Source organism: Babylonia areolata, chromosome 1, assembly GCF_041734735.1.
Source record: "Babylonia areolata isolate BAREFJ2019XMU chromosome 1, ASM4173473v1, whole genome shotgun sequence".
Lineage (NCBI taxonomy): Eukaryota > Metazoa > Mollusca > Gastropoda > Neogastropoda > Buccinidae > Babylonia > Babylonia areolata.
In genome coordinates this window covers 98,607,963-98,680,051 of record NC_134876.1, presented here as the reverse complement: position 1 = coordinate 98,680,051, position 72,089 = coordinate 98,607,963, and the positions used below count along the sequence as shown (strand labels likewise).

The 72,089-nt window shown below is 41.9% G+C and overlaps 2 protein-coding genes across 4 annotated transcripts in view; one reads left to right on the top strand and one right to left on the bottom strand.

The window, feature by feature from the left end:
* The window catches only part of LOC143293068 (uncharacterized), a 57,180-nt gene extending 44,102 nt beyond the window's left edge, over positions 1–13,078 (top strand). Inside the window, 6 exon segments of the mRNA XM_076603992.1 lie at positions 2,407–2,578; positions 3,250–3,326; positions 4,145–4,342; positions 4,927–4,966; positions 7,019–7,108; positions 12,834–13,078. Coding sequence (XP_076460107.1) covers positions 2,407–2,578; positions 3,250–3,326; positions 4,145–4,342; positions 4,927–4,966; positions 7,019–7,108; positions 12,834–12,932 — 676 coding nt within the window. The 3' untranslated portion in view covers positions 12,933–13,078.
* A 5,882-nt stretch (positions 13,079–18,960) lies between these two features.
* Positions 18,961–71,237, bottom strand: LOC143290135 (transmembrane channel-like protein 5). Of its 3 annotated transcripts, XR_013056337.1 has the most exons (20): positions 71,136–71,237; positions 69,284–69,368; positions 68,039–68,302; positions 67,267–67,456; positions 61,612–61,681; positions 60,295–60,567; positions 55,696–55,844; positions 54,840–54,990; positions 51,595–51,801; positions 50,054–50,190; positions 49,156–49,237; positions 48,191–48,288; positions 45,580–45,672; positions 34,696–34,771; positions 32,964–33,094; positions 31,631–31,795; positions 30,741–30,819; positions 29,337–29,463; positions 23,659–27,124; positions 18,961–23,524 (listed from the first exon to the last, which is right to left on the bottom strand). XR_013056337.1 is itself a non-coding variant. In XM_076599430.1 (19 exons), the coding sequence occupies exons 2-19, from the start codon at positions 69,333–69,335 to the stop codon at positions 27,072–27,074; spliced, it is 2,397 nt and encodes a 798-aa protein (XP_076455545.1). In that variant the 5' UTR covers positions 69,336–69,368; positions 71,136–71,237; the 3' UTR covers positions 18,961–27,071. The 3 variants fall into 3 exon arrangements, 2 of the variants coding, with proteins under 2 accessions (XP_076455545.1, XP_076455558.1); XM_076599430.1 differs by having other exon boundaries at positions 18,961–27,124; XM_076599443.1 differs by having other exon boundaries at positions 18,961–27,124; positions 69,284–69,388; positions 71,136–71,230.
* Positions 71,238–72,089: the final 852 nt, after the last annotated feature.

Genomic DNA, 72,089 nt, shown 5'->3' with positions numbered 1-72,089 from the left:
TTGAGTGTATGCTTATATATTTGTGTACCTATCAGAGTGGATTTCTTCTGCAGAATATTGCCAGACACTGCTGTCCAGGCTATAAGCAGAACCACACACTTAGCTGACTGCGAGATCCCCCTAAGGCCTGATAGTGCCAGACACTGCACTGATAAGTACCAGCTGCTGTGCCTGCTAACTCGTCACTGACCCTTCTTTGTCTTCTATTAAAGCGTGGCAATTTGCGCGCCTCTTTTGAGCGGGCTGGTGAGCATACTCGTATTTCTGCGGCATTAATGTTTTGCACCATTGGAAAGAGCGGACACTTATCTTTTTGATGGTGGTAGTACTTTCCTTGGCTGGTAAATATTTTTTAAGATAGCAGCATTTACTTGAGAGAACTGTGGTGACAATTGTGACTGGCGGTGGTGTGGTTTTTTTCATAGCAGAAGTACCGTGAGTTTGGTTTTCCTTCACATTCTGTTCTCTCACATTTCTTTCTTCCATTCCTTTCTTTCATTCTGTTTTCTTCCCTGTCTTTCTTTCGTGCTGTTTCTTTCCCTCTCTTTCTCTCCTTCATCCCTTCCTTTCTTTCGCGCTGTTTCCTTCCCTCTCTTTCTCTCCTTCTCCTTCATCCCTTCCTTTCTTTCGTTCTGTTTCCTTCTCTCTCTTTCTTTCGTCAGTGCTGCTTTCTCCCCTCTCTTTCTTTCTGTTTTCTTCCCTCTCTTTCTTTCATGCTGTTTCCTTCCTTCTCTTTCTCTCCTTCATCCCTTTCTTTCTTTCTTTCATCCTGTTTTCTTCCATCTCATTCTCTCGTTCTTTCTTCTTTTTTTTATTTTATTTTATTTCACTGTTTCTTTTTCACCTCCCATCTCCTGTTGTTCTTTGTTTCTGTTTATTCTCTCTCTCTCTCTCTCTCTCTCTCTCTCTCTCTCTATATATATATATATATATATATATATATATATATATATATATATTTCTCTCTCTGCTTTTTTTGTTTGTTTCAACCTCATTCATCTCTCTCTCTCTTTACGTCACCACCCCTGCCCCCTCTCTCACATCTGGAACCCCCATCCCTCTCCCCTCCCCTCTCACCACCCCAGTTCTGTATCCCTTTCCCAACTCACTATTTTTTTTTTCGTGCATGTGTGGCCAGGCTCTGCCTTACGTAGAGTCAGGGCAAGCTAGCCCTTCCAGCTTGCTGGGGGTGAAGAGTGAAAAGTAGTAACCTGCTTGCAGCTCCACACTTGACCACGTGATAGGCAATTTATGGCAAGTACTTTTTAATGCTGTGTCAGTCCTTACTTCTGGCAGAATAACAAAGTGGTTACTGCCAATGACTGTGTGATGAAGACTACCATTTTAACAGTTCTAGATTTAACACACACACACACACACACACACACACACACACACACACACACACACACACACACACACAAACCAGCAGGAATTTTTCTTACAAACCGCCAGAACAAACTGCCATCCACACCCCATACACGTGGCTGTGGTTTTCTTCAATGTGCGTGAATGACTGAATCAGTGTGCCTGTGGAGTACTTGTACAAGCTGCAAAACAGTTGTGATCTTTAACACGCCACAGCTTCCTTCAGAATTTCCAGCCATCAACACAGGTTAGTGAGAGGCATGCTGATGTGTAATGCTGTGCATGGAATGTATTGTCTGTGTTGAGCGAAATATGTGAGATTAGATTCAGTGTGTTAAAAATGTGTCAAAATGCATGTTACCAAACTGGTGGTAAGCATACCTGCTTTTTTCAAACAGTTATCCTGAGAAAAATAATCGGATGTTCACATTTGAGTTTCCTATCGTTTTAAAGCTAAGACTGTGCTCTTTCAAACCATACTATTTATTAAGCGATTGCATTGACAAGCAGTGTGTTATCAAAAGTTAACGAAGAGGTGTTGTTTTCTCCCTGTGGCCGCTGCCATCGCGCGGAACAGCACACTGGTCTTTCTCCCTCCCAACAGCTGATAACGGCTGGAGGCGCAACGTGAAAGAGAAGTCGTAGCGTTTTGTGCTCTCAGTTCTTCCAAGTTAAAGCTCCAACCCTTCCGGCGGTAGCGTGTTATTTTTAGGCGGCGCTTTTCCCTCCTGAGTTGAATGCAGGGTCAAGTTCGCTCCTCAGATGAACTAAACGTCAAGCGCTGAACAGCTGTGCAGAGGACAACACTTTTGTTGCCATGGGTTCTTTTTCAGTACGCTAAGTGCATGCTTCACACAGGACCTCAGTTTATCATCTCATGCCAGTGATGAGACGCTCAGTTTGATTTTCCAGTCAAACTTGTGAGGAAGGGTAAGAGCAGGATTCAAACTCAGACCCTCACGGACACTGTATTGGCAGATAAGCGTCTTGACCATCGTGCCACCTTTCTGAAGCCTGTATACCGTTTGTGTGTGGCAGTTTCAAGGACGAGAGTGGCTACACCCCCCTGCATGTGGCTGCGGAGAAAGGTCGTGTGGACATCATCAAGTGGCTGACCTCGTCGGGGCGTGACGACATCGACGCTGAGACTCCCACCGGCTACACCCCTATCCACCTGGCCGCCATGAACGGTCACTTCAACGCCTTGACGGTCAGTTCCTCGTCTTGCGGTTGGCTGTCACTGCTACATGAGTCACAGATCAGATATTATATATTTCCTTCAGGTTTTTTTCATAAAGTTTCAGTTCAAATCTGGCCTCAAAACACATCTGTACAAGTCTGCTGTCATAGATATCAAGGTGTTGGCACATGGTGTGTTGTCATGTAGTGTGTGTAAGTGTGTGCATGTGTGTGTGTGCACATGTGCATGTGTGCTTATGTGTGTTTGTGTGCATGTGTATGCATATGCTTTGTCATTGACATATTCCTTTGTCTTGCTGTGAGCCTGTCTTGCTTGTAATTATAGTGCACCCATGTAGTTATTTTTTGTAGTCATTTTGTAATCATTGTTTTCCTGTACTGATGTTAATTGTTTGGGCTCTGGGCCTCCACAATCCCCTGTCCTGTGCCTGTGTGTGGCTCCAGGTAAGATCCATCATCTTGGTGTCTGCCTGCAGGTCTCTTTGCCAGGTGTTTCTTGGTCGGCCTCTCCTCCTCTTCCCTCAGGGCTTCCTTGTCAGGGCTGTCTGGTGGTACGAGACGCTGGTTTTCATCCATCGCCACCTTCTTTCATCTCTGCTTTCACTTTCAGCCTGCAGTTGTTGTCTTTCACTGTGTTTAACTGTTGTTGTTGTCACAGGTTGGTTTGTTCCTCGTGTGCAGGTTCTGAACGCCATGGGGGCAGACATTGGATGTACGACAGCTGACGGGCAGTCCCCCCTCCACCTGGCTTCAGAAGCGTACGTACTGAGCGCACGACACACACACACACACATACACAATACACAAACACACACAACACACACACAAACACACACACTCACACACACTCACACACACATACACAATACACAAACACACACAACACACGCACACACACACACACACACACACACACACACACACACACCACACAACACAACTATTTTGACTTGTTTCAAATAAAAACACCTATTAAATCAAACCCAGTCAAACATAGCAGGTGTGAAATGTGACAATGTTTAACGCTGTATTTCAGTGGTCACCTGTTCTGTGTGAAGTGGTTGGTGGGGAACACAGCAGACCTGTACAGGTGTGAAATGTGACGATGTTTTACGCTGTATTTCAGTGGTCACCTGTTCTGTGTGAAGTGGTTGGTGGGGAACACAGCGGACCTGTACAGGTGTGAAATGTGACGATGTTTTACGCTGTATTTCAGTGGTCACCTGGACTGTGTGAAGAGGCTGGTGGGGAACACAGCGGACCTGTACAGGTGTGAAATGTGACGATGTTTTACGCTGTATTTCAGTGGTCACCTGTTCTGTGTGAAGTGGCTGGTGGGGAACAGAGCGGACCTGTACAGGTGTGAAATGTGACGATGTTTTACGCTGTATTTCAGTGGTCACCTGTTCTGTGTGAAGTGGCTGGTGGGGAACACAGCGGACCTGTACAGGTGTGAAATGTGACGATGTTTTACGCTGTATTTCAGTGGTCACCTGGACTGTGTGAAGTGGTTGGTGGGGAACAGAGCAGACCTGTACAGGTGTGAAATGTGACGATGTTTTACGCTGTATTTCAGTGGTCACCTGGACTGTGTGAAGTGGCTGGTGGGGAACAGAGCGGACCTAACGGCCGAGGACAGTGCTGGCCGCTCCCCCAGTGACCTGGCCCAGCAGTACAAACAGACCTCTGTTGTCACCTTCCTCAAGGAGTGCGAGCGAGACCTGGCCGACCCAAACAGCGCCTTCGCTCAGATGCACAGAGTTCAGCAGAGAGGGTCTGTGGATGCAAAGTGTTTGTGTGTGGGGGTGGGGGGGAGTGGTGTGTATGTGTGCGTGTGTGGTGTGTGTGTTGTTTGTATGTTGTGTGTGTGTTGTGTTTGTGTGTGTGGCAGGGGGGGGGGGGTTGTATGTATGTGTTATGTGTGTGTGTGTGTGGTGTGTGTGTGTGTTGTTTGTTTGTGTTGTGTGTGAGTGTGTTTATGTGTGTGTGAGTGTGTGTGTTTGTGTGTGTGTGTGTGTGTATTATTACTGATTATGTGTGTGGGTGTGTGTTACTACTGATGTTTACATCATCTTGTATATTTTGCCATCAATGAACTGTACACAGTTACCATTTTGGGTGCCAGACAGATTGCAGTATATGTATAACAAATTCTTAAAACTTAACAGGTGATACATTGTTCTGATTTAAAATCACACTGCATGACTAGACATTTAACTGAAGAACGCATATATTCTTTCCAAACCTGCACACATAATGATATACATTGTGCTTGGATACATACCAAATCAGTATAACTGACTTCTGTGTGAATGTTTACATGGACAGCATGTGAAATGACGCTCTGTTTCATTTCAGGGGATCAGTGGCTTTGCCAACCATCAGAGAAGATGACAAGGTAAGAAAGCTTTTTAACTTGTGGAGTCAGTGAACATAGGTCACAGCTGAAGATAGTACTCAGTGTACAGGTGTCACAGCTGAAGATAGTACTCAGTGTACAGGTGTCACAGCTGAAGATTGTACTCAGTGTACAGGTACAGGTGTCACAGCTGAAGATTGTACTCAGTGTACATGGGTCACAGCTGAAGATAGTACTCAGTGTACAGGTACAGGTGTTGCAGCTGAAGATTGTACTCAGTGTACAGGTGTCACAGCTGAAGATTGTACTCAGTGTACAGGTACAGGTGTCACAGCTGAAGATTGTACTCAGTGTACATGGGTCACAGCTGAAGATAGTACTCAGTGTACAGGTGTCACAGCTGAAGACAGTACTCCGTCAGTGTACAGGTGTCACAGCTGAAGATAGTACTCAGTGTACAGGTGTCACAGCTGAAGACAGTACTCAGTGTACAGGTGTCACAGCTGAAGATTGTACTCAGTGTACAGGTGTCACAGCTGAAGACAGTACTCAGTGTACAGGTGTCACAGCTGAAGATAGTACTCAGTGTACAGGTGTCACAGCTGAAGATAGTACTCAGTGTACAGGTGTCACAGCTGAAGATAGTACTCAGTATACAGGTGTCACAGCTGAAGATAGTACTCCGTCAGTGTACAGGTGTCACAGCTGAAGATAGTACTCGGTGTACAGGTGTCACAGCTGAAGGCAGTACTCAGTGTACAGGTGTCACAGCTGAAGACAGTACTCCGTCAGTGTACAGGTGTCACAGCTGAAGACAGTACTCAGTATACAGGTGTCACAGCTGAAGACAGTACTCAGTGTACAGGTGTCACAGCTGAAGACAGTACTCCGTCAGTGTACAGGTGTCACAGTTGAAGACAGTACTCAGTATACAGGTGTCACAGCTGAAGACAGTACGCAGTGTACAGGTGTCACAGCTGAAGACAGTACTCAGTGTACAGGTGTCACAGCTGAAGACAGTACTCAGTGTACAGGTGTCACAGCTGAAGACAGTACTCAGTGTACAGGTGTCACAGCTGAAGACAGTACTCCGTCAGTGTACAGGTGTCACAGCTGAAGACAGTACTCAGTATACAGGTGTCACAGCTGAAGACAGTACGCAGTGTACATGGGTCACAGCTGAAGACAGTACTCAGTGTACAGGTGTCACAGCTGAAGACAGTACTCAGTGTACAGGTGTCACAGCTGAAGACAGTACGCAGTGTACAGGTGTCACAGCTGAAGACAGTACTCAGTGTACAGGTGTCACAGCTGAAGACAGTACTCCGTCAGTGTACAGGTGTCACAGCTGAAGACAGTACTCCGTCAGTGTACAGGTGTCACAGTTGAAGACAATATTATCATGCCCCATTCCATATGCTGTCATCTTTGGATATCATATCTGTTTCTTACATGTATATGTTGATGCATGTGTGTGTGTGTTGTGGTTTGTGTCTAATGTAGCACTGTCAAGTACTTTGAGATGTACAAAAGTGCGATATAGATATAAGATATATATATATATATAGATATATATATATATAACTATCATCATCATCATTGTCATTATTGTCATTATTATTATCATCATTTTTATTATTGTTGTTGTTACCACCATGATTGTTATTGCCATCATCATCGTTATCATTATCATAATGATGGACACAATAGCAGATTGGTTAAAGCAATGGACTTTCAATCTGATAGCACCTGATGGTTAAAGGGTGGAGATTTTTCTGATCTCCCAGGTCAACATATGTGCAGACCTGCTTGTGCCTGAACCCCCCATTGTGTGTATACCCAAGCAGAAGATCAAATACGCACATTAAAGATTCTGTAATCCATGTCAGCATTCAGTGGGTTATGAAAGAAAACAAGAACATACCCAGCATGCACAGCCCTGAAAATGGAGTATGGCTGCCTATAATTATGGTGGGGTAAAAACGGTCATACACGTAAAAGCCCACTCATGTACATACCAGTGAACATGGGAGCTGCAGCCCACGAAGAAAGAAGAAGAATGATCACTGTGATGCTGTGTGGTGTGTACAGACCAGCACAGGGTCTGACCAGGCCCAGGCAGGCAGTGGCAGTGCAGGCCACAGACGAAGGGGCAGAGACAGAGAGGACCGCTTGCTGCAGGTAGGCCGCACTGGGGGCTGAACAAACTGTCTGAAGTCATTGATTTGTAGTGACGTCATTGTGCTGCTGGTCCACATGCATGGCTCATTATTTGTATGGAAACTGAGTGGTATTTTGTGGATTGCGAATTACCAGTGACAGTGTTGGTAATTATTTCATGGTAACTTGTGAAAATAGATTTTGTTTGGTTCAAATGATGCAATTTAACTGTGATCAGATAATAAGGAATCTGCATGCATTGTGTCAGTTTGAATGGTGTGAACAGAACATTTTCTTGCTGCCACAGTCTGGGTTTCCTCATGAGTAGGCTGGTATTGATGTGAAGAAGATAAGTTTAAAAACATGAAAAAAAGGTTAAAAAAAAAGTTGAAGAACCAAGTGTTGTGGTGGTGGGTACACAGTAACTGTGGCTGGTGTGCAGAAGTGACATGCAGTCTCACCAGGCCCTTGGAGTGAGGTAGTGTGTGTCTGGGTGTTGTCAGCAGCTTGTAAGTGCTAGATGGATCACAAAAATAGATCACTGCTCACAGAACAAAATGAACTTTCTTCACAACTAAGGCAGTTTTCTTCACAGCTTGTAGGCATTGGCAGAATGGCAAAACCAGTGTTTGAAATGAAATTGGTTGTAGATTTTCTAACATAGGTGGTCCATTTCTGATTGTTATAGCAAGTGTTTTTTTGTTTTTTTTAAATTATTTTTCTTCTTGCATTTATCGTTGTAGTTATTTTTTCCCAAAAAACTGCACGCACATTTTTGATTTGGGGGGATTTTTTTGTCCTGGATTTTCTTGTGTCGACCACCGTTTTATTTTGTATATAAATTCATTATGACAATTCAGAGTAGATGGAAAAGAAAGAAAGAAAAAACAAATCTGAATACAGTGAACATCAACAATAACAGATGTAGTCATTATACTTATATATATAGTCCATTACACAATCAACTCAAAACAAGACAATAATCAAGACCAATACCTGACATTCCATGACTATGTCATTGTAATCAGTAGCAATTATGGAATAAATCACCCATACAAGAAAAAGCACACAACTTTTCATTTACTGAATCATGGCATGTGGAAAAAAAAAAAGAAAAAAAAAAGATAACAACAAAGAAAAAAGACAACAAAAAAGGACTCAAGACTCAAGACAGTAATATGGAAGGAAGTTGAACAAATTATACAACAACATGTACAAAAGTTGAAATCAATCATAAAGACAGTCAGGTGGTCGACCATGCAGACAGGCAGACACACAGACAGACAGACAGTCCCTCCCCCACCCCTCTCCGCCAACCCTATCTTGCTCCTCCAACAGTCCAATGGTTCTTGTCCTATTTCTGTAGGGAAGCTTTCTTCTTATTTTCTTCCTTTCTTTTCTGTTTTTTTTTATTTTATATAACAGATGGTGACAGCATTTATCTTGACTTCTGTGGGTCAGCACATGAACATAAATGGATAAGACAGAGCATAGAGAGTGTCCCCAACCTTGATTCACTTGACATGTATAGAAGTATACAAGTAATATACCCCAGTAGGTCACTACTCTTTCGCCCACTGGTTCATGTTATTATCAATGAGAAGAACACTGAATAAATGAAGTAGGTGTCTTTTCATATTACTGATAGTACAGTTTCATTTTAGCATTTCTCCATTACTAATTGAATACGTCCATCTCAGTATCTGAAATTATGGTGACAATAAAACACCAAATTTCCTTTTCATACAATTCAAAATTTACCACATTCAATTCTTACATAAAAAAATATTTACACAGTTGAAAAATGAATGTGCCCATTACCATACTCATAGACATGGTATATGAATGATATATTACAGTGTTTTGTGTCTGCAAGAACACTTTATTTGGCAACTTTTCTGAAGTATGCAATTCCATTCAGGGCACAAAGATTGATGTCTATAGCCCCTCCCCCTTTACTTCGGGGCACAAAGATTGATGTCTATAGCCCCTCCCCCTTTACTTCAGGGCACAAAGATTTATGTCTATAGCCCCTCCCCCTTTACTTCAGGGCACAAAGATTGATATCTATAGCCCCTCCCCCTTTACTTCAGGGCACAAAGATTGATGTCTATAGCCCCTCCCCCTTTACTTCAGGGCACAAAGATTGATGTCTATAGCCCCTCCCCCTTTACTTCAGGGCACAAAGATTGATGTCTGTAGCCCCTCCCCCTTTACTTCAGGGCACAAAGATCGATGTCTATAGCCCCTCCCCCTTTACTTCAGGGCACAAAGATTGATGTCTATAGCCCCTCCCCCTTTACTTCAGGGCACAAAGATTGATGTCTGTAGCCCCTCCCCCTTTACTTCAGGGCACAAAGATTGATGTCTATAGCCCCTCCCCCTTTACTTCAGGGCACAAAGATTGATGTCTATAGCCCCTCCCCCTTTACTTCAGGGCACAAAGATTGATGTCTATAGCCCCTCCCCCTTTACTTCAGGGCACAAAGATTGATGTCTATAGCCCCTCCCCCTTTACTTCAGGGCACAAAGATTGATGTCTGTAGCCCCTCCCCCTTTACCCCCACCCCCTTCATCCACCATTCCAAGAGAGCAGAAAGAAAGTCTCTCTTCATGACATAAATATCAGTTTATAACTACTCTGGTGACTGAATCCACTCTAAGAACTGATGGAAAGATGCTCCATTTTCTGTAAATTGACTTATGCTTGAAAAGAGTGGGACCCTTTCAGTGTCACTTGCCACTAACAGTCACCAGCACTGCTCCTTCACTGGTCATCACGCTGGTCATTCAGCATGAACTGGACACTCAGGGTCTGTTCAGACACCTGTTGCTCAGTCACTTCAAAGGACAAACAACCACAGCTTAAACTCCACCAACATCAAGGAGTGTGTTTTTCTCAGGGTGCCTGTGTGAACTTGTGCTTGCTTTTCAAAGTTGGAGATCACTGCCTTTGGAAGGTGGCTGATGCTTTCCTGGATAGATGTCCACAGACCTGCTTTGTGTGCCGTACATGTGTTACTGCTAGGTGCAAGGCTGTGCAGCTGGCTAATGATCTGGTGTTTCAAACTGGGCATGCTGTAGTGATGCTGTTTGTGAAGGTTAATGTGCATCGGAAATGAAAGGAAACAACTTTTATTCCATGAGGGAAGTGGAATAAACATTTAATGCTTTTTTTTTTCTTTTTTCTTTTTTTTTTTATCCCACTGTCTGAGCAAAAGCAACCAAATAATCATGAAGAGGGAACAGAAGATGGAGACTGGTCTGTTACTGCACACAAATACTGGCCTATTTTTTGCACGCGTAAAGCGCTTAACTTGGCTTCCTTATCAAAGCATGTAGATGTTCACTGTGTATTTTTGTGTGTGTGTGCGTGCGCGCAGGCACATGTGTGCACGTGCATGTATGATCTTTTTATGAATGAGAAAGGCAGTGTTGTTTTGTCCCGCTTTTGTTCATGTAAAATTCAGTTAAACACGTGGACTTGCGTGACATTGATTCTGTTATGTTTAGACTGTGTGCATTCCTTTTTTCTTCTTTTTCTTTTTCTGTTGTTGAGAAAATGAAAAAATAAATAAAGTATCATTTGCATATCTGGAATTATTTCCTTATCTTTTATGACATGTATATTGATATCGATGATGTTTGTTGTTGTTTTTCTCTGTGTGATGGAGTGGGTGGGGGAGGGAGATTTTTTTTTTTCAAATTTATGTTTTGTTTCACAGGCTTTAACCTACATGTCTTCACTGTGAACCTTTTTTTTTTTTTTTTTTTTTTTTCCCGGACTTTCTTGGGTCGACCACCGTTTTATTATTATTATATATATATATATATATATATAAATTCATTATGACATTCAGAATAGATGAGAAAAAATGTGAACATTAACAATAACAGATATAAGTGATTATGTTGATATATATACATATATATATACACACATATATACACATATATACACAAATATATATATATATATATATATATATATATACATGCATATATAGTTCATTACACAATCAAACACATGAATCATTTTATGGTTTTTAGTGACAATATATAAAGTCACAGACACAAACACATACACAGAAACATAAGCACACGCACACGCACACACACACACACACACACACACACACACACACACGATTTGCTATGTCATTCATCTTTATGCTGAGCGCAGAGCTGCAGTCATTTCTAGCCCAACCATGTTACCATTGTCTTCTACGTTCGCTGACACCGCCCCCCCCCCCCCCCCCCGCCCCCCCTTTTTTTCCCCCATCGCTGTATCTTCATACTATTCTTCACTGTGAACCTGACAAAGGCAGATTGGCCTACTTTGCTTTTCTTATCCCCGGGTGCACATTGATTGACAAAAACCATACTCCAGATGCATATATACTTTTGTTGCATGTTTTTCTCTTTTCTTTTTGTTTCTTTTCTTCTAATGCTTATGTGTAGAACAACAATTTGAATGCAAAAATCTTCATTTCAAGAAGTCATTCATCTTACCCTTTCTCCTAAGTTTGATTGAAAGTCAAACTGAACATCCAGTTATTCAGATGAGATGATAATCTGAGGTCCTATGTGCAGCATGGAAAAGAACCTATGGCAATGTAAGTGTTGTCTTCAGACAAAATTCTTTAGAAGTCGACTCTGATTAGTACGCACATACACATAGTGGAGTGATGGCCTAGAGGTAACGCGTTTACCTTGGAAGCGAGAGAATCTGAGCGCATTGGTTCGAATCACGGCTCAGCCGCTGATATTTTCTCCCCCTCCACTAGACCTTGAGTAGTGGTCTGGATGCTTGTTATTCGGATGAGACGATAAACCAAGGTTCTGTGTGCAGCATGCACTTAGCGCACGTAAAAGAACCCACGACAACAAAAGGATTGTTCCTGGCAATATTCTGTAGAAAATTCCACTTAGGAAAAACAAATAAAACTGCAGGCAGGAAAAAAATACAAAAAAATGGTGGCACTGTAGTGTAGCGACGTGCTCTCTCTGCAGAGAGCAGCTGAATTTCACTCAGAGAAATCTGTTGTAACAAAAAGAGAAGTACAAATACAAATATAATTATATATGCATGCACTCAAGACCTGAGCGTGTTGGGTAATGCTGCTGGTCAGGCATCTGCCTAGCAGATGTGGTGTAGCGTATATGGATTTGTGCGAACACAGTGACACCTCCTTGAGAGACTGAAACTTTGGGGGGGTTTTATCATATTTTTTAATTCATTATCTTTGTTTATTTATTTATTTAGAACGCAGTGACACTTTGAGAGACTGAATTTTTTTTTTTTTTTTTTAGTTCATTGTCTTTGTTTATTTAGTAAGTTGTTTGTTTGCTTTCTGTTTTTTTCTGTTTGTTTCCCCCTCAAGGCCTAAGCATGTTCAGTTACACTGCTGGTCAGGCATCTGTTTAGCAGATTTGGTGTAGCCTGTATGGCATTTGTCCGAATGTAGTGATGACTCCTTGAGCAAAAGGAACTTTGGGGTTTTTTTTATCCATTTTTTAAAAATTCATTATCTTTATTTAGTTAGTTAGTTGTTTGTTTATTTCCTTTTTTTCTGTTTGTGATTTTTCATCAAGGCCTGACTAAGTGTGTTAGGTTATGCTGCTGGTCAGACATCTGTTGAGCAGATGTGGTGTAGCATGTATGGGACTTGAGCGAATGCAGTGCCACCTCCCTGAGTTAGTGAAGTGCGGAACAGAAAGTGAAGGTGCAGAGTGCTGTGTGCAGGAGAAACGGGAGGTGTACGCCCAGCAGCAGCACCACATGGAGTCACAGGGTGTCTCCTTCCTGGACAGCATCCGCCAGGACCTCGACAGTGAGGCTTGAGTCACCTCCCCTGTCTCCGTCTCGCTGCCTAGAGTCACGTCCCCTGTCTCCGTCTCCCTCCCTCCTCTCAGCCAGGCCTAGAGTCACCTCCCCTGTCTCCGTCTCCCTCCCTCCCCACAGCCAGGCCTAGAGATCTCCCCTGTCTCCATCTCTCTCCCTACAGCCAGGCCTAGAGTCATCTCCCCTGTCTCCATCTCCCTCCCTACAGCCAGGCCTAGAGTCACCTCCCCTGTCTCCGTCTCCCTCCCTCCTCTCAGCCAGGCCTAGAGTCACCTCCCCTGTCTCCGTCTCCCTCCCTCCCCACAGCCAGGCCTAGAGTCATCTCCCCTGTCTCCGTCTCCCTCCCTACAGCCAGGCCTAGAGTCACCTCCCCTGTCTCCGTCTCCCTCCCTCCCTACAGCCAGGCCTAGAGTCACCTCCCTGTCTCCGTCTCCCTCCCTACAGCCAGGCCTAGAGTCACCTCCCCTGTCTCCGTCTCCCTCCCTACAGCCAGGCCTAGAGTCACCTCCCCTGTCTCCATCTCTCTCCCTACAGCCAGGCCTAGAGTCACCTCCCTGTCTCCGTCTCCCTCCCTACAGCCAGGACTAGAGTCACCTCCCCTGTCTCCATCTCCCTACAACCAAGCCGAGAGTCACCTCCCCTGTCTCCCCACAGCCAGGCCAAGAGTCACCTCCCCTGTCTCTGTCTCTCTCCCTCTCCCCTGTAGCGCAGGACAGTGAAGTGTGCTGTTGATGGAAAGAAGTCTTTACACCACGTTACCCCATGACAATGATAACGACATGGTCATGTTTAATCCTCAACAGGGAAGTGTTGTGGGTTTTTTTGTGCGTGTTTTTTGTCTTGTTCATAATATGTATATGATAACTATGATTAAATGTTCACGTTTAATCCTCCTGAGTGAAGTGGGTTATTTTTACCTTCTTCATAACTGATAAATAGTGAATTGATTATTGTGTAGTGTTTTTTTTCCATCTTGTTCATAATGTTTATGCCTTGTTAAAAATATCTTTCATTGATAATTGTATCTTTGATTATTGTGAAGTAGCTTTTTTTCATCTTTGTTCATAATGTTTATGACTGATAAATAATATATTTGATTATTGATTGTAAGAAATGTTTTCATCGATGTGTTAGTAATGACTGTAGATTGCAAGTGACAGGGCTCTTAATAGATACTGAGGCTGTATGAATTGTATTAGCTGTTATGGTAAAAAGAATCTTTTTTTTAAAATTATTTATTCTATAAAATGTATTCCTTCTTTTGTAAACATTGATCTCAAAATACTTTTGGATGTTTTTTTTCGTTTTTTTCCTCTTTTTTTCTTTTTTTTTTTTTTTCTTTGTTCACTGTCAGACTGATTAGAACTGAAGCAGTTGTACATCACTGAACGTCCTTCAGAAGCTTCACTGTGAACAAGGTGTAAATATTCTGGAACTGGAAGCCTTTCATTCATTTTTGTATTCTGAATACTGTGATGTTGATTTCTGCTGTTGATTTTAACTCGCCATCGATTTTTATTATGCACTGTACGAGGGTACAGGGTATTTTTCATAGAAAAAAAAGTAACCGAAAAGTTGTATGAATAATTGTTAATGTCTGGTTAGGAAGTGTAAATTCAGATATTGCGTGTTGTTTTGAAGACATGATCAAGACTTTTTGGAACTGAAAAGTTGTATGAATAATTGTTAATGTTTGGCTTGGGATAGTAATTTGAATATTGTGTATTGTTCTGAAGACATGATCAAGACTTTATGGCACTGAAAAAATGTTTGAATAATTGTTTATATTTGGCTAGGAATATAAATATAAATACTGTACCTCTTCTATGATGACATGACTAATACTTTCTGGTTTCGTTACACTTATGATGTACACATCATAGTGCTACAATGGTTTGATTTATCAATTGTTTTAGTCAGTATCATTCTGGTTTGATTCAGCTCATGTTCCAATAAACATTCTCTCCAAGTCTGGGGCATTTCATGAACAGCCTTCAGTTCAAAGACTGATGTTGAGATAGAGGCATGTCAGCTACAAGCAGTGACGTTTCTCACGATATTTTTTGTTCTTATCATCTTTCGTCATCTTCTTGATTTGCTCTGACCATGATACAGGGATATAGCGTTCACATTGTTGGCATCATGTGTTATTGTTATTGTTGTTATCATCATTTCTTTCCTGCAGCTAAGTTGGCTACTGGGTCTTATTCGCAGGATATACCCGAAACGTATTTGACTACGCATTTAGCATTTTTGGCATGGTCACAACGTCCATCGTTTTCCTCATTTCAGGATGGCAGTCACAGTTGGTAGGATGCAGATTAAAACACGCATTGTAGATGTACCGTTTTCTTCCCCTCCCCTCTCCCCTGGCTCTCTTAAAACCTTGCCCCATCTACCCCAACACCCACTCTCAAACACTACACACACACCTGGCAACCTTGCCCCATCTACCCCAACACCCACTGTCAAACTCTACACCCCTGGCAACCTTGCCCCATCTACCCCAACACCCACTCTCAAACTCTACACCCCTGGCAACCTTGCCCCATCTACCCCAACACCCACTCTCAAACTCTACACACACCCCTGACAACCTTGCCCCATCTACCCCAACACCCACTGTCAAACTCTACACACACCCCTGGCAACCTTGCCCCATCTACCCCAACACCCACTGTCAAACTCTACACACACCCCTGGCAACCTTGCCCCATCTACCCCAACACCCACTGTCAAACTCTACACACACCCCTGGCAACCTTCCCCCATCTACCCCAACACCCACTCTCAAACTCTACACACACCCCTGGCAACCTTGCCCTATCTACCCCAACTGACAATCTCAAACTCTACACACACCCCTGGCAACCTTGCCCCATCTACCCCAACACCTACTCTCAAACTCTATACACACCCCTGGCAACCTTGCCCCATCTACCCCAACACCCACTCTCAAACTCTATACACACCCCTGGCAACCTTGCCCCATCTACCCCAACCCCCACTCTAAACACTACACACACCCCTGGCAACCTTGCCCCATCTACCCCAACACCTACTCTCAAACTCTACACACACCCCTGGCAACCTTGCCCCGTCTACCCCAACACCCACTCTCAAACTCTACACACACCCCTGGCAACCTTGCCCCATCTACCCCAACACCCACTGTCAAACTCTACACACACCCCTGGCAACCTTGCCCCATCTACCCCAACACCCACTCTCAAACTCTACACACACCTCTGGCAACCTTCCCCCATCTACCCCAACACCCACTCTCAAACTCTACACACACCCCTGGCAACCTTCCCCCATCTACCCCAACACCCACTGTCAAACTCTACACACACCCCTGGCAACCTTCCCCCATCTACCCCAACACCCACTGTCAAACTCTACACACACCCCTGGCAACCTTCCCCCATCTACCCCAACACCCACTGTCAAACTCTACACACACCCCTGGCAACCTTCCCCCATCTACCCCAACACCCACTGTCAAACTCTACACACACCCCTGGCAACCTTCCCCCATCTACCCCAACACCCACTGTCAAACTCTACACACACCCCTGGCAACCTTCCCCCATCTACCCCAACACCCACTGTCAAACTCTACACACACCCCTGGCAACCTTCCCCCATCTACCCCAACCCCCACTCTCAAACTCTACACACACCCCTGGCAACCTTGCCCCATCTACCCCAACACCTACTCTCAAACTCTATACACACCCCTGGCAACCTTGCCCCATCTACCCCAACACCTACTCTCAAACTCTATACACACCCCTGGCAACCTTCCCCCATCTACCCCAACCCCCACTCTCAAACTCTACACACACCCCTGGCAACCTTGCCCCATCTACCCCAACACCCACTGTCAAACTCTACACACACCCCTGGCAACCTTCCCCCATCTACCCCAACCCCCACTGTCAAACTCTACACCCCTGGCAACCTTGCCCCATGGAAAAAAAAGAAAAAAAGATCTGAAATGTTACAGATATTTGATTATTTTCTTTCTCTTTAAAGTGAGTGTGGAAGAATGACATTAATATTTGTTTGCTTGCCTGTTATTTCTGAGGAGGATTATGTCTACTTTGGTTGTGTCCTGTTGAAATAGTTAGCTGTCCAGTGAAAAGCATTGTGGATTGCACAGTCCATGGCAGGAAAAAGACACAAATGAGATGAACATAATGTGTTTTTGTTTTGTTTTGTTTATTTGTTTTTAATTCAGTTTTAATGCACACACAGTAAATACAGATACAGACAATGGACAGTTCAGCGGGGTTAAATCATGCAGCAGGAGCTATGCAGATCTCCACTACACAAACAAGAGGACACAATGTTGGCAGTAGGACGTCCTCGCACATACAACTACAAGGTAGAATTCTGTTGAGCACAGGTACATTTCCATTTGATAATTCAGTACAAATAATGCAGAAAGAAAATTCTTGAGTCGTGTCCAACGATCTTTTTGCATGGATACCATTTTCTATGGAATTCAGATTGGTTTGACTCCTTGAAGTGTTTTCATTTTTGTTTTATACTTATTGTTCAGGTGTTGTTGTTTTTATAACTCAATGAAATGTACACAGTGTGATACAGAAAGGCTGAGATATTGTATCATTTAGAAGAAATATGATTCTGTTTATGAATATGTTTTTTTTAATGTGAATGGTTCGTTTTTAATAATTGCAGAGACACCAAAAAAATGGAAGTGTGAGCATGTGTGTGTGAAAGAATAATCCAGATGAAAGTAGTGTGTGTATGGAATTGTCTACTTTCATGCCGGCCATTAATCTGCTGTCATGGATGGGTGTAGCAGCATGTGTATGGTATATTCATGTTGTTTGGTGTATTGTTATAGACATGTTTTTTGTCATACATGTATACACTCGGCTTATATCACAGATTGACATAAGTTTACATTTGGGCCAACAGCAAAGTGAGAGCTGTATTATCAGTGGTTTCTCCAGTCAATGGGAAACCATTTACAGCTTAGTCTTTTGTGAAGGACTATGACTCTCAAACTAGGAGGCAAAATTGCACTGGCTCTTAGTGCTGCAGCCTTGTGGGCTAGTTGGCCTTTGGGAACCATCCCAACGCCGACTGTCCTAAAACCCTCTTGGCCGAGAGAGTGGGGATGTAATCGGGCAAGACACTCTCCACTATAATCAAATTCTAGCCCAAATAGTCGGAACAGCAGTTGCCTCCTCTGCTGTTCTGATGGACATAGTTGGACACGACTGACTATCATATATATTTATTTAAACACTCTAGTGTTAAAATGTCTGTGCCCTCCTCCCACCTTCTTCAAGTCTTTTCTCTCATGATTCACATGTCGCTGTATAAACATTGCAGGTCTGTCTTTCATTCTTAGTTCAGCCTTGTTTCTTTATGGTCAACGTTAGTGTCAGCATTTAAATTTTATTTCTGGCTTTTTTCAATTCCAGTCACCACAAGAGGTGGAGAAACAAGACAGCAGAAACACTGAATGCTCTCTCACCATGTTTCTCTCTGAGTTTGGGAACACAGGGGGGAAAAAACTGTCTTAACTCAGTGAGGCGACAGCCCTTCACTGATGAGCGTAATCATCAGCAGAAGTCAAGAAGTTGCATTGCTTTTAATCACAAGACATCTTGTCACAGTATAGTCTAGCCAGTTGCATTTTGCCAGAAAATGATCCTGTTGTTGTTGCCCATGTTGTCAATCACTTTGACAGGGGCAATTAGTCATTCACAATTTAACTCACTCAGTACGACCAGTCCTCTCTTCTCCTCTACACAGACCCCTCGGATGTCCAGTGGGTGTCTGAATGACCCAACCTTTAGCTTCCGTCGTCAGAACTGTGGTATTCTTTGTCAACATTCACCTCTTCAGTATAAGAGCGTTCCGCTTGCAATATTTTGATGACGGTAATTGGGGTGAAACGCTGTTAACGTCTTCTCTTTTCACTGTTCGTATGGAGAGAGTTAATGTCTGAGTACACTTCAGACATAAAATTGCACTGATATACTTCTTTTTTTTTTAATATATCATCCATAAATGCACACAAAACAAAATAAGAGACTTTCAAGCCCGTTATTTTATCAGTGACAAGTGTCACTGAGAAATAAGTTAACACAGCTCCTATCACTTTGTCATTGCACATTGGCCTGGTCACATTTTGTTTTTCATTTGGTCAGGGTTTCTTCTCTTTGTTTCCTTGTAAACTCTGTTTTCATATTTGATTTCATAACCAGAATTTTGTCTGTGATAAGTGGCTGATTCGCTGATTGCTGATGACATTGTGAACAAATATTTCATGTTTCAAATGTGCTTACTTTATAAAACTCTTAGAATGAATAGTTCAAAATATGCATGAAAAAATACAACCTTGATGTATATCGGCTTGTGTGTATTTGATTTTTTTTTTTTTTAATGATTGTTTTGTGCTGTTCATATACATCAGGTGTGCTTCAGCCACAAAATGATGAAAAGTACAAGCAAACTCGATACAAAGGACAGTTAAAATTAAACTTTACTGGTTACACAAGGATCACAACACTTGTTATACACCTTTGCACAAGGCTTGCATATTATCATACATGATTTATTACAAACTGAACAATTTTGTGTCATTAATGTACAACAGCAAAATTTTGCATTTCATTTCAACATAACACAGTGTTGATTACAGGGAAATATCAAGCTGTAACAGGCACAGACCACACAGAATGTTCATCAAAAACAGCGACAAACACATCACCACCACACAGGCTTTTCAGCAGCAGTAAGGACACTGTAAAAGAAAGGCACAGGATACAAAAGAATCCAAAAATTCCCACTGAAAAAAAAAAATTAACCAGCAGTGTTTGGATTTGCGTATCTTTGGCTGGGGAAGTTAGTGTGAATCATCTGCCAACTTTCACAACGACAAAAAGGGTGGGGGGTGGAGTGGAGGTGGCAGGGTGGAAGAAGGTAAGGGGGTATGAGGGTGTACTGCTTACACCATTCAGCAGGTAACATTGCATTTTGTTCTGTATTGGACTGTATCACCACCTACCTCCCTCTGTGAACAGCAGTCCAGAAACTAGAACTGGAAATGACAGGATTTTTGTTGTTGAAACTGGGCAAATATGGATTGAGAAAATCTGCAACGCAATGTGTCATAATAATAATATGTTACAAATGCACCTCACTTACAAGATCTGTATTCTTGTTTCCTGTCATAAGTGACATTCACCTTCTCCATCTATCCCCACACCCTTCCACTGTTCTTACTTTCTGAAAGATTTGGGGGGTTTATTTCATTGTTTTGGTGGGCCTGTGTTTGTGTTAAAAATTTTTTTTAAAAAGTACCATCCAGTTGTGAACACCTACAATTTCAAGACTGCATATTCCAGTAGTATTTATAACTAGTGAAATCTGTTATCTGGTGAAAAAGAAAGAAAAGAAAAGAAATTCTACATTCAGATCAACACATACCCCCTCTCAGAACCCTGCAGATTCCCACCCATTCACACTGTCACATACAAAGACACAGATCTTCACGAAGCATGAACGTAAAAAATACACATCTCTCAATCTGCTGCAAAGGCAAGGCAACAAATGTGGCGTTTAAAGCGTGTTATCAAAAAGGTCAGAACAAGTGATTGTCTAAAAGTTATTGACCATCAGTGTGTGTGGTGGGGACTTTAAACAGAAATTCTGACAGAGCTCCATCTTTGGAAGTTTTAGGAGACCTGATTTTGGATCTACTGCAAAATTTCAACAGATTCTGCCAAGCAGTGTCTGCTGAAGTTGTAAATTATTATTTTTTCTCTCAGTTGCTCAAAGTCCTCTTCCTCTCAGTCAACAAACTATGACATTTGCTGCCAGAACAAAGTCTCTTTATAATCTGAAATGGGTCACAGCAGTCTGCTGAGAATTTAATTCCACCAGTTCCATTGTCAATAATGTGTCAAAGAATGCTGACTGATCCATATGTATAGAAGCATGTACGCTGTGGATAAAAAAAAGGAGCAGATGTTTCCATCCATCAAATAATGGTGTATTTCCATGACATCAAACTGCAGTATCATGTGGAATAAACTGTTGAAAAATGTAAGTAAATTATGAAGCCACTTCATACCTTAAAACATGAAAGATGGAACCACTTTTACAATAATTCAAAGCAGTACAATACACAGCAAGGCAATAATAGAATACAAAAATACAATTAACAATACAAAAATACAATACAATACAAAACATGATGAAACACTTAAAATATTCAGAAGATCTTGTTAAATGTTGTCTCTTTCATAAACTTCAACCCTTTCAGAGCACTTTACATTTTTATCATTCAATCATTCAATGTCATTTATGAAAAAAAAAAAAGATTATCCTTTTAGCAGTTCACATAATTTCTTCTGTATCAATAATAATTACTATTCCAATTATTACTACTACTGCTGCTGTATTTGTAGTCTGACAGGGTTTGACAGAACAAACATTATATTTCAAACACCTTAATTAGAGAATTGGAATGGGAAATCAATAGGTTGGGAAGAGGGGTGTGGCGGGGCAAAAAATGGGCAAGCAGTTTGCACAACCGTTACTCTTATAATAACTGTTATTGTTCTATTACTACCACCATATTTGTAGTCAGATAGAATCTGATGGGGGTTGAGGGGCATTACTTGAGATTCATTCTCCTGATCACAGTGACACTATGTAAGGAGATTATTTTGTGCTTTTCTTTTTACATTTCTCTCTGAATGTTAGCTTTCTTGGATAAAACACAACTCATGCTGATGACGGATTCCCTGTGACTCTCCTTGGAATGAAACACTGACATTCTAAAAAAAAAAAAAAAAAAAAAAAAAAGGCTGATTGAGTTCTGGTAAAACAGAAAGCCCAACCAAATCAAGAAAAAAAGGTTACTTCATCACTGACAGAAAGGTCTCTGACCCAGGAGTTCAGTGCTTGGCTTTGACCTGGGCTGGCTACATTGATTACACTGACATCACAATGTGAACATGGCTACATTGATTACACTGACATCACAATCTGAACATGGCTACATTGATTACACTGACATCACAATCTGAACATGGCCACATTTACCACACTGACATCACAATCTGAACATGGCTACATTGATTACACTGACATCACAATCTGAACATGGCCACATTTACCACACTGACATCACAATCTGAACATGGCTACATTCATTACACTGACATCACAATCTGAACATGGCCACATTGATTACACTGACATCACAATCTGAACATGGCCACATTTACCACACTGACATCACAATCTGAACATGGCCACATTGATTACACTGACATCACAATCTTAACATGGCCACATTTACCACACTGACATCACAATCTGAACATGGCTACATTCATTACACTGACATCACAATCTGAACATGGCTACATTCATTACACTGACATCACAATCTGAACATGGCCACATTGATTACACTGACATCACAATCTGAACATGGCCACATTTACCACACTGACAACACAATCTGAACATGGCCACATTTATTACACTGACATCACAATCTGAACATGGCTACATTTACCACACTGACATCACAATCTGAACATGGCCACATTTACCACACTGACATCACAATCTGAACATGGCCACATTAACCACACTGACATCACAATCTGAACATGGCCACATTTACCACCACAATCTGAACATGGCCACATTTACCACACTGACATCACAATTTGAACACACACAAACAAGGTCAGTGTCCCAACCATGTTCCTGCAGGCTGTATCAAACAAATACAGGAGGAATGTTCAGAAGCCCACAGCAGACACAGGATGACATCAATAGCATGGTAAGAGGTGACCATGTGTTCCAGCCCTATAAACCTGTAAGAATTTTTTATACCACTCTCCACTAGACCTTCAGTGGTGGTCTGGGTGCTAGTGATTCTTCTTCTTCTTCGTTCGTGGGCTGCAACTCGCACGTTCACTCACACATACACGAGTGGGCTTTTACATGCAATGACCCCCTTTTTACCCTGCCTTGTAGGCAGCCATACATTTGGGGATGTGCTAGTGATTTGGGCGAAACAATATACCAATGTCCTGTGGGCAACATGCACATAACATATATAAAAAATATCTTGTGACAACAAAAGCATTGCTCCTGAGAAAACAATAAGAAAAACCCACCAACAGTAAAACTAAACTTTTGCAGACAGACTAAAAAAAAAAAATAAAAAAAAAAAAAAAGTGCTGTTGTTCTGTGGTGACACATTCTCTCCTGGGTGAGCAGCCTGAATCTTCAATACAATACAATACAATACATGAGGGAGTTTGTATTCACCCTACTGAAATGAGGCCTTTTATAAAAACAGCAGGATGGGACCCGTTTTCACTTGGCACAACTGCTGCAATTCACATCGTGTTCTCTGAACAAACACAGCACACACAAAAAATGATGCAAATACAAACAGGTTTTCAGATTTCAACCTTTGTTTCCCCATCAGAGGAAAAAACAAACTGCAGTAACATGTGTACTGAGGCGGAGGTCATGACACTTGACAAAACCTACAACATTCAGAGTACCTGACAACTTAAACGTTTGACAAAAACTACAACGTTCAGACTATCTGACAACTTGAAGCGTTTGACAAAACCTACAACATTCAGAGTATCAGACAACTTGAAACGTTTGACAAAAACTACAACGTTCAGAGTACCTGACAACTTGAAACGTTTGACAAAACCTACAACATTCAGAGTACCTGACAACTTGAAACGTTTGACAAAACCTACAACATTCAGAGTATCAGACAACTTGAAACATTTGACAAAAACTACAACGTTCAGACTATCTGACAACTTGAAACGTTTGACAAAATTAGAACAGTCACGAGAATTGCGCCACACAAGTACAGCTGCAAACAATCCACATTTCTTTACGCCACTTCTTTACCAGGTGTATCTCTACAGACAGGCACTGTGTGATGTAAAATTCATTTGAAATAATCATGTTTCTGTGCTCTATAGGAAGGAAATCAATATGCCACACTTGAATCAAACTGTGTGTGTATAAAAGTTGTGTCCAACTATGACCACCAGAACAGCAGAGGAGGTATGTGCTGTACTATCTGGGCTAGAATTTGGTTATAGTGGAGAGTGTTTTGGCCAGGTTACATCCCCACTCTCTTGGCCGAGAGACTTTTAGGACGGTCAGCGCTGTGATGGTTCCCAAAGGCCAACTAGCCCCTGAAGCTGCAGCACTAAGAGCCAGTGCAATCTTGCCTCCTAATTTCATAGTCATACTCATAGTCCTTCACAAAAGACTAAGCTGTAAATGACTTCCCGTTGCAATGTAGAAACCAGTGATCATACAGCTCTCACTTTGCAGTTGGCCCAACTGTAAACTGATGTCAATCTGTGAAATAAGCAAAATGTTGGGAAACTGTGTGTGAACTGCTGACCACAGCTTGGGTGAATACACAAAACTCTGAAGTCGAGAGACAGGAAGAGACCACCGTCCAGTCAGAGTGAAGGCTGAGTGGCAGAGGCAAAGGCCAGACTATGAACACACCCATATCATGAAACTAAATCAGCTGAACACTTCTGTGTTTTGTCTTTGGCTGGCGCTAAATTACAACAGCATCACTGACTGAATGACATCCAAAACAAAAAAACACCAGTGGGCAACCTGCACATCCTGGGTGCAAAAGTGAATACAACAGTGTCTGATTACCTGATTGTCAAGTCTGGAATGGAAACAAAATATTCAAGGCGTCCTAGAAAGAAAAAAAAAAAGGTGAGCGGAGCAGGAAGACCGAAATACAGGAAGAGAACAGACAGGACAAAGCAGAAACAAAGAGAGTGATATCAGCACACAGGTTCCAGAATGCAGGGACATAATTTACACTGAAAAAGCCCCTGACATTCCCACAGGTACCAGTATACTGCTCCAAGTTGTCGTCACAAAAATACACTTAACAGCTTTGCGTAGCTACGAATAACATAGGCTTTCAGTTTCTGCATTTTTAAGTCTCAATGTAAGTTCAAAATTTTATACAGCAAGGGCCGTGACCTTTATCCTTTGTCTCAAACACAGCAGCACACAGCTGCTAACTATTTTCCACCTAATTCACTCAGTAAGTAAATCACTTATTTATCACAGTAAGGATACATTGGTACAGACAAACACATACATCACATTATCATAAAAAAAAAAAAGTCAGAGGTTTGTAAGACACAGAAATGACCTGCTGTGAGTCACTCAGCACCTGGTCTCCGGAATGTAATCAATGCATTCTGAGTACAACTTTCAAGTAAAACAATCAGAAGGTGAAAAAGCCATATAAATATATCAACAAACACTGACTTACATGATATTCTTTCTTCTTTTTTTTTCTCTCAGCCCTGAAAACCAGGTGAGGGAGTGGGGGGGGGGGGGAGACAGCAACACACAACGAAAAGAACAAGAGAGGGGAGAGAGTTTCAGTTTCAGTAGCTCAAGGAGGCGTCACTGCGTTCGGACAAATCCATATACGCTACAACACATCTGCCAAGCAGATGCCCTGACCAGCAGCGTAACCCAACGCGCTTGGTCAGGCCTTGAGAAAAAAAACAAAAAAAAACAAAAAAAACTACCACTACTAATAATATGTACAAGGCACAAAAACGTGATGAAGTCAGCTATAAGCGTACATAAATAAATAAATAAATAATAATTATAATATAAAAAGTAGTAGTAGTAGTAGTAGTAATAATAATAACAATAATAATAATAAATAAATAAAAAAGACAACAACGATGATAAATAAGCAAATATATGCAAAACATGGAGACACACATCCACACATACACCCACTCACCCCTCTCCACAGAGCAGAGAGAACAGAAGAAAACTAACAAAATCTCCTTCTTCTCTTTCATGCATATTTAAAAACAGTTTATAGCAGAACTGGTTAGCTTCAATGTAACACATGCTTCAAGCACAGAAAATGGTTATAAACTATCAACTCACATGAGTTGAACGAACTTGCCAAAAATCCATGATGTAATAACATGAAGCACACGTGTTCCCAATCTTTTGCCTTCACATTGTATGGAATAATGATAACAAGTAACAGCATTCATAACCGTAGTTTGTTAAAGAAAAAAAAACAATACACCACAGACCTCCCTGTGGTCATAACACGGCTTCCCTCCTCCTCCTCACCCCAAATTCCCTCCAACACACACACATACATCCCCTCATCACACATACATCCCCCAGAACACACATACATCCCCCCATTGCACACACACACACACACACACACACACACACACAGACCATGGAAAAGAACACGCACAAGATCAGACTTTGATCCAACAACACACGCCTTCACACTTGACCCCAGTTATTTCACACTCACTGTGACAATATTACATATCACTTTTATAAAAGCAGTTGGCTTTTCGACAGCATTGCTTTCACCTTTGCCACAAAGTCCAAATACACAGTTACAAACGCTGACCAATACTGACGACATTTCAAAACGCATAGGGGTTAATGAACCACACGTGCCATGTTTTTTTGGTTCTGATTGTTTTGATTTTTAACATAACATCATGGGTATCATCCGCACCTGTCTTCATCCCAGCAGCATGAATGACGTTCAGCTTCCATTCTCTACAATACAGAACACTTCCCCAAAGCTAAAGACAGCTGCATCGTTGCCTGAACGCCATCTGTTGTAACCTCTGCAACCACAGACCCACCCCAAGTTTGATGCCTAAAATCTTAGCACATCGGGCTTCACAGTGCTTAATTTGATTTCAATCTAGACAGAAACATGGGAAAAGCTAACTGCATTCCGTAACAAACAGAAAGATGAGGCCAAAACATCCTTAGCATGGAGAATCATGTTCACCACATTTTTTTTTTTTTTAAACTGCACATTACCCCTGAAATGAGAAATCAATTTCTCTAACAATTGTGGAAACAGCCCCCTTCTACTTACTCCTGTCCTTTCACTCACAGTCATGAACACACACTTTCTTTCACACGGATAAAAACAGCATGAATGCAGACGCCCTGTCAGGTGAGATTGACAGGCACTGGAACAGGCTGTGTCATGATGATGGCTGCCTCAGGTCATCACTTGGCCACTGCCGCGCTCTCTGCGATCCTGCGTACAAACACTCTGCCACCTGCAACACCAGTGTCACAACAGTGTCACAACAGTGTGCTGTTCAGGTTGCTTTGCTGTTGCCAGTTCTGTGCATGGTATTCCACTTACTTTCTGCTGCTGCTGGATGGATGGATGGATGGATGGATGGATGGGTTGATGGGTGGATGGATGGTAGGGTGGGTGGATGGATGGATGGATGGATGGATGGATGTTGTTGTTGGTGTTGTTGTTGTTGTTGTTGTTGTTTTGTGTGTGTGTGTGTGTGTGTTTATATTTATTTGTTTATTTATTCATTCATCTATCAATATTATCATTATTATTATTCATATTGTTCACATTACTATTCTCTTTTTATCTTATATTTCATTTCATCTGTCTATTCATCTAATTTCTATTTTCATCTTATCTATTACTGTTATCTATTAATATATTTATCTATTTATTCATTTATTTATCTATCAATCTTATTTCATTTCATTTTTCCCCCTCAATGCCCGACAGACTACACACAATGGGTTACGCTGCTGGTCAGGCATCTGCTGATATATGTGGTGTAGCGTTCATGGATTTGTTTGAATGCAGTCACACCTCCTTCAGCAAATAAACTGAAGTGAACTGAACTTGTCTCATAACCCTTCAGGGTGGTGCAGAAGGTCACTGTGTGGAGAAACGTTGCACCACAAGCCTCCACCTCTCACAGTAGGGAGATTTCCAACAAAGTATTTTTTTCAAACTTTCTGCTTGTTTTGCTCAATATTCCAGAGCTTAATGTTGCATTGTATGGTCCTTGAAGGAGTCAAACTTTGTCTGAAGAAACACGTGGAACACCTGTCATGACCCACTCTTTGGGGACCCCCTGACCATCACCTCAGGTCTGTGCTTTCAACAAACAGTGCAGTGACTTCACTGATCACTGCTGGTCACAGAGCCCAGCCTGTCACACAGCACCTATCACAGCTGAAAACAGAGCCCAGCCTGTCACACAGCACCTATCACAGCTGGTCACAGAGCCCAGCCTGTCACACAGCACCTATCACAGCTGAAAACAGAGCCCAGTCTGTCACACAGCACCTATCACAGCTGGTCACAGAGCCCAGTCTGTCACACAGCACCTATCACAGCTGAAAACAGAGCCCAGCCTGTCACACAGCACCTATCACAGCTGGTCACAGAGCCCAGCCTGTCACACAGCACCTATCACAGCTGGTCACAGAGCCCAGCCTGTCACACAGCACCTATCACAGCTGGTCACAGAGCCCAGCCTGTCACACAGCACCTATCACAGCTGGTCACAGAGCCCAGTCTGTCACACAGCACCTATCACAGCTGAAAACAGAGCCCAGCCTGTCACACAGCACCTATCACAGCTGAAAACAGAGCCCAGCCTGTCACACAGCACCTATCACAGCTGGTCACAGAGCCCAGCCTGTCACACAGCACCTATCACAGCTTGTCACAGAGCCCAGTCTGTCACACAGCACCTATCACAGCTGGTCACAGAGCCCAGCCTGTCACACAGCACCTATCACAGCTGAAAACAGAGCCCAGCCTGTCACACAGCACCTATCACAGCTGAAAACAGAGCCCAGCCTGTCACACAGCACCTATCACAGCTGAAAACAGAGCCCAGCCTGTCACACAGCACCTATCACAGCTGGTCACAGAGCCCAGCCTGTCACACAGCACCTATCACAGCTGAAAACAGAGCCCAGCCTGTCACACAGCACCTATCACAGCTGAAAACAGAGCCCAGCCTGTCACACAGCACCTATCACAGCTGGTCACAGAGCCCAGCCTGTCACACAGCACCTATCACAGCTGGTCACAGAGCCCAGCCTGTCACACAGCACCTATCACAGCTGGTCACAGAGCCCAGCCTGTCACACAGCACCTATCACAGCTGAAAACAGAGCCCAGCCTGTCACACAGCACCTATCACAGCTGGTCACAGAGCCCAGTCTGTCACACAGCACCTATCACAGCTGAAAACAGCCCAGCCTGTCACACAGCACCTATCACAGCTGAAAACACCATCAATACTGCACAATTTTGGAGGGGGGAAAAATGATGGGTTTTTAAAAATTTTAATGGAAAAATAAATCAGCAAAAGAACAGTCATATTCACGCAAATAAACATAACTCTGATGCTGACCATTCCAACAGTGCAGACGATGGGGCAGCAAAAAAAAAAAAAAAAAAAAAAAAAAGAAAGAAAAAAGTGCAGTGTGTACCTGGCGAAGAGAGATTCTCAGGGGGCTGTTGCTGCTGCAGCCGCCGGTCAGTGTGCAGCATGGTCAGGGACTGCCGCTGGCTGACCTGGTTCAGCAAGTTCAGCAGGAACGTCTTGTCCTTGCCCTCCTGCAACACACACCGTCCACTTCCACTTTCAACCAGCTGTCAAAACAGGCAGACTGATTCATACATGCTACACTAAATGTGTGTAAAAAGGTTTCACTTTCACTTTCAATGAGACGTCAAAACAGGTGGACTGATGGAAAGGTTTCACTTTCACTTTCAACCAGCTGTCAAAACAGGTGGACTGGTGGAAAGGTTTCACTTTCACTTTCAACTAGCTGTCAAAACAGGTGGACTGATGGAAAGGTTTCACTTTCACTTTCAATGAGACGTCAAAACAGGTGGACTGGTGGAAAGGTTTCACTTTCACTTTCAACCAGCTGTCAAAACAGGTGGACTGGTGGAAAGGTTTCACTTTCACTTTCAACCAGCTGTCAAAACAGGTGGACTGGTGGAAAGGTTTCACTTTCACTTTCAACCAGCTGTCAAAACAGGTGGACTGTTCCATGCATGCTACACTAAATGTCTGAAAAGGGTTTACTTTCAGTTTCAAGGAGGTGTTAAAGTGTGTGGACTGATCCATACACCTTCACCTTCACCTCTCCCGTAGTCTGGGTTCAGACCGTTGGGGCACCGCTGCTGACCTGACCACCACCCCTCTCCACTCTTCACGGTTTTCTGATTTCCTCAGGGCGTCACCGAGCGTCAAGCCTGTCCACCCCCGGATGTTGTCTTCCCATCTCTTCTTCTGCCGTCCTCTCCTTCTGCCTCCTTGTACGGTGCCTTGCAGGAATGTTTTGGCAAGACCAGATGATCGGGAGATGTGTCCATACCACCTAAGTTTGCGTTTCTTCACTATGGACAGAAGGTCTTCGTAGGGTCCAATACTTTGTTTGATTCTGTTCTTCACTTCCGTGTTAGTGATGTGGTCTCTGTAGGAGATGCCAAGTAGTCTACGAAAGCATCTCATCTCGACAGCTTGGATTCTTCTCTCGATGTCTGCAGTCAGGGTCCAAGTCTCGCAGGCGTAGAGCAATATTGATATAACCAGGGAACGCATCAGTCTGATTTTTGAGCTGAGAGCGATGTTTTTGTTGTTCCAGATGGTGTTCAGCTTGTTGAGTGCCGTTGTTGTTTGGGCAATTCTCGAGAGTACTAACCATACACACTACACCACATATGATGTTTTAAAAGAATTTTTAAAAAAGGGGGCTAGGGGGGGTCAGCGGGGCATAACAGATGCCTGACCAACACAAAAACCCAACACGCTGGTCAGGCCTTCAGAGTTTGTGAGAATCATTAACGAGACATGGAATACAAACATGATGTGACGTACGTACCAGCACCAGTTGCTGTTTCAGTCTCTGCACCGTCTCCTTGCGTCCCACCATGATGGTACGAATCAGGTACACGCCCATCCTGAAACAGCCAGGGTCAACATGCTGTGTTGTGTTGTGTTGTGTTCAAATGTGTTGTGCTATGTCATGCTGTGCTGTGCTGTGATGTGTCATGCTATGCTGTGCTGTGTTGTGTTGTGTTGAAATGTGTTGTGCTGTGTCATGCTGTGCTGTGCTGTGTTGTGTTGTGTTCAAATGTGTTGTGCTATGTCATGCTGTGCTGTGCTGTGATGTGTCATGCTATGCTGTGCTGTGTTGTGTTGTGTTGAAATGTGTTGTGCTATGTCATGCTGTGCTGTGCTGTGTCATGCTATGCTGTGCTGTGCTATGCTGTGTTGTGTTCAAATGTGTTGTGCTATGTCATGCTGTGCTGTGCTGTGCTGTGTCATGCTGTGCTGTGCTGTGTCATGCTATGCTGTGCTGTGTTGTGCTATGTCATGCTGTGCTGTGCTGTGTCATGCTATGCTGTGCTGTGTTGTGTTGTGTTGAAATGTGTTGTGCTGTGTCATGCTGTGCTGTGCTGTGTTGTCGCGTTGTGCTATGTTGTATTGTATTGCATTGTACTGTACTGTACTGCATGGCATTGTATTGCATTGCATTGTATTGTATTGTATTGTATTGTAATTGTATTTTACTGTATTGTACCACATTGTATTACTTCTTGTCACAACAGATTTCTCAGTGTGAAATTCAGGATGACTCTCCTATTGGAAGAGCAGGTAGTTTGCACAGGACAGGTAATCAGACCCCTACTGAAGTCTGAACCTTAGGCCACGGTACAGTATGTGTACATTTTGTTTGTTTGTTTGTTTGTTTAAATTTCAAGCTGGTACCCCAGAACGATGAGAATGGCGGCAATGAATCCCGGGGAGGCGATGAAGTTGATGACGGAGGTGAGCCAGGGGTAGTCAGAGCTCCAGCTGTCCACTAGCTCGGGAACCACGCTGTACATCTTGTCCTTGCCCTGGTACGGCCCACACGCCCTGCTGGGCTGCACACTGGCACACACACACACACACACACACACATCAACATACACATGTGCACCCCCACACACATATGCACACATACATGCACAAACACGTGCATGCATGTAAACACACACACACAAAGGAACACACACGAACACACAAAGGTACACACGTATGCACACATATACATATATGCACACGCGTGCGCACACACACACACATGCATCAACATACACATGTGCACCCACACGCACATATGCACACACGCATGCACAAACACGTGCATACATGTAAACACACACACACAGAGGACCACACACGAACACACAAAGGTACACACGCATGCACACATATACATATATGCACGCGCGCACACACACACACACACACATCAACATACACATGTGCACCCACACACACATATGCACACACGCATGCACAAACACGTGCATACATGTAAACACACACACACAGAGGACCACACACGAACACACAAAGGTACACACGCATGCACACATATACATATATGCACGCGCGCACACACACACACACACACACACACATCAACATACACATGTGCACCCCCACACACATATGCACACACGCATGCACAAACACGTGCATACATGTAAACACACACACAGAGGAACACACACGAACACACAAAGGTTTCATGACAAATACATGTGAATCGAAGGGGAGGGCATGCATCTGTACATAACTTATCAAAATCAATTTTTTTCTTTCTTAAATTTTCAAAGCAGTCTTCTAGAAGTACTTCACTCTGGTAACTGTTGTCACATACACACTACAACACACACACACGAAGACGCACAAACAACAACAAAAAACCCAACTTAATTCACTTAGTTAATCACAGCATATTATGACTGGTAAAGATCTCAAATGCTTCAATTTTTTTACATTCAGAAATCTCAAAAAAATAAATATATCACACACACACACACACACACACACACACACACACACACACACACACACACACCACAAAAAAGGGCCAACATCATCACATATTTGTACAGAACACCAGGATCAACAGAGTAACACACACACACACACACACACACACACACACACACACACACACACACACACACACACACACACACACACACACACACACACACACACACACACACACACACACACACACACACACACACAAAGCACCCACAAGATGATGCCACAGAAGACAGCGGCAGTGGTGAGCAGGAAGAAGATGAAGAGGAACCCCAGGAAGATGGTGTGGGACCTAGTGGCCCTCCAGGGGCGCTCTGACGGCTTGCAGTTCTGCAGCACGCTCACCTGAAAGTGTAATCACCAGCCCACACATCACTGATCTGAAAGTGCAATGACCAGGCCACACATCACTGACCTGAAAGTGCAATGACCAGACCACACATCACTGACCTGAAAGTGCAATGACCAGGCCACACATCACTGACCTGAAAGTGCAATGACCAGCCCACACATCACTGACCTGAAAGTGCAATGACCAGGCCACACATCACTGACCTGAAAGTGCAATGACCAGGCCACACATCACTGACCTGAAAGTGCAATGACCAGCCCACACATCACTGACCTGAAAGAGTAATCACCAGGCCACACATCACTGACCTGAAAGTGCAATGACCAGGCCACACATCACTGACCTGAAAGTGCAATGACCAGGCCACACATCACTGACCTGAAAGTGCAATGACCAGGCCACACATCACTGACCTGAAAGAGTAATCACCAGGCCACACATCACTGACCTGAAAGTGCAATGACCAGGCCACACATCACTGACCTGAAAGAGTAATCACCAGGCCACACATCACTGACCTGAAAGTGCAATGACCAGCCCACACATCACTGACCTGAAAGTGCAATGACCAGACCACATATCACTGACCTGAAAGATGTAATGACCAGCCCACACATCACTGACCTGAAAGTGTAATGACCAGGTCACACACCACTGACCTGAAAGTGCAATGACCAGACCACACAACACTGACCTGAAAGATGTAATGACCAGGCCACACATCACTGACCTGAAAGATGCAATGACCAGGCCACACATCACTGACCTGAAAGATGTAATGACCAGGCCACACATCACTGACCTGAAAGATGTAATGACCAGGCCACACATCACTGACCTGAAAGTGCAATCACCAGGCCACACAACACTGACCTGAAAGAGAGGACAGCCCTGACCAGGCAAGTAGTTAACGTAGTTCTCTAATTTCATGAGATATCAAATTACATACACTCGCTGATACAAAGATGTCATTAAAGATATTACTTCTACTTTGAGGAGAGCAACGTTAAAGGAACAAACCAAACAATCACAACACCAATCATAACCTAAACAGAACAGTCTAGCAGAGCTAAGAAATGTGCGCAATAAATCATAAACCGTACAATTACCCCACTGATAACACCACTGCTCAAAAGACGCTCCAACAGGACAAGACAATATACACATACATGAATGAAAGCAATAGAATGAGAGAAGGTAAGGACAGGCATCTGTATATAAGAATGTGTGTGTGTGTGTGTGTGTGCGTGTGTGTGTGTGCAGGCATGAACACATTTGAGCTCTATATGTGTTTGTGTGAACATAATAATTGTGTGTGTGTGTGCGTGGGAATTTACAGATGGGATTGTAAGTGGGCGTCCTTGTGCTTCAGATGTGTTGAGCCCCATCTCTCTTTATGTCTGGTTTTAAATTTTTTTTTTTTTTTATACATGTATATTTTTTCCACAATCTTATTTTCACTGTACAGCATGTAGAAATAGTGTAGAAATACTCTTTCTAATCATGATAAAAGAAGGGAGACAGCTGACAGAGCACACACAGGCAAAGAACAAGAGACTGGTGCACAGATGACAATGCCATCAAACCGTCATACCATTTTGACGTAAAATACGATGATGAGCTTGACGATCACTATCAGCGACAAAAGAGGTGCGTAGAAGGTTCCCAACCTGAAAACAACCAAACATGACAAGTTTTAGACACTTTCCCTATTATAAAAGCAGACAAACTTGTCCAAAATAACATGGTTTACCAGCAGAGACTAACACAGACAAAGACAGCTGACACGGTTTACCAGCATAGAAAAACAAAGACAGCTGACACGGTTTACCAGCATAGAAAAACAAAGACAGCTGACACGGTTCACCAGTACAGAAAAACAAAAACAAAGACAGCTGACATGGTTTACCAGTACAGAAAAACAAAAACAAAGACAGCTGACACGGTTTACCAGCATAGAAAAACAAAGACAAAGACAGCTGACACAGTTAACCAGCATAGAAAAACAAAGACAGCTGACATGGTTTACCAGCATAGAAAAACAAAGACAAAGACAGCTGACATGGTTTACCAGCATAGAAAAACAAAGACAAAGACAGCTGACACGGTTTACCAGCATAGAAAAACAAAGACAGCTGACACGGTTTACCAGCATAGAAAAACAAAGACAGCTGACACGGTTTACCAGCATAGAAAAACAAAGACAAAGACAGCTGACATGGTTTACCAGCATAGAAAAACAAAGACAGCTGACACGGTTTACCAGCATAGAAAAACAAAGACAAAGACAGCTGACATGGTTTACCAGCATAGAAAAACAAAGACAGCTGACACGGTTTACCAGCATAGAAAAACAAAGACAGCTGACATGGTTTACCAGCATAGAAAAACAAAGACAGCTGACATGGTTTACCAGCATAGAAAAACAAAGACAGCTGACATGGTTTACCAGCACAGAAAAACAAAGACAAAGACAGCTGACATGGTTTACCAGCACAGAAAAACAAAGACAAAGACAGCTGACATGGTTTACCAGCACAGAAAAACAAAGACAAAGACAGCTGACATGGTTTACCAGCATACAAAAACAAAGACAGCTGACATGGTTTACCAGCATAGAAAAACAAAGACAGCTGACATGGTTTACCAGCATACAAAAACAAAGACAGCTGACATGGTTTACCAGCATAGAAAAACAAAGACAAAGACAGATGACATGGTTTACTAGCATAGAAAAACAAAGACAGCTGACATAGTTTACCAGCATAGAAAAAAAAACAAAAACAGCTGACTGGGTTTACCAGCATAGAAAAACAAAAACAAGGACAGCTGACACAGTTAACCAGCATAGAAAAACAAAGACAGCTGACATGGTTTACCAGCATAGAAAAACAAAGACAAAGACAGCTGACATGGTTTACCAGCATACAAAAACAAAAACAAAGACAGCTGACATGGTTTACCAGCATAGAAAAACAAAGACAAAGACAGCTGACATGGTTTACCAGCATAGAAAAACAAAGACAGCTGACATGGTTTACCAGCATAGAAAAACAAAGACAGCTGACATGGTTTACCAGCATACAAAAACAAAGACAGCTGACATGGTTTACCAGCATACAAAGACAACGACAGCTGACATGGTTTATCAGCACAGAAAAACAAAAGACAGCTGACATGGTTTACCAGCATAGAAAAACAAAGACAAAGACAGCTGACATGGTTTACCAGCATAGAAAACAAAGACAGCTGACATGGTTTACCAGCATAGAAAAACAAAGACAAAGACAGCTGACATGGTTTGCCAGCATACAAAAACAAAGACAGCTGACATGGTTTACCAGCATAGAAAAACAAAAACAAAGACAGCTGATATGGTTTATCAGCATACAAAAACAAAGACAGCTGACATGGTTTACCAGCATAGAAAAACAAAGACAGCTGACATGGTTTACCAGCATACAAAAACAAAGACAGCTGACATGGTTTACCAGCATACAAAGACAACGACAGCTGACATGGTTTATCAGCACAGAAAAACAAAGACAGCTGACATGGTTTACCAGCATAGAAAAACAAAGACAAAGACAGCTGACATGGTTTACCAGCATACAAAAACAAAGACAGCTGACATGGTTTACCAGCATACAAAAACAAAGACAGCTGACACGGTTTACCAGCAGAGACTAACAAAAACAAAGACAGCTGACAGGGTTTACCAGCATAGAAAAACAAAGACAAAGACAGCTGACATGGCTTACCAGCATAGAAAAACAAAGACAAAGACAGCTGACAGGGTTTACCAGCAGAGACTAACAAAAACATAGACAGCTGGCATGGTTTACCAGCACAGAAAAACAAAAACAAAGACAGCTGACATGGCTTACCAGCATACAAAACAAAGACAGCTGACATGGTTTACCAGCATACAAAAACAAAGACAGCTGACATGGTTTACCAGCATACAAAAACAAAGACAGCTGACATGGTTTACCAGCATACAAAAACAAAGACAGCTGACACGGTTTACCAGCAGAGACTAACAAAACAAAGACAGCTGATATGGTTTACCAGCATACAAAAACAAAGACAGCTGACACGGTTTACCAGCAGAGACTAACAAAAACAAAGACAGCTGATATGGTTTACCAGCATACAAAAACAAAGACAGCTGACACGGTTTACCAGCAGAGACTAACAAAACAAATTTTTTTTTTTTTGCACTTAGTGAGAGGACTGCTTTACTGAGAGTCTAACAGAAATCAAGCAGCTGACAGGTTTTCCACAGCGATTGGTATACGGGTAGATGTATTAATTGCAGAGCAGTCTGCTGTGTTTACACTGTCATGACAATACGAAGTAGTTCGTGCTGGTTACTTGACGGTGGTACCAGTGGCACGCTAAGTCATCTTAGACTAAAGTTACTTAGCTGTTATGCATGTTGTCCCTACCCACGCATACAACAACACCAAACACGTACAGGTTACCAGCATAAAAACATACACACAACGTTTGCGCGACAATGTACACAGGTTTACTAGCAGGACGAAAGACAAGTGTTCAGCTGCTCCAGTTTCCAGGCGACTCGAGGAGTAAAAACAAAAACTAACACGACAGCTGAAGGTCTTACTGTTGATACAATGTAAAAAAAAAAACACTGACACAGTACCAGCATAGAAAAACAAAGACAAGACAGCTGACACGATTTTTACAGCATAGACAAAACAAAGACAGCTGTGTTTGATAACAACAAAGCAGCAGCGCGTGCAGGTTTACCAGCAACACACAACACACACACACACACAACACTGACAGTCACACATCTGTAAAAAAATTGCACGAGACAGGAGAGTTTATCAGAAATACGCTATAAATACAAATTGTCATGGCACTGACCAATGGATGGTCAAGTAGAAAACAAAGACAGTGACTGGTTTTATCTGTTTCTAATAAAAGACAGCTGACATGGTTTACCAGCATACAAAGACAACGACAGCTGACATGGTTTATCAGCACAGAAAAACAAAGACAGCTGACATGGTTTACCAGCATAGAAAAACAAAGACAAAGACAGCTGACATGGTTTACCAGCATACAAAAACAAAGACAGCTGACATGGTTTACCAGCATACAAAAACAAAGACAGCTGACAGGGTTTACCAGCAGAGACTAACAAAAACAAAGACAGCTGACAGGGTTTACCAGCATAGAAAAACAAAGACAAAGACAGCTGACATGGTTTACCAGCATAGAAAAACAAAGACAAAGACAGCTGACAGGGTTTACCAGCAGAGACTAACAAAAACATAGACAGCTGGCATGGTTTACCAGCACAGAAAAACAAAAACAAAGACAGCTGACATGGCTTACCAGCATAGAAAAACAAAGACAGCTGACACGGTTTACCAGCAGAGACTAACAAAAACAAAGACAGCTGATATGGTTTACCAGCATACAAAAACAAAGACAGCTGACACGGTTTACCAGCAGAGACTAACAAAAACAAAGACAGCTGACATGGTTTACCAGCAGAGACTAACAAAAACAAAGACAGCTGACAGGGTTTACCAGCAGAGAATAACAAAAACAAAGACAGCTGACAGGGTTTACCAGCATAGAAAAACAAAGACAGCTGACAGGGTTTACCAGCATAGAAAAACAAAGACAGCTGACATGGTTTACCAGCACAGAAAATCAGACAAAGACAGCTGACATGGTTTACCAGCATACAAAAACAAAAACAAAGACAGCTGACATGGTTTACCAGCATAGAAAAACAAAGACAAAGACAGCTGATATGGTTTATCAGCATAGAAAAACAAAGACAGCTGACATGGTTTACCAGCATAGAAAAACAAAGACAGCTGACATGGTTTACCAGCATACAAAAACAAAGACAGCTGACATGGTTTACCAGCATACAAAGACAACGACAGCTGACATGGTTTATCAGCACAGAAAAACAAAAGACAGCTGACATGGTTTACCAGCATAGAAAAACAAAGACAAAGACAGCTGACATGGTTTACCAGCATAGAAAAACAAAGACAGCTGACATGGTTTACCAGCATAGAAAAACAAAGACAAAGACAGCTGACATGGTTTGCCAGCATACAAAAACAAAGACAGCTGACATGGTTTACCAGCATAGAAAAACAAAAACAAAGACAGCTGATATGGTTTATCAGCATACAAAAACAAAGACAGCTGACATGGTTTACCAGCATAGAAAAACAAAGACAGCTGACATGGTTTACCAGCATACAAAAACAAAGACAGCTGACATGGTTTACCAGCATACAAAGACAACGACAGCTGACATGGTTTATCAGCACAGAAAAACAAAGACAGCTGACATGGTTTACCAGCATAGAAAAACAAAGACAAAGACAGCTGACATGGTTTACCAGCATACAAAAACAAAGACAGCTGACATGGTTTACCAGCATACAAAAACAAAGACAGCTGACACGGTTTACCAGCAGAGACTAACAAAAACAAAGACAGCTGACAGGGTTTACCAGCATAGAAAAACAAAGACAAAGACAGCTGACATGGCTTACCAGCATAGAAAAACAAAGACAAAGACAGCTGACAGGGTTTACCAGCAGAGACTAACAAAAACATAGACAGCTGGCATGGTTTACCAGCACAGAAAAACAAAAACAAAGACAGCTGACATGGCTTACCAGCATACAAAAACAAAGACAGCTGACATGGTTTACCAGCATACAAAAACAAAGACAGCTGACATGGTTTACCAGCATACAAAAACAAAGACAGCTGACATGGTTTACCAGCATACAAAAACAAAGACAGCTGACACGGTTTACCAGCAGAGACTAACAAAAACAAAGACAGCTGATATGGTTTACCAGCATACAAAAACAAAGACAGCTGACACGGTTTACCAGCAGAGACTAACAAAAACAAAGACAGCTGACATGGTTTACCAGCAGAGACTAACAAAAACAAAGACAGCTGACACGGTTTACCAGCAGAGACTAACAAAAACAAAGACAGCTGACATGGTTTACCAGCATAGAAAAACAAAGACAGCTGACAGGGTTTACCAGCATAGAAAAACAAAGACAGCTGACAGGGTTTACCAGCACAGAAAAACAAAGACAGCTGACATGGTTTACCAGCACAGAAAATCAGACAAAGACAGCTGACAGGGTTTACCAGCATACAAAAACAAAGACAGCTGACATGGTTTACCAGCATAGAAAAACAAAGACAAAGACAGATGACATGGTTTACTAGCATAGAAAAACAAAGACAGCTGACATAGTTTACCAGCATAGAAAAACAAAAACAAAGACAGCTGACAGGGTTTACCAGCATAGAAAAACAAAAACAAGGACAGCTGACACAGTTAACCAGCATAGAAAAACAAAGACAGCTGACTGTTTATCAGCATAGAAAAACAAAGACAAAGACAGCTGACATGGTTTACCAGCATACAAAAACAAAAACAAAGACAGCTGACATGGTTTACCAGCATAGAAAAACAAAGACAAAGACAGCTGATATGGTTTATCAGCATACAAAAACAAAGACAGCTGACATGGTTTACCAGCATAGAAAAACAAAGACAGCTGACATGGTTTACCAGCATACAAAAACAAAGACAGCTGACATGGTTTACCAGCATACAAAGACAACGACAGCTGACATGGTTTATCAGCACAGAAAAACAAAGACAGCTGACATGGTTTACCAGCATAGAAAAACAAAGACAAAGACAGCTGACATGGTTTACCAGCATACAAAAACAAAGACAGCTGACATGGTTTACCAGCATACAAAAACAAAGACAGCTGACAGGGTTTACCAGCAGAGACTAACAAAAACAAAGACAGCTGACAGGGTTTACCAGCATAGAAAAACAAAGACAAAGACAGCTGACATGGTTTACCAGCATAGAAAAACAAAGACAAAGACAGCTGACAGGGTTTACCAGCAGAGACTAACAAAAACATAGACAGCTGGCATGGTTTACCAGCACAGAAAAACAAAAACAAAGACAGCTGACATGGCTTACCAGCATAGAAAAACAAAGACAGCTGACACGGTTTACCAGCAGAGACTAACAAAAACAAAGACAGCTGATATGGTTTACCAGCATACAAAAACAAAGACAGCTGACACGGTTTACCAGCAGAGACTAACAAAAACAAAGACAGCTGACATGGTTTACCAGCAGAGACTAACAAAAACAAAGACAGCTGACAGGGTTTACCAGCAGAGAATAACAAAAACAAAGACAGCTGACAGGGTTTACCAGCATAGAAAAACAAAGACAGCTGACAGGGTTTACCAGCATAGAAAAACAAAGACAGCTGACATGGTTTACCAGCACAGAAAATCAGACAAAGACAGCTGACATGGTTTACCAGCATACAAAAACAAAAACAAAGACAGCTGACATGGTTTACCAGCATAGAAAAACAAAGACAAAGACAGCTGATATGGTTTATCAGCATAGAAAAACAAAGACAGCTGACATGGTTTACCAGCATAGAAAAACAAAGACAGCTGACATGGTTTACCAGCATACAAAAACAAAGACAGCTGACATGGTTTACCAGCATACAAAGACAACGACAGCTGACATGGTTTATCAGCACAGAAAAACAAAAGACAGCTGACATGGTTTACCAGCATAGAAAAACAAAGACAAAGACAGCTGACATGGTTTACCAGCATAGAAAAACAAAGACAGCTGACATGGTTTACCAGCATAGAAAAACAAAGACAAAGACAGCTGACATGGTTTGCCAGCATACAAAAACAAAGACAGCTGACATGGTTTACCAGCATAGAAAAACAAAAACAAAGACAGCTGATATGGTTTATCAGCATACAAAAACAAAGACAGCTGACATGGTTTACCAGCATAGAAAAACAAAGACAGCTGACATGGTTTACCAGCATACAAAAACAAAGACAGCTGACATGGTTTACCAGCATACAAAGACAACGACAGCTGACATGGTTTATCAGCACAGAAAAACAAAGACAGCTGACATGGTTTACCAGCATAGAAAAACAAAGACAAAGACAGCTGACATGGTTTACCAGCATACAAAAACAAAGACAGCTGACATGGTTTACCAGCATACAAAAACAAAGACAGCTGACACGGTTTACCAGCAGAGACTAACAAAAACAAAGACAGCTGACAGGGTTTACCAGCATAGAAAAACAAAGACAAAGACAGCTGACATGGCTTACCAGCATAGAAAAACAAAGACAAAGACAGCTGACAGGGTTTACCAGCAGAGACTAACAAAAACATAGACAGCTGGCATGGTTTACCAGCACAGAAAAACAAAAACAAAGACAGCTGACATGGCTTACCAGCATACAAAAACAAAGACAGCTGACATGGTTTACCAGCATACAAAAACAAAGACAGCTGACATGGTTTACCAGCATACAAAAACAAAGACAGCTGACATGGTTTACCAGCATACAAAAACAAAGACAGCTGACACGGTTTACCAGCAGAGACTAACAAAAACAAAGACAGCTGATATGGTTTACCAGCATACAAAAACAAAGACAGCTGACACGGTTTACCAGCAGAGACTAACAAAAACAAAGACAGCTGACATGGTTTACCAGCAGAGACTAACAAAAACAAAGACAGCTGACACGGTTTACCAGCAGAGACTAACAAAAACAAAGACAGCTGACATGGTTTACCAGCATAGAAAAACAAAGACAGCTGACAGGGTTTACCAGCATAGAAAAACAAAGACAGCTGACAGGGTTTACCAGCACAGAAAAACAAAGACAGCTGACATGGTTTACCAGCACAGAAAATCAGACAAAGACAGCTGACAGGGTTTACCAGCATATAAAAACAAAGACAGCTGACATGGTTTACCAGCATAGAAAAACAAAGACAAAGACAGATGACATGGTTTACTAGCATAGAAAAACAAAGACAGCTGACATAGTTTACCAGCATAGAAAAACAAAAACAAAGACAGCTGACAGGGTTTACCAGCATAGAAAAACAAAAACAAGGACAGCTGACACAGTTAACCAGCATAGAAAAACAAAGACAGCTGACTGTTTATCAGCATAGAAAAACAAAGACAAAGACAGCTGACATGGTTTACCAGCATACAAAAACAAAAACAAAGACAGCTGACATGGTTTACCAGCATAGAAAAACAAAGACAAAGACAGCTGATATGGTTTATCAGCATACAAAAACAAAGACAGCTGACATGGTTTACCAGCATAGAAAAACAAAGACAGCTGACATGGTTTACCAGCATACAAAAACAAAGACAGCTGACATGGTTTACCAGCATAGAAAAACAAAGACAGCTGGCATGGTTTATCAGCACAGAAAAACAAAGACAGCTGACATGGTTTACCAGCATAGAAAAACAAAGACAGCTGACATGGTTTACCAGCATACAAAAACAAAGACAGCTGACATGGTTTACCAGCATAGAAAAACAAAGACAGCTGACGTGGTTTACCAGCAGAGACTAACAAAGACAACGACAGCTGACAGGGTTTACCAGCATAGAAAAACAAAGACAAAGACAGCTGACAGGGTTTACCAGCAGAGACTAACAAAGACAAAGACAGCTGACAGGGTTTACCAGCAGAGACTAACAAAAACATAGACAGCTGGCATGGTTTACCAGCACAGAAAAACAAAAACAAAGACAGCTGACATGGCTTACCAGCATAGAAAAACAAAGACAGCTGACACGGTTTACCAGCAGAGACTAACAAAAACAAAGACAGCTGATATGGTTTACCAGCATACAAAAACAAAGACAGCTGACACGGTTTACCAGCAGAGACTAACAAAAACAAAGACAGCTGACATGGTTTACCAGCAGAGACTAACAAAAACAAAGACAGCTGACAGGGTTTACCAGCAGAGAATAACAAAAACAAAGACAGCTGACAGGGTTTACCAGCATAGAAAAACAAAGACAGCTGACAGGGTTTACCAGCATAGAAAAACAAAGACAGCTGACATGGTTTACCAGCACAGAAAATCAGACAAAGACAGCTGACATGGTTTACCAGCATACAAAAACAAAGACAGCTGACATGGTTTACCAGCATAGAAAAACAAAGACAAAGACAGATGACATGGTTTACTAGCATAGAAAAACAAAGACAGCTGACATAGTTTACCAGCATAGAAAAACAAAAACAAAGACAGCTGACAGGGTTTACCAGCATAGAAAAACAAAAACAAGGACAGCTGACACAGTTAACCAGCATAGAAAAACAAAGACAGCTGACACTGTTTATCAGCATAGAAAAACAAAGACAAAGACAGCTGACATGGTTTACCAGCATACAAAAACAAAAACAAAGACAGCTGACATGGTTTACCAGCATAGAAAAACAAAGACAAAGACAGCTGATATGGTTTATCAGCATAGAAAAACAAAGACAGCTGACATGGTTTACCAGCATAGAAAAACAAAGACAGCTGACATGGTTTACCAGCATACAAAAACAAAGACAGCTGACATGGTTTACCAGCATACAAAGACAACGACAGCTGACATGGTTTATCAGCACAGAAAAACAAAGACAGCTGACATGGTTTACCAGCATAGAAAAACAAAGACAAAGACAGCTGACATGGTTTACCAGCATACAAAAACAAAGACAGCTGACATGGTTTACCAGCATACAAAAACAAAGACAGCTGACACGGTTTACCAGCAGAGACTAACAAAAACAAAGACAGCTGACATGGTTTACCAGCATAGAAAAACAAAGACAAAGACAGCTGACATGGTTTACCAGCATAGAAAAACAAAGACAAAGACAGCTGACAGGGTTTACCAGCAGAGACTAACAAAAACATAGACAGCTGGCATGGTTTACCAGCACAGAAAAACAAAAACAAAGACAGCTGACATGGCTTACCAGCATACAAAAACAAAGACAGCTGACATGGCTTACCAGCATACAAAAACAAAGACAGCTGACATGGCTTACCAGCATACAAAAACAAAGACAGCTGACATGGTTTACCAGCATACAAAAACAAAGACAGCTGACATGATTTACCAGCATACAAAAACAAAGACAGCTGACACGGTTTACCAGCAGAGACTAACAAAAACAAAGACAGCTGACATGGTTTACCAGCACAGAAAAACAAAGACAGCTGACATGGTTTACCAGCAGAGACTAACAAAAACAAAGACAGCTGACAGGGTTTACCAGCAGAGACTAACAAAAACAAAGACAGCTGACAGGGTTTACCAGCAGAGACTAAAAAGACAAAGACAGCTGACATGGTTTACCAGCATAGAAAAACAAAGACAGCTGACAGGGTTTACCAGCAGAGACTAAAAAGACAAAGACAGCTGACAGGGTTTACCAGCAGAGACTAACAAAGACAAAGACAGCTGACAGGGTTTACCAGCAGAGACTAACAAAGACAAAGACAGCTGACAGGGTTTACCAGCAGAGGGCCTGGGAGTAGATGAGCTCCACAGTGTTCCGTCCAATGTTGAAGGTGGGGTGTTCCAGTCTTGCCACTCGCCCTGCCAGCAGCCTGCAACAACACCAGTTTTTTCCTTCAACAGTCTGAAACAACAACATTTTTTCCTTCAACAGCCTGCAACAACACCACTTTTTCCTTCAACAGCCTGCAACAACACCATTTTTTCCTTCCACAGCCTGCAACAACACCACTTTTTTCCTTCAACAGCCTGCAACAACACCACTTTTTTCCTTCCACAGCCTGCAACAACACCACTTTTTTCCTTCCACAGCCTGCAACAACACCACTTTCTTCCTTCCACAGCCTGCAACAACACCACTTTTTTCCTTCCACAGCCTGCAACAACACCATTTTTTCCTTCAACAGCCTGCAACAACACCACTTTTTCCATCCACAGCCTGTAACAACACCACTTTTTTCCTTCCACAGCCTGCAACAACACCACTTTTTTCCTTCAACAGCCTGTAACAACACCACTTTTTTCCTTCCACAGCCTGCAACACCACCACTTTTTCCTTCAACAGCCTGCAACAACACCACTTTTTTTCCTTCCACAGCCTGCAACAACACGACTTTCTTCCTTCCACAGCCTGCAACAACACGACTTTCTTCCTTCTACAGCCTGCAACAACACGACTTTCTTCCTTCCACAGCCTGCAACAACACCACTTTTTTCCTTCCACAGCCTGCAACAACACCACTTTCTTCCTTCCACAGCCTGCAACAACATCACTTTCTTCCTTCCACAGCCTGCAACAACACCACTTTTTCCTTCCACAGCCTGCAACAACACCACTTTCTTCCTTCAACAGCCTGCAACAACACCACTTTTTCCTTCCACAGCCTGCAACAACACCACTTTTTTCCTTCCACAGCCTGCAACAACACCACTTTTTCCTTCCACAGCCTGCAACAACACCACTTTTCACCTTCAACAGCCTGCAACAACACCACTTTTCACCTTCCACAGCCTGCAACAACACCATTTTCCTTCCACAGCCTGCAACAACACCATTTTCCTTCCACAGCCTGCAACAACACCATTTTCCTTCCACAGCCTGCAACAACACCACTTTTTTCCTTCCACAGCCTGCAACAACACCACTTTCTTCCTTCCACAGCCTGCAACAACACCACTTTTTTCCTTCCACAGCCTGCAACAACACCACTTTTTCCTTCCACAGCCTGCAACAACACCACTTTCTTCCTTCCACAGCCTGCAACAACACCACTTGTTTCCTTCCACAGCCTGCAACAACACCACTTTCTTCCTTCCACAGCCTGCAACAACACCACTTTTTTCCTTCAACAGCCTGCAACAACACCACCTTCTTCCTTCCCCTCACTGTCCTCTGATGGTTATCCACATTGGCCATATGACAGATTTTCCACTGAGGACTCTCTGGTATAAATAGGATGAAAGGTCAATAAGGATGACTGATGACTTGCGCGATTAGTTTGTTTAAAGTGAAGAGGAGTTGCGCAACGTCGACCTCACTCTCTCGTCCGGGTCCACCAATTTCCAGTGGCAAGACTAAGTCGAGACAACTGGAGGATGAGCACGGATGCAGTGGATGACCAAGATATCCTTTCGGTGTCTCATCTTGCTCTCTGCACTCCACAGTGCGTTGCTGTAACCGCCTTCCTCTCCATTGAACCGATAGGTTTCTTCCGCAGATTCTGCCAGATCCAGACTTCACATGCATGGGTAGACACACCCCGGGGGCCAACTGCATGTGGCATGCACACAGCACGGTGGAGCTAGATGGCCGTCGGTGGCTCTCCTGAGCCGACGCCCTTTTATGGATCTCGTTTTTAATTCCATAAGGGTATCTAGCCACCCGCCTCACCAGTCCCGGAAGGCAGCGGTGGGAGTGCCGGTTTAGTCGCCGGCAATCCGACCCTGAACAGGTTGTACTGGATTTCAGGTTACCAGTAGCAGATCTAATGACCTGACCTGACAGTGATAAATAACTATGTGTACGAAGAACATGCAGGTGGGCATGCACCCACACACACAAACATACAGGTGTGTGTAAGCATGCATGTATGTATGCATGTCTTGTTAATGTGTGCACATATGTGTGAATGTATGTAAGACGTAGTGTGTGTGTGTGTGTGTGTGTGTGTGTGTGTGTGTGTGTAGTATTTGTGAGAGTGTGTGTGTGTATTTGAACGTGTACCTGTGTGTATATGTGTGTGCACACATACATGGGTGGGTGCATTCTGGAAAGCATGTGTGTGTGTTTTACTTAACTCACTCAGTACGGCCTCTCTTCTCTACACAGACCCCTCGGATGTCCAGTGGGTGTCTGAATGACCCAACCTTTAGCTTCCGTCGTCAGAATTGTGGTATTCTTTGTCAACATTCACGTCTTCAGTATAAGAGCCTTCCGCTTGCAATATTTTGATGATGGTAATTGGGGTGAAACGCTGTTAACATCGTCTCTTTCGCCGTTCGTATGGAAAGAGTTAAACAACTGGTCATATAGATCAACCTGCGATTCTGAGTTTGATCCCCCAAAAATTTAAACAGCTGTTTAATAAAAGCAAAACTTCCAATCCATACCGTCTGATAAACTCTGAGAAGAAGGTGCTGAAGAGAGTGAAGATGAAGTCGACAATGACCAGACGATATAGCTCCTGCCCCATGATGGTTTCCCAGCACTGCCACAAGACACACAAATCAGCAAAAAACATGCTCAGTCACTGACTCCATTGCTCTTTCAAAAAGCACAGTATTCAACATGGGATTAACACTACTGTGTCTGCTGCATACCCACACATGCACGTGTGCACGCACACACACACACACACACACACACACACACACACACACACACACACTCACACCCCTTGTACAAGAACAAAAGCAATTATCACTCAAAACCAAAGCATGCCATGCACAAAATCACTGCAACATAAAGGAAAGTTTCTGAATTATAAGGATTGTCTGTCTGTCTCTGCACACCATTGTACAAACTTGTGTTCTACAGACAGTAATATTCAAAAGGAAACATTTGTTTCTTTGCGACAATGAAAATAGGAAGAAAACAGAAGAAAAACAAGGTAAAAAGGAAGATATTTCCACCAAGCTTTCAAATACATATAACTGTTTCATATAACAAAACTGCATTTCTTTGTTTTAAAATAACTATGTTGGTTATCACAAAACCAACTGATAAACAGGTGATCAATTACTTTCTTGCGTTGCTGGGCATTTGTAATGATAAAACGTAACATCTTAAGACTTTACAAATCTGGATGTTTATATATCTGTTCAACATCATATTGTAAGTATAACATTTGCAAGATGTTTTGTATTTTACTGTATTGTATTGCATAGTGTATATATGTATAGTTCTGTTTAGTCTTCTATTGTATTGCTTTGCACCGCATTGTATTGTATTGTACTGCACTGGATTGCATTGCATTGCATTGCTTTGCATTGTAGTGTAGTGTGGTGTGGTGTGGTGTGGTGTGGTGTGGTGTAGTGTAGTGTAGTGTAAATCAAAACCCAAAGTGATGGTTTACCTTCACAGAGGCACTGCGAGCCACCCCTTCATACCAGTAGAGCACCAACACCGTCAGTGTGGCCACTCGCATCAACACTGACCTGAAAGTTCACTGAAAGCCATGAGAAAGTCACACACACACACACACACACACACACACACACAAACAAATACACACACACACACACACACACACACACACACAAACAAATACACACACACACACACACAAATACAACAAATACACACACACACACACACACACACACACACACACACACACACACACACACACACACACACACACACACACAGCTGTCAGTGACAGAACAGGTTGTTTCCACACACAGGTGGAAAGTCATGTCAGCACACAAGAAAGCTGCCACCAGCATGTGTTAATTTTCTCAATGCATCTGTGACCTGACCCGCTGATTCTGATTTAGCTCTTGACATACTGTTCCACAAGATAATCTCTCTCTCTCTCTGTGTGTGTGTGTGTGTGTGTGTTTGTATATGTATATATATATATATATCTGATGCCAGGGATTTTTTCTCCTTTTCTGAATATATGATGGTTTAGGTGGCAATCCAATGGGGAATTTCTGGCACAGTGATGTTCTCCACTCCAGCTTTCACAGACAACAGAAGAAGGTTGTTGTTTTTTGTCGCATATGCTGATTGGAAAAAAAAAAAAAAAAAAAAAAGAGAAGGCACCACCAAACATCACAAATCTGACAGTCAGCTGTCTGGAATCAAAGATTTATGTGAAGGTCAGATCAGTTCTGTCCTCTTCATGCAAAAGTATGCTGGTGGCTTCAGTCAGTATCAAAAACACAAAACAGATAATGAAAAAAAAAAACCACCACAAAATAAAAGAGATAATTAGAAAAAGAAAGAAAAAAAAACGAAACTCTCACCTGATAATATGTATGTAGAGCTCGGTGATGGGACTTTCATATTTCTCGAAGCCCTCAATGATGGTGAAGACGAAGGGCAGCACCAGGTGGATACCCCCGATGCTGAACGGCAGCACCAACAGCAGCAGAGGGTCTTCCTGGAAGGGCAGAAGCTACTTTGTACCCTGGTTAGTGTCGGGTCTGTGGGCTGGATCCCTACGTCTCACAGCAACACAAGGGCAGAAGCTACTTTGTACCCTGGTTAGTGTCAGTCTGTGGGCTGGATCCCTACGTCTCACAGCAACACAAGGGCAGATGCTACTTTGTACCCTGGTTAGTGTCAGTCTGTGGGCTGGATCCCAACGTCTCACAGCAACACAAGGGCAGAAGCTACTTTGTACCCTGGTTAGTGTCAGTCCGTGGGCTGGATCCCTACGTCTCACAGCAACACAAAGGCAGAAGCTACTTTGTACCCTGGTTAGTGTCAGTCTATGGGCTGGATCCCTACGTCTCACAGCAACACAAGGGCAGAAGCTACTTTGTACCCTGGTTAGTGTCGGGTCTGTGGGCTGGATCCCTACGTCTCACAGCAACACAAAGGCAGAAGCTACTTTGTACCCTGGTTAGTGTCTGTGGGCTGGATCCCAACGTCTCACAGCAACACAAGGGCAGAAGCTACTTTGTACTTTGTACCCTGGTTAATGTCAGTCTATGGGCTGGATCCCAGCGTCTCACAGCAACACAAGGGCAGAAGCTACTTTGTACTTTGTACCCTGGTTAGTGTCAGTCTGTGGGCTGGATCCCAACGTCTCACAGCAACACAAGGGCAGAAGCTACTTTGTACCCTGGTTAGTGTCAGTCTGTGGGCTGGATCCCTACGTCTCACAGCAACATGCTGTGAATCTTCCCGACTTATGTATCATCATACCTTCCTTATCACCTATACAAAGTACTGAAGAGGGTGATCATCTTTTCTTTTTCGGCTGCAGATCTGAAGACTACAAAGACTACAACAACACAAACCAACAGATAAAAATTTTTTTTTTTTTTTTTTTAAATGACAAGGCATTTATACAGCGCTAAATCTTGAGCAGAGACAAATGAAAACAGTTTCATACTAGTCATTCACACACAAGCATGACTGCTTCATTCCGTTCTCTCCATTCTTATCACCATTCTTTACCTGGAGGAAGACGGCTGAGTTTGAATCCCAATCTTGCCCAAGTCTGACAGGAATATCAAACTAAGCATCTGGTCCTTCGGATGAGACAATACACTGAGGTCCAGTGCACAGCGTGAACTTCACGCACCGAAAAAGAATCCATGGCAACAAAAGCGCTGTCCTCTGGCAAAATACTATAGAAGATATCCACACTGATTGGTACACACACACACACACACACACACACACACACACATATATATATATATATATATATATGCATGCACTCAAGGCCTGACCGAGCAAGTTAGCTTATGCTGCTGGTCAGACATCTGCCTTGCAGATGTGGCACAGCGTATATGGCACTGTCGGAAACTGAAACATATCAATCACCACTCACAGCACTGTCCTGCGAGAGGGTGGTGGTAGAGGAGGAGGAGGAGGTGGAGTAAGTCTCCTGGTTCTCAGACAGGTAGTAGATGAGGTACCCGGCCCCTCCCATCAGCCCCAGCACGATGATGTTGGTCACCACTCGCAGCCAGAACAGCTGGCACCAATCACTCAGCTTCTTTCGCTCCTGCTTCCTGGTCGCCCCGGCTAGATACTCCTGGGAGAGAAAAAAAACAAAGAAAAAACAGAGTGGTGGGAGTACTGATTAACCCCTTCATTGCTGATTCCTGCTGAAATGAGATCAGTGTGGCACTGAGTTTTAAGTGCAGTTGTTACTGTTTCAGTTGAGTTTTAAGTGCAGCTGTTACTGTTTCAGGTGAGTTTTAAGTGCAGTTGTTACTGTTTCAGTTGAGTTTTAAGTGCAGCTGTTACTGTTTCAGGTGAGTTTTAAGTGCAGCTGTTACTGTTTCAGGTGAGTTTTAAGTGCAGTTGTTACTGTTTCAGTTGAGTTTTAAGTGCAGTTTTTACTGTTTCAGTTGAGTTTTAAGGTTTCAGTTGAGTTTTAAGTGCAGTTGTTACTGTTGCAGTTGAGTTTTAAGGTTTCAGTTGAGTTTTAAATGCAGTTGTTACTGTTTCAGTTGCTTATTGTGACATAAGTTGAAGAGTTACCAGATATCACCACATAAAAGCAAGCAAAAAAAAACCCTCTCTGCTCTTGCATGGAGAGCGTGCAGCTGATGCTTTGATGCATTACCAAGCAGAGAAACTTGTGACGACTGAGACAAGGCCCTCTTGGGAAAAGGCTCCAGAAATAGGAAACATTCATTTTTGCAAAAGACAAAACAACTTAATGTTCTGGTAAGCTTTTAGCATTTCAGGACAGGAAGGTCACTTTGAAGCATCTATACACACTTAACAAAAGAGAACACAAACAAATGAAAAAGGAAGCCACCAACTACTTGATATCAAAACACACACATCCATTTGCCATACGGCAGTCAGGTATAAAACACATCTATTTGCCATACGGCAGTCAGTTATAAAACACATCTATTTGCCATACGGCAGTCAGCTATAAAACACATCTATTTGCCATACGGCAGTCAGCTATAAAACACATCTATTTGCCATATGGCAGTCAGTTATAAAACACATCTATCTGCCATACGGCAGTCAGTTATAAAACACATCTATTTGCCATACGGCAGTCAGCTATAATACACATCTATTTGCCATACAGCAGTCAGCTATAAAACACACACATCTATTTGCCATACGGCAGTCAGTTATAAAAACACACACATCTGTTTGCCATACGGCAGTCAGTTATAAAAACACACACATCTATTTGCCATACGGCAGTCAGTTATAAAAACACACACATCTATTTGCCATATAGCAGTCAGTTATAAAAACACACACATCTATTTGCCATATGGCAGTCAGTTATAAAAACACACACATCTATTTGCCATACGGCAGTCAGGTATAAAAACACACACATCTATTTGCCATACGGCAGTCAGTTATAAAAATACACACATCTATTTGACATACGGCAGTCAGCTATAAAAACACACACATCTATTTGCCATACAGCAGTCAGCTATAAAAACACACACATCTATTTGCCATACGGCAGTCAGGTATAAAAACACACACATCTATTTGCCATACAGCAGTCAGGTATAAAAACACACACATCTATTTGCCATACGGCAGTCAGGTATAAAAACACACACATCTATTTGCCATACGGCAGTCAGGTATAAAAACACACACATCTATTTGCCATACAGCAGTCAGGTATAAAAACACACACATCTATTTGCCATACAGCAGTCAGCTATAAAAACACACACATCTATTTGCCATACGGCAGTCAGGTATAAAAACACACACATCTATTTGCCATACGGCAGTCAGGTATAAAAACACACACATCTATTTGCCATACGGCAGTCAGCTATAAAAACACACACATCTATTTGTCATACAGCAGTCAGCTATAAAAACACACACATCTATTTGCCATACGGCAGTCAGGTATAAAAACACACACATCTATTTGCCATACGGCAGTCAGGTATAAAAACACACACATCTATTTGCCATGCGGCAGTCAGGTATAAAAACACACACATCTTTTTGCCATACGGCAGTCAGGTATAAAAACACACACATCTTTTTGCCATACGGCAGTCAGGTATAAAAACAAACACATCTTTTTGCCATACGGCAGTCAGGTATAAAAACACACACATCTATTTGCCATACAGCAGTCAGCTATAAAAACACACACATCTATTTGACATACGGCAGTCAGCTATAAAAACACACACATCTATTTGCCATACAGCAGTCAGCTATAAAAACACACACATCTATTTGCCATACAGCAGTCAGCTATAAAAACACACACATCTATTTGCCATACGGCAGTCAGGTATAAAAACACACACATCTATTTGCCATACAGCAGTCAGGTATAAAACACACACATCTATTTGCCATACAGCAGTCAGGTATAAAAACACACACATCTATTTGCCATACGGCAGTCAGGTATAAAAACACACACATCTATTTGCCATACAGCAGTCAGCTATAAAAACACACACATCTATTTGCCATACAGCAGTCAGCTATAAAAACACACACATCTATTTGCCATACAGCAGTCAGGTATAAAAACACACACATCTATTTGCCATACGGCAGTCAGGTATAAAAACACACACATCTATTTGCCATACGGCAGTCAGGTATAAAAACACACACATCTATTTGCCATACGGCAGTCAGGTATAAAAACACACACATCTATTTGCCATACGGCAGTCAGGTATAAAAACACACATCTTTTTGCCATACGGCAGTCAGGTATAAAAACACACACATCTTTTTGCCATACGGCAGTCAGGTATAAAAACACACACATCTTTTTGCCATACGGCAGTCAGGTATAAAAACACACACATCTATTTGCCATACGGCAGTCAGGTATAAAAACACACATATATATCGACTTTGATTATCCTCACTCCACCCAGGTGTGAGCAGGAACATGACTTCACTTGGAGAAGGCTAAAACAGCAGAAGGAACGGACTGGGCCCAGCCTTCCTATGCTAAGCCCTAGACACAGCAGACATGAATTCAATGCCTAGATGGCTGCACAAGGCTATGGGACCTTTAACCTTTAACCTTCAGCCTGCTGATCAGAGCAAAACACAAAACCATCTCAGCTGACTCACTTTGATCTCATTGAAGGTGCTCTTATGTTTGAGTTTGACAGCCTCAGCAGAGGTCAGGCCGAAGTCCCAGCTGCCCAGAATCCTGAACACGATGTGCATGCCCCGAAAGCCCCCTGCCTCGATGTAGTACTTTCTGTAGGACCGCAAGATGCTGAAAGCAAAACAATGTGACAACGAGTCAGGCTGATTATGTTCATATTTTCTTCATTTCCAAAATGAAGTTGTGCAAAAAGAGAATCCTCTTTTTAACACATCAAAACTATGTACTATCACATTAATTATAACCATCTTGTACAACAGTGATAGTATAATCAACAAGTGATTATGGTCACTCCATGGAAAAGAGGAAGGAACTCCATATACAGATCCAATATGATACATACTGAATGGGCACTGTATATCATACACAGCCCATGATGTTTCATATCGTTAACGCACTTTTACCCAAATACATATAAGACAGCTTATATTTCAGTGAGTGCTGGAATGTATCACAAACTGAACACTGATGTGTTGGCATGTGGCTGCCAAAGAACAAGACGCTCTAACAACTTTGACAGAAAGGGAAGATTTGAAACAGGACGGTAATTCTTCATATCCTCGTGATTAAGTGAAGGCTTCTTTAGCAAATTTACCAGAGAACACTTGTATGAAACAGGAATGTTTCCAGACGTTAGAGAGTCATTCATTATGTCAGTCACAGGAAGGCAAGAGGATGTCAAGGCAATCAAGAAATAGCTTTGAAGGGAAGGGATCCAAGTTCACATCTTTAAAGTGGAGAAGAGAGAACTGTACGTTTGACAAGATCTCGAGTCACAGGGGTGAACCGAGTGACAGGTCTACACCTGTGACTTACCTGTGGCCCATGATCAGCAGCGTCAGCAGGTAATAGCCGCCACAGGTGAGCAGGTAAGCCACCTGCATTTTGTACATTTTCCCGTCGCTGATTGATATGGTCTTGTTGGTGTAGTACCCATAGTACAGCTCAGTGGGGGAGAACCATCCCTGGAGTGCACAACACGACACAATGATGCTGAAAACTACTTGCCTCCTCAACTGTTTCCTAATATAGCTAGAAAGCGCTTACAAAACCTACCTTCATTTAGAGCAATACTGTTCATTTTGTTGTGTGTCTACATTAAATTTTGACTTTTAAGAATGAAAATACCGATAGGGAAGGGATAATTCTTGGCACATTCATTATGACGGTATAATGTCAATCATTACATCATGTCAAATGTATGCCTACACAATCATTATGATGGTATAATGTCAATCATTATATCATGTCAATTGTATGCCTACACAATTATTATGACGGTATAATGTCAATCATTACATCATGTCAAATGTATGCCTACACAATCATTATGACGGTATAATGTCAATCATTATATCATATAAAAAGTATGCCTATACAATCATTATGATGGTATAATGTCAATCATGACATCTTATCAAACGTATGCCTACACATTCATTATGACGGTATAATGTCAATCATTACATCATGTCAAATGTATGCCTACACATTCATTATGAAGGTATGATGTCAATCATTACATCATGTCAAATGTATGCCTACACATTCATTATGAAGGTATGATGTCAATCATTACATCATATCAAATGTATGCCTACACAATCATTATGACGGTGTAATGTCAATCATTACATCATGTCAAATGTATGCCTACACAATCATTATGATGGTATAATGTCAATCATTACATCATGTCAAATGTATGCCTACACAATCATTATGATGGTATAATGTCAATCATGACATCACATCAAACGTATGCCTACACAATCATTATGACGGTATAATGTCAATCATTACATCATGTCAAATGTATGCCTACACAATCATTATGACAGCATAATGTCAATCATTACATCATGTCAAATGTATGCCTACACAATCATTATGACAGCATAATGTCAATCATGACATCACATCAAACGTATGCCTACACAATCATTATGACGGTATAATGTCAATCATGACATCACATCAAACATATGCCTACACAATCATTATGACGGTATAATGTCAATCATGACATCACATCAAACGTATGCCTACACAATCATTATGACAGCATAATGTCAAATAATTAAAACTTGTTGAATGTACACCTACTCTATCACTACTGTGCATTGACTGTATGTCTTTGACTCAACTATGTCTATGTTCCTGTCATGCACAATGTGTTCACAACAAATTCATGTTCTAAAGCCCCTAGTGAGAACACATCACCACAGTACAATGCCACCCTTTCCCCTATGGAGAACACATCACAGTACAGTGCCACCCTTTCCCCTATGGAGAACACATCACCACAGTACAGTGCCACCCTTTCCCCTATGGAGAACACATCACCACAGTACAGTGCCACCCTTTCCCCTATGGAGAACACATCACCACAGTACAGTGCCACCCTTTCCCCTATGGAGAACACATCACAGTACAGTGTCACCCTTTCCCCTATGGAGAACACATCACCACAGTACAGTGCCACCCTTTCCCCTATGGAGAACACATCACAGTACAGTGTCACCCTTTCCCCTAGGGAGAACACATCACCACAGTACAGTGCCACCCTTTCCCCTAGGGAGAACACATCACCACAGTACAGTGCCACCCTTTCCCCTAGGGAGAACACATCACCACAGTACAGTGCCACCCTTTCCCCTATGGAGAACACATCACAGTACAGTGCCACCCTTTCCCCTAGGGAGAACACATCACCACAGTACAGTGCCACCCTTTCCCCTATGGAGAACACATCACCACAGTACAGTGCCACCCTTTCCCCTATGGAGAACACATCACAGTACAGTGTCACCCTTTCCCCTATGGAGAACACATCATCACAGTACAGTGTCACCCTTTCCCCTATGGAGAACACATCACCACAGTACAGTGCCACCCTTTCCCCTATGGAGAACACATCACAGTACAGTGCCACCCTTTCCCCTATGGAGAACACATCACCACAGTACAGTGCCTCCCTTTCCCCTATGGAGAACACATCACCACAGTACAGTGCCACCCTTTCCCCTATGGAGAACACATCACCACAGTACAGTGCCTCCCTTTCCCCTATGGAGAACACATCACCACAGTACAGTGCCACCCTTTCCCCTATGGAGAACACATCACCACAGTACAGTGCCTCCCTTTCCCCTATGGAGAACACATCACAGTACAGTGCCACCCTTTCCCCTATGGAGAACACATCACCACAGTACAGTGCCTCCCTTTCCCCTATGGAGAACACATCACAGTACAGTGCCACCCTTTCCCCTATGGAGAACACATCACCACAGTACAGTGCCTCCCTTTCCCCTATGGAGAACACATCATCACAGTACAGTGCCACCCTTTCCCCTAGGGAGAACACATCACCACAGTACAGTGCCACCCTTTCCCCTATGGAGAACACATCACAGTACAGTGTCACCCTTTCCCCTAGGGAGAACACATCACCACAGTACAGTGCCACCCTTTCCCCTAGGGAGAACACATCACCACAGTACAGTGCCACCCTTTCCCCTATGGAGAACACATCACAGTACAGTGTCACCCTTTCCCCTATGGAGAACACATCACCACAGTACAGTGCCACCCTTTCCCCTATGGAGAACACATCACCACAGTACAGTGCCACCCTTTCCCCTATGGAGAACACATCACAGTACAGTGCCACCCTTTCCCCTAGGGAGAACACATCACCACAGTACAGTGCCACCCTTTCCCCTATGGAGAACACATCACCACAGTACAGTGCCACCCTTTCCCCTATGGAGAACACATCACAGTACAGTGCCACCCTTTCCCCTATGGAGAACACATCACCACAGTACAGTGCCACCCTTTCCCCTATGGAGAACACATCACCACAGTACAGTGCCTCCCTTTCCCCTATGGAGAACACATCATCACAGTACAGTGCCACCCTTTCCCCTAGGGAGAACACATCACCACAGTACAGTGCCACCCTTTCCCCTAGGGAGAACACATCACCACAGTACAGTGCCACCCTTTCCCCTAGGGAGAACACATCACAGTACAGTGCCACCCTTTCCCCTATGGAGAACACATCACAGTACAGTGCCACCCTTTCCCCTAGGGAGAACACATCACCACAGTACAGTGCCACCCTTTCCCCTATGGAGAACACATCACCACAGTACAGTGCCACCCTTTCCCCTATGGAGAACACATCACAGTACAGTGCCACCCTTTCCCCTAGGGAGAACACATCACCACAGTACAGTGCCACCCTTTCCCCTAGGGAGAACACATCATCACAGTACAGTGCCACCCTTTCCCCTAGGGAGAACACATCACCACAGTACAGTGCCACCCTTTCCCCTATGGAGAACACATCACCACAGTACAGTGCCTCCCTTTCCCCTATGGAGAACACATCACCACAGTACAGTGCCACCCTTTCCCCTATGGAGAACACATCACAGTACAGTGCCACCCTTTCCCCTAGGGAGAACACATCACCACAGTACAGTGCCTCCCTTTCCCCTATGGAGAACACATCACAGTACAGTGTCACCCTTTCCCCTATGGAGAACACATCACAGTACAGTGCCACCCTTTCCCCTATGGAGAACACATCACCACAGTACAGTGCCACCCTTTCCCCTATGGAGAACACATCACCACAGTACAGTGCCTCCCTTTCCCCTAGGGAGAACACATCACCACAGTACAGTGCCACCCTTTCCCCTACAGTGCCTCCCTTTCTTCCCCTCTCTTTTCTACATCTGAGCGCATGTCTTTTCCTATCACACATTTTTCTACAGAATTCTGCCAGTGACAACCCGTTTGTTGCTGTGGCGTTCTCTGACCTCAGTCTATCATTCTCTGACCTCAGTTTATTGTGGAACAATGGGCCAATTCAATTTTGAGCACAATTTTCTGAAGAGCGGGAACAAGGGAGTTTGCAGCCCACAAACAGAAAAAACCCAAACACACCCCCACACATATACACACACCCCCACACACAAACACACAACCCCCCTCCCCCATGCACACACACACACACACACACACAACCCCCCCACCCCCATGCATACACACACACACACAACCCCCCACCCCCATGCATACACACACACACATAACCCCCCACCCCCATGCATACACACACACTCAAACACACACTTACATACACAACCCCCCTCACTCACACACACAAACACATACACTTACATACACAACCCCACTCATACACACACACAAACCCCCACCCCAACCCCCACAAACACACAACCCCCCCCCCACCCCCTCCCCACAGCCCCTGACATACAAACACCCCCCCCCCCCCACCTCAACCCCCACCCACCCACACCGACACAACCCCCCCATCCCCTCCCACACACACCACACTAACACACACACAACTCCCCCCCCCCCTCCTTCACTCACAGCCCCGGTGAGCAGCTCCAGTCCAGTAAAGTCCTCGTTGGTGTCGAAGCCAGGGTGCTCCTGCTGGAACCATCGGAAGAGGATCTGGGGCACCACAATGAAGCCCAGGGTCAGCAGCAGCGTGGGGATGTTGATCAGCAGCAGCCACTTGAGGAAGAGGAAGTAGGACAGCACGTCTGTGCCAAAGTTGCCCTCAATCTTCTTCATGTGGCTGTGCCACAGCTGCAGGGTGTACTTCAGCTCCGCCAGGTTGTCCTTGAAGTGCTTCCACGCCTGGGGGGACATGAGGAGAGGTGCGCGAGCGTGTGGCGTGTGTGTGTGTGTGTGTGTGTGTGTGTGTGTGTGTGTGCGGGTATGCTAACACATGCATGAGCAAGTACATGCACACACACATGCACGTACGCACATACATACACACATACACATCCACAAGCACATACATGGACACAGAAACACAGACAAGTACAGACACACAAACACACATACAAACATGCACAGGCACACCCACACACATTCACTCGCACACCCACACACACTCACTCACACACACACACAAACATGCATGGACATATAAACACATACAAGCACACACACACACACACAAACATACTAACATGCATATGCACGGACACACAGACATAAATCACACACACAAGAACACACATCTGCAAACACACACACACACACACACACACACTAACATCGACATGCATGCACCCACACACATGCACCCACACATACACACACACACACACAAACACTCAAAGCCATCACCCTCTTTTTCCACCTTACCCCCTCTTCCAAAACAGTATATAAAAAAACATCAATACCTGCACATTCACAGATCTTAAAAGCAGTATTCATTCCCCTTTCTACTGACACATTGCCAGTTAAACAGCTTCAATACAAAGACAGGGGAAATAATAATGAACCAAATGAAGATACAAGTCAAGCATCAGCTAGAATAAGCATAGACTGACTTGAATCGTGAATATATATGTACACATATATTTCTATATTTTGGAAGACTCTCAAGGTTCAACCAGCACTGGGTGCGTGAACAGATCTGGAATCAGCTTCCTTGCTTCTTTATTTTTCAAATCTTGTTTTTAAGTAATCTGCTACTAGCTGGCTATCAAACACAAGCTCCAAGTCAATTTTCTATGACTGTATGAGTTAGAAAAAAAAAAAAAAGGAGAGAGAAAAAGAACAGCTCCAAGTATTATCAAAATAGGACAATTCAAAATGAAAATAATGAGAGCACATACAGTCCTTCTTTCCGAAAGAGCTGTACTGAAGCAAACGACAAGCACATACCATCCCAAAGCTGTATTTCATTCGTTTAAATACACCTGGTGTTCTTTTCTTCCTGGAGCTCCACTTCCGTCTGAAAACAAAGTTCACTCCAAAAGTTAATAAAAAAAATATATATTAAGTTATAAACACACACACACACACACACACACACACACACACACACACACACCAAACCATACAGTGCTGATGAGACAACATCTTTTCTTTTTACTCTCTATCGCATTCAGTATTATCCAGATTTCGTTTTACTGTAGCCAATATGCAGTTATTATTGACATAGCATTACAGCATTTGTCAAAACTAATCATTCCAGTATATACAGTGTATGGGAAGAGTTCTATACAGAGACAACCCAATGAAAGACAGAAAGACTTAAGCTTTCTTAACGTTACAGACTTACACTTTCAGCTTTCTTAATGTTACTGACTTACACTTTCAGCTTTCTTAATGTTACTGTTCATCAGTTGAACGATTCCATTAAAAACTCCCACACATTTATCTCTGACACATTTTCTGCACTGTTCAGTGTAGTGAGTTAGAAAGGGATTTTTTTTTTTGTAAGTTAGTAAATAAATGTGTGATGATAAAACCACTTATAAACAGAAATGTGAGATAGAATTCAATGCAAGTGTGCTGCACTGAAGGAGATGATGATACTGGTAAGCTATAAACATAATCATTGTAACTGCTGATGTATAAATACTTCATTACAAATGTCATAATACTAGCATACATACACTCACTTAACTTGGTGACAATGATAAAATATATAGAAATTAAACAATCACAAAATTTCAGTTGAGGAAATTCCTGTCACACAGCATTACAATAACATGATATTTTGCTGTGAGAACAATCGCAAGATCAAGAGAAATGTGTATTCACACACACACACACACACACACACACACACACACATACACACACGCGCACGCGCACACACACACGCACACACACACACACACACATTGTGACATTATCAAGGAAATTAAAATAGAATGAATGAAAGCATGAGTAAATGTGTGCATGTGTGTGTGTGTGTGTGTGTGTATGTGTCTGTGTCTGAGTCTGTGTGAGTCCGCATGTGTGTTTCATTTTCACAAAAGTTAAAGATGTTCCTCTTCTTTTGTTTTCAAAATTATTCATTAACTGACTCACACATTTACAGAATAAATCATGAGATATTATTCAAAGTGCAAAAATTGAAAGTGAAGTAAAGATAGAAGGAGAAGAAAACAGTGAACACAAAAGTGCCTTCTCTTTTTTCATCAACTGAAAACAGAGGTGCAGAAAGAAAGGTCGCTTCCACTTTTCCACACGACTCATCATTACACACAGGTAAAACAGACTAAATCAAATGAAACATAAAACAAAACACATCAACAAAAGAGAGCTGATAAAACTGATTTTATGCACCAAGAATTTAGCTGTGCAAAACATTCATTCACTCAAAAGTTTCTGGGTAACTCGGGGCTAGCTTTAGTTGCTGGGCATACAAGCAATTGTGCCAGTAATGGTGAATACACTTTGTTGTTAATAAGCTGTGAAACGATGGGAAAGGACCAGAAAGAAACTGTGCAGCATTGCTTCCAATGATCAATAGGCTGTCAAACCTGATCTTTTCTTCAAGCCTGCAAAGTATTGTTTCAAGAGAAAACTGTTTTCAGTTTGGTCCAATAAAGACTTACACAGACAATATGTTTAAACTTACTATCTTTACACACACACGAACACACACACACACACACACACACACACACACACACACTGATCTAATCAAGCAGCAAGCAATAATGACCAAAATCATATATGGAAAAAGAAAAGGCCAAAGATCCATACTGACATGCTGTCAGGACTATCTGAGCTGGAATAAGGCTTTCTTATTTCAAGATCATGATTCAGCTGAAGGTATATCAGTATGTGTTAACCATTATGCACAGTTTATATTCGTGTTGTTGTTTTTTTCACATGCACACACAGTAATGCTTTACTCCTGAGCACCAACAGCAACAGAATCACATGTTGCATCAAAAAGACAGGAGACAGAAAATGAAATAACAAAAATGAAATAAAACAAAACTTGAATAACACAACAAAACAAAATGAAATGAAACAAAACAGGATTTCAGGAAAAAAAAAAAATAGTGAAAATAAAACAAAACAAAATACAAGTAAAATAAAACAAAATATGTCATGAAATAAGGGGTGTTCAAAAGCTTTTCGAGGATTATTTCCCTTTATGTTCCAGTGGCACGTCACTATCTACATCTCCACACCACATGAAATTGCTTGTACTCAACAGCGTTTGTGGTGATAGATTAAAAATCTGATAACATTTGTATCCAACTGCAGACTCAGAAAATTTTGATGGCTCATCGACAAAATCCTATACTGTCCCTACAAAACTGAAGTACAGCATAATTAAAAACTGGGCAATGTCTTTGAACACCCCTGGATATCATTTCTGTTTTCGTTAGGCTTGAAAGAGACAGTTGACAGCAGCACAGCAACCACACAAGAGAAACATTAAGAGGAAATACCACAACAAAGTCAGCTAAACCAGTTTAGAAAATGGTCAATGGGGCTACTGACTGCTATGGCATGATTTCAACACACATGAAACTGAGAACACAGGCTCTCCAATTGTCCATTTTCACAACAGGTTTAACTGACTCATTCTATACCCATTGTTTATTCTTATTACAATACTGTGTCTGTTCTGAAAATATAAAGAAAGAAAAGTTATTGTTACAATGTATTTGTCTTCATGAATGTAAACACCTGCTAAAATGATTGCCTTATTGTTGGTCATTTTGTGCACAAACTGAAATATTTGAATTTAGTGTTGTTCTTAAAAAGAACATATCCACTACCTTTGACCAGCAAATAAAATAATGTTGGCTATATTGTTCTTACTTTCCTTTTGTATATAATACATGTTACCATGTTCAATTTCTACCTGCAGAGACACCCATCACATATTTAGCAGTGTGTGTGTGTGTGTGTGTGTGTGTGTGTGTTTGTGAGGAGGACTCAGAAAAAGACTTTCTTGTTACCCTGTTGAATTCATTGTACTTGTACCATGGCATTTTCATATAAAATACAGCTTAAACCTAATAAGACAATCTGATTTTCTCCCTCACTGGGTGAAATAGCTAAGAAAGCCATCTCAAACAAGAACCTCTGAATGAGCTGTACAAATGTGAAACAAAGATCATAAGTGATGGCAGCCATATTCTTTCAAAATATTGCGAACTTTCACCTTCAGGGAAAAGCTGTCGATTTCCCAAACTGAAAACCTTTGGAACCCAAAACATAATTACACCCAAATCGATTCATTTCTGACTGATTAACATACAAGCGTTTTAAAAATTGGCCCTCTGTGTGTGTAGATGTATGTGTGTGTGTGTGTGTGTGTCTGTGTGTGTCTGTGTGCATGCGTGCGTGCATGTGTGTCTGTTGGGAGATCTATACTTATGTATGTGTGTGAGCTTCTGTGTGTTGGAGGGAGGGGTGGGGTGCAAGGATGTGTTGTGTGTGTACAGGTGTGTGCGTGTATTTTGTGTGTGTGAATGTGCGTGCGTGCGTGCGTGCGTGTGTGTGTGTGTGTGTGTGGATGCATGCACATGCAAGGTTAGGTGAATTATATAATTGTGCATGGATTCTAAATACTGTTGAATAACTACTGGTTTTAATCATGCACGCCATTGTTTTAACTATAGTATGATATTTTCATCTGTTCTCTTACTGTGCTAAAAGCACTGATTGGTTTGTGATTATTGTATGAGATTGATTAGCATTACCTTTGTATCTATGCATTTCATGTTCCTTATGTATTTATGATGAATGACTGTGAAAATATGTAATCATTACATGTGTATGATTGTGATCATTATCAACTTAGCATTTCAACATTTTTTATCTTTTATGTAATTTACATTATGTGTCTGATATTTTCCTGTATTGTTTATGTAAAATACACCACACACGAATTTCACTTGTTGAGATAATAAAGTATTCTGTATTCTGTATTTGTACCATCATGGACTTGATCAGGAAGAAACTGAAAAACATTCCAACAGGACGGAGGTTTTGTTGTTGTTGTTAGTTTGTTTCTCCTTAATCTTCACGTCTGGCAACAGGGTTGCAGAACCTGAGAAGCAGCAATGCTTTTTGTTTGTTTTTTCAATCCTATCATCTGCACCGTTTCAGTGACATTACTCCCATGTTGCTCATTTTGAGTCTCCCATATAAAGCCACACACAGGTTTGTCTGTCAAAGTCCCAGTGTTGGCCATCCACAGGAACTATTGATGTTAGGTCGCCCAGAGGCCACACACCAGAGGAGACCCTGCACTGCTGCTGAGTCATTTCCGTGATGTTGTGGCAAGTGACTGCTCAGTCACATTGGTTGTGTTCATTGCAAAGTACATATTCTGATTTACCATATGCAAGACACCACCCACTACAGCCCCAAATGGCAATAATCACTTTATCATGGAGCTGCACCCTGTGAGCGTCCCCTCCACAGTCGTGATCACCACCACCTTCCTCCAACTCATCCCCTCAATACTGTTCACAACACCTGCTAAGTGCATGTTGTACATGGGACTTTATCAAATCATCTGAAGGACTAGCATCCAGACCACCACTCAAGGTCTACTGAAGGGGGGAAGTAAAAATCCAGGTCATTAATATGAGACTTGGAACCTGTGGAGATTCGCTTCTTAGTCAGGTACATCACCACCAGGCCGCTGCACCAGTTTCATCAACAGATAAACAGCAACAAAAAAAAACAAGTGAGAAAAATCAACCAAGCAAATATGCCAATGAAATTATTATTAAAAAAACAACAACTAAACAAGACAACAAAAAGGAAGAACGTGCTCAATCAAAGTCACATAACACACAAAGCTGTACAAGAACAGTACTTTTTTTTTCTTTTTTCTTTTTTTTTGTTGTTGTTTTTTCGTTTTGTTGTTAGGTGTGTGTTTTTGGGGGTTTTTTTTAATGAACATGAAAAATAAACATTTCTGAACATTATTCATGTCTGCTTCTATCCCCCAAGCCCAATGAGTATCAAATACCTAACAGTCATGGTTCATGAAGTGCCATATTTAGGCACAGTGTTCAATTAGTTAAAATATAGTCAGCACTCTGATATCCTATTTTCTGAGTCAGCTGAAGCCATACTATTCAAGTCAGGTCTATTCTGTTGAAAAAAATTTCTAGGTTACCAGTAGATTCATGATTGTGCAGCATTTCCACTTTGTTTCCTCCTGAACAGTATATTTTTATACTGATGCTTCTGAACATTCAAGTCTGGATGCTTAAATTGCAAATAACGCATATTGAAGAGACTATGTTGCTTTTGTTTTAAGTTTGAAAGATACCATATATTTTGTCATACTCCACACACCCAACATGTAGCATGAAAGACATTCATTTTCTTTTTTTTTTCCAAGCAGTGTTAAGCAAATGTTACACTGGCAATGCACACAGATACACACATTTCTGTACTACGCTACATCTTGCACTGCATAGCTACTGAGTCAAAATAAAATTAAGGAGAGCCATCAAGAAAGCACTGACAAGTACAAAGAATACAGAATCAGTAAAACAAAAACAAAAAAAGTGATACTAGTCATCCACCTACATCATAGACCGCCGGTCTGCCATGGACGTCGGCATGCTTCGAATGGCTTCCTCCATCTTCTCCTCATCCTCCACATCAAGTGACCCACTGTCCAGCATGTCGTTAAGATAGTCTTCACTCTGCCTGGACCCAGACCTCTTGTGACTCTGTCTGCTTTGCAGTGTCTTCGCAGCACTGGCAGCAGCTGACTCTTCAAAAACAGAGACTTAACTAGATCACATTCAGGCATTCTGTGTGTATCCAGCTGTCTGCACGGCTAGCTCTCCTTTTCACACAAGTGAAGATTTCTATGTATAATTCACCTGCAGAAACCTCTATGATAAAGGCCATCCTGGTCTTTCTGATTTGCTATACTTTCTGACATATGTGAATGGCTCTTTACATGGGTATCAGTTGAAATCTGAATAAAACTGAGTTGTAAAATCACTGAATTCAAAATGTTTTCCCAAGAAGTTTTCAAAACACAAATCAAAGATCAGATGATTATTAAGAGAACATATAAGAAATTCAAGTAGAACCTGTCAACTTAGCATTTGAACTTGATGACAGAAAATGAGCATCACTGGTTGTCTTTCTAAGCTGTAGACAAAAGCTAAACACATGTACATCTGATATCTGTTATCATAATTATCTATTCATTGTAGTAATATAAGCGGTTGTGTAACATATATGAAAGTGAGATTACTGTCCTGAATGTAATATTTCCAAAATCCATGGACATACTGCAGAACAATTCATGAAATATTTGGAGAAAAAAAAAGTTTTGTTTTACCAAGCTGACGACTTGGCAGACGCTTCAGCAAGTTTTCCATGGCCATGGAATCCTCCAAGTTCTGATTGGTTCCATAGCGATAGTCTGCATCTTTGCCATGAGCGACAACATACTCTCCCTCCAGGTGCTGCTGGTTTCCCTCAGGCATCCCATTTCTCACAGGCTGGTTGCTGGGATAACCGTAGCCAGCAAACTCATACTGCGTTCCCTCGGGTGGCAGCTCTGCCCCTCTTTCCAAAGAGGCATCGAGGAATGCTGGGTTGTCTGGAAAAAAATCTTTGGTGCATGGGGCTAAGAAGTATGAAGTAATCAGTTATCACCCAAAGGCCTGGATTACATTATTTACATGGTGTCACTTCATACTGAACCAAGTGTACTGATGATTCTCACTTCAGGTCTCAGCCAGTTACCCTCTAATATAAAGTGCTGACTGAGAGCACATTCCTTTCAAGACATGACAAAACACACAACATATGCCAACAAGCCATATATAATGAACTCAGAATCATACATGTCCTCAACAAAAAGCTGACGAACATGTCTAACTATAATTTCTTTAATGTTTTTCTTTGGATCAAGAAACCTTTTTTCCTTCTTTTTTTTCCAATTTGTGACTTTTCTTCTTTTCTCTTTTCTTTGACTTTTTACCTCTCAACTTTTCATTCACATGATTACATGCTGAAATGCATGATTCAAATATTGTGTGTTCAAACATACTTAACATATGTGCACACAACACACACAATATGTCATGTGGACATAACAGTACAGCACACATACCACATGCACACATACACACACACACATGCCACAGTATTCGATCAGAGACTCTAAGTCTAAATATGATGATAAGTATAAATATACTTCATTGTACAGGTATTTCACATAAAATTAAAACTTAGAAACAGCTTTTCATAAAATGAACACAACGTTCATCATCTAAACCAAGCATCATTGGATAATATATGACATCACACATCAACTTATATAATACCACTTTCAAACCTAGCTACACAATAATATAGCTGCTACTTATTCTGATACAGGGTAAAAAAAAAAATTAAAAAAAGTTTAACTTTAAATACACATTCTTCTGGGACTAACATGCAGATGCTGTTCCCAATGTATTCATTTTTCTTTCCAAAATGCAGCATGAATAAAATATAACAAAGACCATTCACAAGAAATAAATATTTCAATCCATTCTAAACCAAAAAGTATCAATGTAGCTCCACTACAACTCACAATGATGCATTGGTATTGATTCATCCTGTTTGTTGGAGCTTCTCCGAAGCATGCTTCTTCTAGATTTGTGTGTAACGCCAGTCAGCTGAAAGCACACAAACTATCCTGGATAACACACACACACACACACACACACTTATTTGTATATGTGTGTGTATGTATGTATATATATATATATATATATATATATATATATATATATATATAAATAGTTAGAGAGATAGATAAAATCAAATACATCACATAAATGCTACGTATCAATAATAAGACATCGCTGTTCAGATAAGTACACACACACACACATGCAGACATACAGCATGCATACATAAATGTATAAACACACACATACTTACACATGCATAAAAAGGCCCATACACACACACACACGCACGCACGCACGCACATACACTAAACAACTGGTTCATGAGAATACATTGGAACACATTCAAATTTCTCTCTCTCTCTCCTTTAGTAGGTTCACTCCACACTACCACTACCACCACAATGAACTGGTTCATCGAGTCATACACACAGTGGGAGATCCATGGAACCATGGTCAGTTCTCTAAAATAACAGATCTGCATCATTTATGATGAGAATTAGCCTGAGGCTTTATTCAAAACTAAACAGCAAAACCACTTCTCTGATATGACACATCTGCATCATTAAAGATGAAAAATAGTGACAGGCTGCATTCTGACTTCTGTACAAAACAGCATACCTACTCACAGGATAAGGAACTGAATACCTTATAGCACAATTTTATTGGGAGTGAAGGAAAGCAAATGCACAGGTGAGTTTCTTATTCATGAACACACTCTCAAGTCGCTAGTGGCAATCAAGAAAGTGAGCAGTGAGGGTGATAAAGTTTCCTTTCAATTTCAGTTACAAGGTGTGAGAACATGCAGACAGATCCATAAACACTGCACCACTTTTGCTGGGGGAAAAAGAAAAGAAAAAAGGAGCAGATGCCTAACTTTTGCATAACCAAATTTGTTGATCAGGCCTTCAAAGCTTAAAGAATAAAAAAAAACTTTTCTTTAAATTAACAGTAACGAATAAATAATACTGATAATAATAACAATAAAACTAATAATAATGATAAGAAGAAGAAGATCAAATTAAGTAAAATAAAATAAAATAGGGTGATAAACACAAAGAAATAGGCGTGATCTTGCCTTGACTAGCAAGAACCTGGCTACTCCTGCTGCCAGGTGGAAAAAAATAAATGTATCTTTCTACAATTCTAGTACGTCTCACGGAACCAACATGATTGAAACACACCAGGTAAAACAACTCTTTATCTGTCATTAAGAAATCACTTCACAAAGATGTATACATGTGTGTGCGTGTTTGTGTGTGTGATTGTGTACACACACACACACACACACACACACACACACACACAGACCACTGTCTCCACTGCCCTATGGTTTACATCAAGTGAAAGATCACCTGTTGCCTCGTGGTCACGCACACTAAAAATAGAAAGATCCGGATTCACTTCCTCAATTGCAAAACTTTGATTTTAAAAGTTATGCTCTGCCAACAACGGCACACAGTCACGACACTTCTTGTAGATGTATACATTAATGTAAAAACAGCTTGGGGTGTACTTAGCATAGCCATACACAACACGATAAAGTCCGATAAAATAACAACAACGTTTTAACTGAATGTTATATTCCACGCTTCGACTGGATCGTGACAGGACAGGTGTTAAATAAAACATGAGACAAAACTAGACTGATGTCTGCCACAGTGCCAGATAGATCAACTGCAACTGCTAAGATCGATAGAGAGACTTAAGAATGAAATGTTCGTCATGTGATTACTTTGAAATAATACTCACGTTGTCAATTCAGCTCAACATTCGCCAAAATACGACAGTCGTGAATAAATGACGTTAGTAAGAGTCTCTTTCGTCTCCCTGCCACAACAACCGACGTTCACCCGGAAGTGAAAATTATTACCATCTGAGACAGCGGGGATCCAATGTCAAGGCGCAAAACAAATAGTCAAGCCATGTGGAACTTCTTATGTTGTGTTATGTTATGCTATATCATGGTATGGTATGGTATGGTATGGTAGGGTAGGGTAGGGTAGGGTAGGGTAGGGTATTATATTATATTACATTACATTATTATGTCATATCATATCATATCATATATTATTTTATAATGTACATAAAGAAATGTGTGTGTGTGTGTGTGTGTGTGTGTGTGTGTGTGTGTCTGTGTGTGTCTGTGTGTGTGTGTGTGTGTGTGTGTGTGTGTGTGTGTGTGTGTAACAGAATAAGTATTACAGTCAAGCCACAAACCCACCCAAACAAATTTTCATATTTTAATGTCTAACACAGTATGTTTGCATTTGGTGTCATCATTGTTCATAATTCAAGGTAGATTATTTACGTCCAGCGAACAAACAAGAGGACAGGTCTGTTCTGTGATAAAAGTATGTTCCAGAACTTTTCCTTGGGCTAAGATCAAAATTTACATGCTGTTCATGCTGCATTATCATTTTATTTGAAATTATGTCTTGGGCATGAGATCTTATGGTGAATGTCAAGGTTTTTGTTGTTGTTTTTTTGTTTTTGTTTTTTGTTGCTGGTTTTTGTTTTTTTTTTGTTTGTTTGTTTGTTTTTTTTGGGGGTTTTTTGTTGTTGTTGTTTTTGTTGTTGTTTTTTTTGTGTGTGTGTGTGTGTGTGTGTGTGTGTGTGTGTGTGTGTGTGTGTTTTGCAAAACATGCTGCAGCAGACAAGCAAATTGCTGCAGATTATAAGAGTGTGTGTGTGTGTGTGTGTGTG

Bases quoted from the DNA above. Each gene is read 5' to 3' on its own strand.
- LOC143290135 (XM_076599430.1), bottom strand. From the start codon at position 69,335: ATGCTTCGGAGAAGCTCCAACAAACAGGATGAATCAATACCAATGCAT. The intron at 49,238-50,053 runs GTGAGAGTTTCG...GTGAACTTTCAG, and splicing joins CTCTACATACATATTATCAG to GTCAGTGTTGATGCGAGTGG. The intron at 29,464-30,740 runs GTACGTACGTCA...TGTGTGTTGCAG, and splicing joins TGAAACAGCAACTGGTGCTG to GAGGGCAAGGACAAGACGTT.